The following is a 72,089-nucleotide window of genomic DNA, read 5'->3' as shown; positions in this document are numbered from 1 at the left end:
AGACCTCAAAAGAGAGCCAAGTGTAGCCAATACCTTCTAGTTCCACTGCCACTTCACTCTAGTGAATGGTCACATCAGTTTGAATCCCAATGATCAGATATTGATATGATCAGTCTTTCTTATCTGTTTGTCCAATCTAATATTTAAAGCAGACAGATGTACAAAAAAGTGTTCCCTTCCTTTAACTCACATATGTCAATGTCTGAGAACCTCAAAACTTGTATATGATATGTATGTGAGTGCTATCAGAAACTCTTTTTGTGAATTGAGTAATTCTTTAAGGCTACTTTCACACTTGCGTTAGGAGCGGATCCGTCTGGTGTCTGCACAGACGGATCCGCTCCTATAATGCAAACGCTTGCATCCGTTCAGAACGGATCCGTTTGCATAACTGTTTATTTCAGATCTGATTTTTCACTTCGGAAAACTCAGATCCGACAGTATATTCTAAACACAGAAGCGTTCCCATGGTGATGGGGACGCTTTATGTTAGAATATACTGAGAGCTGTGTACACGACTGCCCCCTGCTGCCTGGCAGATGCTGCCAGGCAGCAGGGGGCAGACCCCCCCCCCCCCCTCCTGTATTTAACTTATTGGTGGCCAGTGCGGCCCCCCCTCCCTCCCCAGTATTAAATATGACCAGTGCGGCCTCCCCCTCCCTCCCTCCCCAGTATTAAATATGACCAGTGCGGCCCCCTCCCTCTATATTTATTGGTGGCCGGGCCAGTGCGGATTCCAAGTATTGTGAGCAGTGCGGCCTCCCCTCTCCCCCCCTAATTAAAATCACCCCCCCCCCCCCATCATTGGTGGCAGCGGAGAGTACCGATCGGAGTCCCAGTTTAAATCGCTGGGGCTCCGATCGGTTACCATGGCAACCAAGACGCTATTGCAGTCTTGGCTGCCATGGTTACTTGGCAATAAATACAAGCATTATACTTACCTGAAGAGCTGCGATGTCTGACCGGCCGGGAGCTCCTCCTACTGGTAAGTGAAAGGTCTGTGCGGCGCATTGCCTATAGCACAGACCTGTCACTTACCAGTAGGAGGAGCGCCCGGCCGGTCAGACATCGCAGCTCTTCAGGTAAGTATAATGCTTGTATTTATTGCCAAGTAACCATGGCAGCCAAGACTGCAATAGCGTCTTGGTTGCCATGGTAACCGATAGGAGCCCCAGCGATTTAAACTGGGACTCCGATCGGTACTCTCCGCTGCCACCAATGATGGGGGGGGGGGGTTATTTTAATTAGGGGGGGAGAGGGGAGGCCGCACTGCTCACAATACTTGGAATCCGCACTGGCCCGGCCACCAATAAATATAGAGGGAGGGGGCCGCACTGGTAATATTTAATACTGGGGAGGGAGGGAGGGGGAGGCCGCACTGGTCATATTTAATACTGGGGAGGGAGGGAGGGGGAGGCCGCCGCACTGGTAATATTTAATACTGGGGAGGGAGGGGGAGGCCGCACTGGTCATATTTAATACTGGGGAGGGAGGGAGGGGGAGGCCGCCGCACTGGTAATATTTAATACTGGGGAGGGAGGGGGGCCCGCACTGGCCACCAATAAGTTAATTACAGGAGGAGGGGGGGGGGTCTGTACACAGTTCTCAGTATATTCTAACATGAAGCGTCCCCATCACCATGGGAACGCCTCTGTGTTAGAATATACTGTCGGATCTGAGGTTTACGATGTAACTCAAATCCGATGGTATATTCTAACATAGAGGCGTTCCCATGGTGATGGGGACGCTTCAAGTTAAAATATACCATCGGATCGGAGAAAACTCCGATCTGATGGGGACTCCTGACTTTGCATTGAAAGTCAATGGGGGACGGATCCGTTTGAAATTGCACCATATTGTGTCAACATCAAACGGATCCATCCCCATTGACTTGCATTGTAAGTCTGGACGGATCCGTTTGGCTCCGCACGGCCAGGCGGACACGAAAACGCTGCAAGCAGCGTTCAGGTGTCCGCCTGCTGAGCAGAGCGGAGGCCAAACGGTGCCAAACTGATGCATTCTGAGCGGATCCGCATCCACTCAGAATGCATTGGGGCTGTACGGATCCGTTCGGGGCCGCTTGTGAGAGCCTTCAAACGGAACTCACAAGCGGAGCCCCGAACGCTAGTGTGAAAGTAGCCTAAAAGTGTTTGAAAATTCTGAAGTTGAAGAAACTATGATACCACTTTCCATACAGTTAAACATACATAATCAATGATAAACGTACATATTCAAAGAATATCAGGCGGCCATATTTCAGCCTCAGGTCCTCCACGCCATCATTCACCATGTCGATAAGTGCACTCTCCTGATTGTTGCTGCCACTGATCCCTTTGTGAGAGGTAAGAACGGATTAGATAGAAGATTTCAGGAATATAACACTGAATATAACATTACAATATACACTACAAAGACTAGACACACTGCAAATCATGGCATTGAAGTCTCACCAAATATGCGGCCCAGGTATCTCAGGATGCTGTTGCTCTGATACAAAACAAAGTCTCCATGTTGAAATTTAGGTAGTTGACCAAAAACCTGAATGGTATAGTAAACATTAGTAAATAGTCCAAAAAGGTAATTGAAGTCCAGAAAGGCTATAAAAGAATAGAAGTACAAAAGAAGTAACAATCCAAAGCCTCCACCCCCCCCCATCCCTGAGTCTTGCTGTATCTTTTTTTTATTTATTTAAACTAGTCAAAAATTCTGTGCTGATTTCATACATCTTCATAGGGACTATAGATTTGTTTTCAGATATAGAAAATCTCCTTTCACGGATGAATGGACTAAAATGATACAATTCTTGCTGCTCAGAGCTGCCACTAGGGGGAGCTTATAAGTGTACTAAAGATACATTTTCTACAATTACTCCATTAAAGGGACATCGCCATCCAAAAAATGTTAGCACATAAAAAAGAGATAACACACCTATCCACAGGTTCTGTGTGGTATTACAGTTCAGCACCATTCACTTCAATACCAGACACAGCCCATGGACAGGTGTGGAGCTGTTTTTGGAATCCCAGACAACCAGTTTAATTGCCTTTATATGAATATTCTTTTTTCCTTTTTCTTTTTCAAATGGGTGGATGATTTCCTGGATATAACATTTGAAGTCACTCCATGTATTTAGCTACCGGTCCAGGCTCTTTAACTTCCTCTTTTGGTTGGACTTTTTAGAGCAGGAAATAGCCTTGCTTTACTTTCTTCTACCATTTCGCAACCAGAGAGGGAAAAGGGATGAGTGACTCAATTAGAGCATCACACATTGCACTTATAAGTGTAATGCTCTTCTGTGGGCTTCTTTATCTAGGTCTACCAGGAGAACAAACCTGTCATACTGTTATCCTAATTCTACTAATCTACTATGATACTAACAGATCATCTTCCCCTCATATCAGCAACATACAATGAAATCAGCCAAAAAATTATATTCTAACAAAAAAAAATCCATGAAAACTAAAAAAAAAGTGAAGGAAGTGTACATTTAAAGAGCATCTGTTAGTAGGATGCTCTGTAGAGCATTGTGGCTCTTTCAAAAAAAATTCCTTGGAGCCTCATTTGCATGAACTTTTGTGTTGTCTCATATGTCTCATATGAGTTGTCTCATATGAGAAATTGGTGGCATATAACTAGGATATACCACCAATGTCAGACAGGTTTGGGTCCCACCTCTGGGACCTGCATCTATCTCGGGAATGGGACCCACAAAGTGATTGGAGAGCAGCCGTAGCCACCCTCCATTCATTTCTATTGGACGGCTGAAAAAATCTGAGAGCTGACTCGGCTATGTCCATCAGTGCAAGATAAAGGAGCTGTGCCATGTTTGCGCAGTGCGAGACTCCCGAAAATAGGCATCATCTATATTTCAAACTTCCATAGTAATAAATGGAAAGCACCCCATACATGCGCAGTATACTCTCCTTCACTTTCAGGGGCCAGTTCTGTAGGTGCAAGTCCCAGAAGTGATATGCCATGAGACAATGCCTTCTGCATGCCTTATAATCTTTTCAAAAAACTTTCTTGACACATCTGCAAGAATGACATTACAACATAGGAAAGAAACAGCTTGACAGGCCATAGGAAGAATCTCACCGCTGTCTTCTTGATTTCACTTTTCCCAGAGAACCAATCTGCCATCTGCACTTCTTCATCAGTCCATGAAGCCCCCTGATCGGCTAGTAACAGTCTAATGGTCTCAGCCCTCCCTGGAAAAAAAAGCACATCAAGGAAATGATCAATTCCATCCATCAGTGGAGAAGAACAGCCATCGCTGGAGAGGTTTTATACTAGGACATTTTCACCATTCTTTACAGTTCACTGTTGTTAGAAGGTTTTCCCCAAATAAAATCTGATTACAATCTTTACTATTGTTGGCATCTCAATTGTAATTGCTAAATAATACTTTAAAGGGTAACTGTCATGTTTTCATCAAACATTTTTTTTTTGCATATGTTACTGCTGCAGCAGCATTATGCATAAAGAAATCTTTAGTTTCTTTACAAACCACAGTTTTCCTTGAGTTTTTCCCTTAGTTACGGCTGTTTAAACATTTACAATATAAGGACCTTCTCAAGATGGCTCCTCTGCCAGTTCTGAGGCCAAAACTGCTTTCCCTCACTTCACATACAGTGAGGAACAGAAGTATTTGAACACCCTGCGATTTTGCAAGTTCTCCCACTTAGAAATCATGAAGGGGTCTCAAATTCACATTGTAGGTGCATTTTCACTCTGAGAGACAGAATGAAAAAAAAATGTAGGGAATCACTAGCATGATTTTTAAAGAATTTATTTGTCTTGCACTGCTGAACAAGAATTTGAACACCTGAGAAACAGCAAGAATTCTGGCTCTCAAAGACCTGTTACTGTGTCTTTAAAAAGTCCACCTCTACTCCACTCATTAATATAACTTAGTAGCACCTGTCTGAGCTCTTTAAAGACACCTGTCGACCCCACAGTCAGTCAGACGCCAATTACTACCATGGGCAAGACCAAAGAGCTGTCAAAGGACACCAGAGACAAAATTGTGGACCTCCACAAGTCTGGAAAGGGCTACGGGGCAATTGCCAAGCAGCTTGGTGAAAATAGGAAGAGGCTAAAGACGACTGTCAGTCTCCCTCGGACTGGGGCTCCATGCAAGATCTCACCTCGTGGGGTATCACTGATGATAAGAAAGATGAGGAATCAGCCCAGAACTACAAAGGAGGAGCTGGTCAATGACATGAAGAAAGCTGGGACCACAGTTTCAAAGGTCACTGTCGGTAGAACACTACGCCGTCATGGTTTCAAATCATGCATTGCACGGAAGGTTCCCCTGCTCAAGTCCTCACATGTCCAGGCCCATCTCAAGTTTGCCAATGACCATCTGGATGATCCAGAGGAGGCATGGGAGAAAGTCATGTGGTCACATGAGACCAAAGTAGAACTTTATAGTCTAAACTTCACTCGTTGTGTTTGGAGGAAAAAGGAGGATGAGTTGCTTCCCAAGAACACCATCCCTACTGTGAAGCATGGGGTGCTAACATCATACTTTGGGGGTGCTTTTCTGCGAAGGGGACAGGACAACTGCACTGTATTAAGGAGAGGATGAAAGGGGCCATTTATTGTGAGGTTTTGAGCAACAACCTCCTTCCCTCATTCAGAGCATTGAAGATGTGTCGTGGCTTGGTCTTCAAACATGACAAAAACCCGAAGCATACAGCCAGGATAACCAAGGAGTAGCTCAGTAAGAAGCATATCAAGGTTCTGGAGTGGCCTAGCCAGTCTCCAGACCTAAATCCAATAGAACATATTTGGAGGGAGCTGAAACTCTGTGTTGCTCAGCGACAGCCCCGAAACCTGACAGATCTAGAGGAGATCTGTGTCGAGGAGTGGGCCAAAATCCCTGTTGCAGTGTGTGCAAACCTGGCCAAAAACTACAGGAAACATTTGACCTCTGTAATTGCAAACAAAGGCTTCTGTACCAAATATTAACACTGATTTTCTCAGGTGTTCAAATACTTATGTTCAGCAGTGCAAGACAAATTCTTTAAAAATCATACAATGTGATTTCCTGATTTTTTTTTATTTTATTCTGTCTTTCAGAGTGGGAATGCATATACAATGTGAATTTCAGACCCCTCCATGATTTCTAAGTGGGAGAACTTGCAAAATCGCAGGGTGTTCAAATGCTTCTGTTCCTCACTGTACACACTTGCTGTAGCCAGCAGCTCTCTGCCAGTCAATCAGATTGGATTACTGAGAGACATGCCTCCTCACTCTGAAGCTTAATGCAGGCATGAAGTGTGAAGGACCGCCCCTCTGTCTTCCGTTTACATTAAGTTGGGAGACAGATGAGCCCTAGCAACAGTCTTTTAAGGGAGCAGTGGAAAGGGACAGAGGACATTAATAAAAGCTGTTATTATAAGGTACTGTAATTACAGATCTTTTGACAATCATTGACAGACTAACTAAGGTATACTGTACATGCCTAGCTCTTATAAACTAGCAAATAAAATAAAAATGATAGTTACCCTTTAACTTTAAAAAAATGCCACTGTTACCTTCATCTTTGCACACAATTTTACAGCTTACACATAATCTCTAGAAATCGAGAGACTTGGTAAATACATCTGAATTACAGCTAGCAATTAGAATCTAGAGCTGCATTCACAATTCTGCAGTCTTCAAACCTAAAATCTCCAAGTATTTCATATTTGATCAGTATCTACATAGAGCTCGCACTGGTAATTTGTATTCTGGGAACTGTTTTTACACCCCAGCATTGTACAGTATTACAACATAGTAAAATATAACTATTCCACTGCTCATAGCAACTAAAGAAACTGTGCAAAAGGCTCCACGAACATCCAGCAAGTGGAGATAGTAACTCCACCTCTCAAACATCCCTCAACTAATGACCTATTTACCTACATGGTGGAACTCTTATTGATGGCCACATATATTCAACTAGTGAGGGGGGGGGGGGGGGATTCCATCACCCCTGATGATCAGCTGAATGCCACCAAACTGCAGTACCAGGCACAAAACACAATCACATGTATGGTGCTTGCCTGGGTAAAGGCTATCACCATATCCCTTCCATTCAGGTGGTAAGAGGTAGTGACTGGGGCGTAACCCCTATAAATCCGTTGGTTGTTATATGCTGCTTCAGGTTGAAAAATATACTGATAGTCAAGCAAAAAGAGTAGATGTACTCAACATTTATTATTATAATTATTAACTTTGTCTATTTTTATTCATGGTTAAATGATCAGTTTTAATCCATTACAAGCTGACCTTGCAAAGCCAAGTATTAGAACTTTTAATGATGTTTTTACTTCTACTTATGTATATTGTACATTGTATGTATTCTAGACCAGTGTTTCCCAACCAGTGTGCCTCCAGCTGTTGCAAAACTACAACTCCCAGCATGCCCGCCCAGCCAAAGGCTGTCCAGGCATGCTGGGAGTTGTAGTTTTGCAACAGCTGGAGGCACACTGATTGGGAAACACTGTTCTAGACTTTATATTATATATTTTTTAGATATTATCTGTTTTAGCTAGTAATTGCAAAGCTTTACTGTGATCTCTGACAATGAAGGTGTTTTAGCATTATTTTCATTATTATTATTGTCATTATAGCATATTTTAGTTATTATCTTGTCTGTTTTATGTATACAGTATGTGCCATGACGTAATAAGAGTAATCCACTCTTGAAGTGCATTGTTCCCATTAATAAAATCCTTCTTGTATGAAAGCTAATCTCTCATCCGCCCGATGACAGCGCCCAAGTAGGACAGTCTTTCTTGTCTAGCTTTTTGCTTGCATTTTGCTCCAGCAATAAGGCTGGCTCCAGTCCAGGCCAGTAGTCAGGGATATAAATACTAAGCTGCTCTACAAAGGTGTTGTGTCTGACATGAACATGTTGGAGCTACATTCTAACAACTACTGCGTGACGGTCCGTAGTGTAACTAGAACTGACTTGACTGGACACCACAGCTAATTTTTGAATGTGGTCCCGTCCACTCGATCCCCTTATTGCAGACCTCAGAACGGACCCAAAAAAATACTCACCTCTCTTCACCTCTTGCGGCTGCCTCTGCTCTTCGTGCAGCACTGTGGCTAGGCATGCACTACACAGTGACCTGACATTGCACAGCGTCAGGTCATAGTGTGTTCCTATGCACGCTATGTCAAATCCTGAAGCTGTGCGCTGCCAGGACTTTGTGCAGTGCATGCGCCTGGAGAAGACCAGGGAGTGGTGAGTAATACCAGTGCTAGAATTCGGAGCACCATACTCACCACTCCCTGGGCTCTGAAAATACATTGATGTGTCCTCCTACTGGGCCCCGTAGCAGTGCTTCTCCAGCTTCCATGGTAGCTACACTCCTGGTTTTTCACATCTAGTGCTTTCTGCACAGTCTGATACTAACAGCACTGCTTGGGCAATGTCAGACTGGGCAGAGGCACACCCCCAAATAGTAACCCCCATCTGGCACTGCCAAACTGCTAGTAATTAATTCAGAATTTCTGGCAGGAATAATAAAGGAATGGCATATCATAGAGTCGTAAGAATAGATGCACCAGAAATGTTATTACAAGGTGGATGCAAGTAATTGCTGAGAGGTTACAGGTCCTCTTTAACTAAGTTTTCTGCTGTCTGACTTATGTTATCTTGGTTTAAATTAAATAGGTTGTATGGTATTAGAAAAATTCAGTTTTTCCCCGTAACAGAAGCATAGTTGTCCTTGGACTCTGTCTGGTATAGGCCTCAGCGGCAATACTAACCCTACAGAAAGTTACAGAAGACTGATTAATATTATGCCATCTTATCAGCCAATCTTATACAATAAGAAGCTTTTGAAGTTTGTGAATTCTCTATTTGATCGTGAAATTGTACTCACCTCTAATTGGGAAGTAGCTCAGCGTGTATCCAGACACTAAGAATGAAAAAAATGACATTGATATTAAAAGATTCAATAGTTCTGCGGTCTCTTCACAACCATTCAAGTAAATGAGGATGAGCTACAATTCCAGACACAGCCCGTTTTTCTCATTTTGGATTAGCCCCCCCCCCCCCTTCCCCCTATTTACCGTTGCCTCCTGTTTTGCAGTAAATTTCTTAAATGCCCTCCCCTAATTTTGTGGCATGGCCTGTAATTAATTGAGAGTGGATTGCCTTATGGCAATTGAAAAAGATGCCAGTTGCAAAATGGAGGCGGAACTAGACTTTTAAAAAGTGCTAGCAATGTGAACCAGGTCCTGCGTAGATAATGCACCCAGCATTACAATGTAGAGAGGCATCCTTCAGACACAATGGTTAAGCTAGGTCTTTCCAGAAACAGCCCACTCATAAGATGTGCCTGGTATTGTAGCAATATCAGATGCAGCATTTAGAAAAGAGTGACGCTTATTCAGCGCAAAATTGACCACCAATATACACTTAACATCTGAGTTTTTCAACTGGAGCAGTGATTACGAATGCTACAAAATAGAAGGACATTGAAAACATAAAGAGCAGTAAGATGTACCAAAGTACCAGCTATTTGCCTACAGAATGCCAAGGTGGTACAAGGTGCCGTCCTTACTTGTTATGGTTGAAGTGTCTTCTCCTAGAGCTTTCCTGTATCGCTTGTATCTGTTAGTTCTGTATCCTTTCAGCTGTCAGTCTATACAGAAAGCAGCTTTATATAGAAAGCAGCTTCTGCTGAGTCACAATGACAGCCACACAGCATATAGGTAAGGGGTTGGTCATTGTAACTACAGGTAGCGAGACACGTAAGGGATGGGCCTTCAGTTGTACTATACAGTCATCCCATGCAACGTCTTTTTCACATATCAATACTTTGGGTGGAATTTATCATGAGGAGAATATTTGAAGTCAGTTTTGCTTGAGTCTATATTGTAGTACTTTATGCCACATTTATCTAATGTCACAGGTTGTTTGATACATTTGGCTTTTCCATAAACCTAACACTTCTGTCTAGAGAAGCTAATAAAATCAAAAGTCGCAATGATAAATCTGGAGTGAAACTCATTAACATCTACTTTTCCACCTATATTACAAAACTAGATTAAGTGGTGTAAAAATGCAAAAAAAAAGTCACACAATTTTGCGCAAGTGAGTGTAAAAAGTTGCAAATTAATGGGGGGAAAAAACTATCTTTGGGGCACCGAATTCTGAGAAAATAGCTTTTACTTTTCTGTCAGCATACTCTTAGTGGCATAAGTTATACCTTTCATTAGTTCTATTTTGGGGTATACAATTTACGTAAATGAATATTTTAATATTGAATTATTTTTTTTTACAGGGGAGAAGGAGGGAGAACTCGCATCATTCGTCAACACATGTATGGTCAGTGTATGCCAAATATCTTTTTGGCATACGTTGGGTAAAAGGGTTCAATGCATTCAGCTGAACATAGCAGACAAAATGCTATGAGAACATAACCTTACTGAGGGTCCCTCTCGCTACCACTCATACATTTAAGCTAACCACCCGGATCAGACATCTGTGTGGTCAAGAAAAATGGCCTGTGCATCAGCCACACCTTCCAGACCACCTGAGGCTCATCTGACCTGAACTCAGCATCATACTGGTTTAGGACGTTGTTAGTTTCTGACTGGTGGTCGATTTTTATTGCATATAGCATTCTGACATACTTGTATTCAATAAAAATACTCAAGACTATACCACCTTTGATGCAGTTTTCATTCATCTGTGGAAATGTTCCAAACTGTCCACCTACTTCTGCAGACTGGGGTTCTATGCTTACAGCAGTTAGTCAGCAAGAAGTTACGATACATAGCTATTCTGGGCTATAACAACACCCAAGTATGTCAATTTCTGGGTTCTGTAGGTGACAGAACTCTGAGGCCCAACAACATTTATTTCTTGTAAAGGCTTTAAAGGGGTTGCACAGCTTTTACTAAGTGATGGCGTGTCTTCAGGATAGGTAATATCTACTTGATTGGTTAGGGGTGGAGGGGTCCAATACCCTGCACCCCCAGTGATCAGCTGTTTGGGTGTAGCTCTGGCATCAGAGGTCGGTATCGGAATGACAAAGCTCTATCAACTGTATAGTGGAGGAAATTTGTTGCTACTTAGTTGATCCCATTGACGTCAATGGGACCGGCACTGCAGGGACGAGTTGTGTCCATTACACAATTGACAAAACTGTGTAGTTGCGGTGCTGACTTCTGGTGCTGGAACTACACCCAAACAGCTGATTAATCAGGGTGCGAACTAATCAACAGGCCAGAAAAAAAATAAATCACAAAAGAGTTTGTATGTCATACAAGAGTTTATAATGGACATAGCCCTAGGCAAAATTGTATTAGTATGTGCCATAGATAAGGCCATATCGTCTGCATGCAAAGCGATTCTGTCAACACGATAGCCAATCCTAACCCCCATGTAGACTGCATCTTGGTGAATGCTATGCATAAGCCCAGTCGTACAGAGGCCAAAGGAAGAAGACAGTAGCCCATTCACCATCCAAACCACAGTAAAAAAAAATCTTCAATCTTGCTGCTCTCACCATCCAATCTGTCAAAAAAACTGTAACCTGCAAATGTTATCAGTGGTAGATTTGCCTGGAATAAAACCTGATTGGTCTGCTTGAATGATACCATGAATAGCCAGGACAAGATGGTTGGCCAGCATCCTCATTAACACCTTATGGTCTACATTTATCAAGGATACTGGATGATAAAACCCACACTCATCAGGGTTTTTCCCAGTTTTCTATAATAATAGTTGTATCCTACATTGAATCAGGTAGGGATTCCTACTGAAACACATTATCATAAAGTGATGGTAACTGTGGAGCAATAATATTGTTATAATGAAAATAAACTTTTAGTGGAAGCCCATCTGGGCCAGAAGCTTTCCTGTTAGCCAAAGAAGACATACCTTCAGTAATCTCTTCCTGGGAGAATGGAGCATTTAGCATCTGAACATGTTCCTGGGACAGAGAGAAAAACTGAATATCATCTAAGAACAATTTTAAGGTAGGAATTTCTGTTTAGTCGCACAGACTGCCAGAGACACGACTAATTCACAACAAGGCCTGTGCCTCGTCAAAAACTAGGCACATCTTCCCACAGTGCAGGGGTTATCCTAGACTGGCGTAAAATGCTGGTCTATGATAAATCTCCCCCCGTGTCTGTGATATTGTAATTAACATAAAATCTTTGTAAAACTTTGAATTGAGTGAGAATTCCCAATACTTTTTGGTTTATGCTCTATTAGGTTGCAGGCAAAAACGTCACACAAGCCATCCATTATACCACCAGCAGGAGATCATGTTTACACGGCACGATCTGCTGCTGGTAAACGATAATTGCGCACAAACGATCGGGTTACCTGATGAAAGAATGTTTCACTCGTTCATTGGGTAATAGGCGGTACAATTACACCGTCCGATTATCACTATGATTATTCCTATAAACGCTTGATAGCGATAATCTGTGCGATTCTCGGTCCGTGTAAAGGGCCTTTAATACAGAGGACCGCTGGGGGGTGAGTGGAGGATGGGAGTGGTAGTTGTAACTGAGGGTGGTAGCAATACTCACAGTTCACAGTAGTTATCTCCACTCTGGCACTCTCTAGGGCCGTGCAATGACCGAAGGGTGTAACCTTTCTTCCCTTGGGGCACACCTTGGTCTTGGGGCTCCTGTCTGGTGGTAGTCGAGGTTACCTTGACGGTGAACAACTGGCAGGGTGAAAGGCAGAAGTGCAGAGGCAAATGGATGGTGGGGTCAATAATCAAGCCCATTGGAGAAATAAATAAAGTCCTACTTTACTGGACTGATAATAGAAGTAGTAGTACATATCGCAGTAAAAGGCATAGTTCCAAAGCATATCACTGTACTCCATATGTACATATGTACTCTCCCTCCCAACAGCTGTGTACAGTTGTAGTAGCCTATAGTATTCCTTGTCTCAGGCTAGACTGCTAACCAGGGGGCGGGTAAAGTCCATCACCCTGTTAACCTAAGCAATCTGCCAATGTTAAAGAGGACCATTCACAGGAATTTTCTAGTTTAATTAAATACCTTTCCTTGCGGGGTACCTCCCGCTGATGCTGACACCCTGGATGTTTTTTTTAAATACTGCTCGTATGCCCCGCTGTGTCCCCCTGCATTTTTACCGCTCAGTATGTTAATCCTGAGCAGCGGTACAGGGAGCTTCTCCTTGGGTGTGCCGCGGTCCAATCACAGCGGAGAGCGTCACAGCCAGGGAGAAGGTGAGCTGTTTTTTATCATTCAAACATTTAAAGCCTCATTCACACGTCTGTGTCCATGCTCAAATCCGTGAGAAGGTGGTCATTAATGCATCCATGAAGCTGTTCGTGAAGGATCCGTGTTGGGTCCGTGTGTCCGTTTTTTGCTGTCCGTGTTGCATCCGTGTTTCACTGACACTGAACAGCTGAAAAATAATTTTCAAAGCATCTCTTCTTAATGATCCGTGAAATACGGATGCAACACGGATGGCATCCGTGTTGCATCTGTGGTTTTCACTGACCCACAGACTATAATGGATGTGATGGATCCGTGAACACGGACAAAATAGAGCATGCATCTATGCTAAAAACACTGACCCACAGACCGTGCTAAAACACTGATGTCTGAATACACACATTAAAGAGAATGGGGACGTGTGCTGTCCATGGAGAACACGTACAGCACACGTTCGTGAAACACTGGTGTGTGAATGAGGCTTAACTCAGTAACATTGCATTAACCCTTTTAGCAATGCATATGCCTAATGGGGGTTGTCTAGTTTAAAAAATCCATTTATAAAACGTTTTTTTTTGGGTGGATGGAAGAGCTGAATACAAATACAAATAATAGAAGATCGCTGGTGTTCTTTCCAGAGAGCTGCTTTCAATGTCCCTTCTGAAAATAAAATGATAAAGTGTTCAAAAGTGGATAACCCCTGTGCTGTGCTTGAAGCTGCACAGTTGGACATACAGGCTGATTTTGGTTTTGCCTATAAGGTTTCAGACTGTGATTTCTGGCAGTTACTTAACCTGTATTTCTAGAAGAGGGTTTCCTGGACTTTGCTATTGTTATTTTCTGAAATGTCAATCATTCTTTATGACTTTAGCAACCTCATCGTGAGTTTCAGCAACGGTGAGCTAAAGGTATAACCAGCGATGACTAAACATTAATATCTAGTGTAACTGTCAAGGCAACTAAGGTGTAAAGACCCATCAACAGTACAAGAAAATAAAACTTAGGAAGGCATATAGGTCAATATCAGATCGGTGGAGGCCTGAATCCCAGCACCACTGTTGATCACCTTTTTGAAGGAGCTTCAGTGTTCCTGCAAGTGCTACGTTCTCTTCAGCGTTTACCTGCACACTGTCTCTATTGTGGCAGCAGTGCAGTATAATTATGCCTGGGAGAGAAAACTGGATTACACTTATCGCCAATTTCCTTTTCAGGAATTCTCCACAATGGCATACCATGAGAGAGACCCTCCTCCAACCAGGTAGGAACCAGAAGAATAAATTTGACCCAGTGTCTTACTGGACCAACAGCCTAGAGAGTCTTATTAACCAACATCATTCATCTATAAACTACCCTAACTTACCCTTGATTCCTACATATACAGTACAGAGACCAAAAGTTTGGACACACCTTCTCATTCAAAGAGTTTTCTTTATTTTCATGACTATGAAAATTGTAGATTCACACTGAAGGCATCAAAACTATGAATTAACACATGTGGAATTATATACATAACAAAAAAGTGTGAAACAACTGAAAATATGTCATATTCTAGGTTCTTCAAAGTAGCCACATTTTGCTTTGATTACTGCTTTGCACACTCTTGGCATTCTCTTGATGAGCTTGATGAGCTGCACTTCATTAGTTTTGTGGCTAATACTTTCAGGGATTACAAAACAGCTAAAAGCTTTCTTATTTAAAGAGAGATTGGCCTGACTTGTTGACCATTGTTTCTGGAAAGATAGTCCCATGCAATGCACTCCTCAGCCCCAAAGACTTGCATCGGTAGTTACTATTGTCATTTGTCAAGTCTTTGCAGCTCCAGGGAACTCCTTTTTGAAGATGATTTATATCCAGCCACCATGCAAGCGAATCTTTTAACAACTGGCTAATCAAGATTTTTCCTCTAAAAAATCCTGCTGTCCATTCCAGTTTTCCAGCAACCAGTGTTGAGTTACTCGAGAATGGCTCTGAGCCCATCTACCTGCTGAAATACAGGCCGTCAGAGAGCCCAGCAGAGACATGGCTTCTCTGTACAGCATGAGAGAGCTATAAGCTTCAACACATTGAGTCTTATTTTCTCTATCACTGGAGGTGACAATAGGGTTTTTTGATGGGTTCGTCTAGACATACGGTAATCTCAGAAAAACTATTTTCTGGACAAGTAAGGGACTCGACTTTTCACAATTTATGATCCAATTTATGAACTGGAAGGAAAGATCTCTGTAAATTCGAATCTAGCATCGTTCCTAGAAACATTTTCCTGGTTTCTGGTACTAGATCTGATTTTTCCCAATTCAGAATCCAGCCTAGGTCCTGTAAGAGGGATATTGTTGTCTGCGTTTGCTCCATTAGTACTTCGGCGGAGTCTGTGGTTAGGAAAAGATCGTCTAAGTAAGGTACAATATTTATTCCCTTCAGTCTGAGAAAGGCCACTATCTCTATTATCAGCTTCGTAAACACCTGAGGGGCCGATGATATTCCAAAGGGCAGACATTGAAATTGATAGTGATTTACTTTCCCTGCTTCTCTTATCGCAAATCTTAGGCGTTTTTGGTGGTCCGGATGTATTGGTACATGGTAATAAGCATCCTTTAAGTCCAAGGTGCACATTACTGCTCCCTGAGAGATGTAGTTGATTTTACAGACTCCATCTTGAAGCAGCGATACTTTATGAAGACGTTTTGGGGTTTTAAGTTGATTATAGTTCTGAATGAACCATCAATTTTTTTGACCAGGAATAGTCTTGAATAGTAGCCTCTGCCTTCCTGATCTACAGGGACGCGAATCACCGCGCCTAGATTTCTCAATTTCGCGACGTCTTTTAATAGATTTGCTTGTGATGTACCTTCTCCGTACCCTGTCAGCACAAATTTTTGTTGAGGAGGTGATAAAAATTAAATTTTGTATCCTTCTTGAATAATTTGGAGCACCCACGGATTTTGAGTTATTTGGCTCCGTGCTGGGAGAAAAGATCTTAATCTCCCCCCGAATGGCCTGGCGTCATTGTTTGTCCTGGGAAGTGTTGGGGTTAAGCAAAAATCCTCTACCTTTACCCCCTTTTGGATAGGACCATCTTCCTGATTTCCCTTTATCCTTATTCATTTGGTTTTTAGGCTGGAATTTTTTACGAACAAAAAGTGTTTTCCTAGTTTTCGTTTCTGGAAACCCTATTTTTTTTTTTATCTGAGGTTTTCTCAAGAATTTTATCCAGGCTAGGCCCAAACACATAAGATCCTGAAAACCGAATTGCACACAATTTATTTTTTGAGGTAAGATCGCCAGACCAATTTTTCAACCACAGAGCTCTCCTTGCCATGTTCAGAAGGGCCCAGTTTTTAGCTGCGAACCTGACTGATTCAGCCGAGGAGTCTGCTGTAAAGGCAGTTGCCATCTTTAGGAGCAGGATAGTCTCCAGAATGTCTTCCCTGGGAGTTCCCATTGACAAATGATTCTCCAGCTGAGATAACCACATCGACATGGATCTAGCAACGTATGTAGCTGCGACGTTGGTTTAAATTAAGGCCGCAGAAGCCTCCCAAGATTTTCTCAGGAGACCATCAGCTTTGCGGTTCATGTGGTCTTTCAGTTGGGAAGAGTCCTCAAATGGGATCGCAGTTTTTTTAGCTACCCTGGCGACTGGGGTGTCTATTTTTGGGATTTCATCCTATAGTTTAGTATCCTCTTTGTCAAAGGATAAGCGACTTTTGAATTCCCTGGGAATAAAAAGGCTCTTTTCTATATCTTCCCACTCTTCCAGGATCATCTGTTTTAAACTAGAGTTCAAGGGAAAAACCTTTCTCTTTTATGTAATTAGGCCAGCAAACATCTCCTCCTGAATGGATCTTTTTGTCGGTTCGTCTGAGATATCCATGGTTTGCCTAACTGCGGACAGAAGAGAACCCATGTCTTCAGTTGAGAAACAGTATTTATGCTTCTCTTCATGGGACGAAGAAGGCAAGGATTCTTCTTCCTCTTCCGAAAATTCCACTGTAACCTCTGGGTTTGAATCTAAGGCTTCTCTAGGTCTTTTTATTCCCATAGTTTGTTCAGCCACCTTAGGCGTTATCAAGGAGGAAACAGACACTTTAATTTCTTCTTTAATAATGGCTCTAAGGTCCGTTAGTAGGGACGGCTGTTCCTCTTTCATCATCTTATTGATACAGTCCACACAAAGTTTCTTTGCATATGAATCTTGAAGCCTTTTGCTGCAGATAGCACATCATTTAAGCTTTTTACTTTCCACCTTGAGGGTAGGATCTTTTTCTCCCTAAGAGACATGATGATAGAATAAGAAGGCAATGTCCCTGGGCAGGAGGGTCTGGGGACTGCTCTCTCATACCGGAGAAATCCATGAGCGAGGAACTCACACTAGCCCAACCAGAATTTAAAATGCCACTGGCACTTACCCCTCCTGACGTGGATGCTCCTCCCATTGCTCCTTCCGGTACCCACTCAAAGAGGCACCGGATGGGACGCAAGGCCAGAACTCCCGGCCTCCAGCGTCCCTTGCCGTGGGGATCGATCGCAGGGCGCCGCCATACTGGATCCGGTGTCAGAGGTTACGCACATGCACACCCCTTCCCGGCGTCTTTACGTCACTTCCGGCTCATTACAGAAGGACGGAAGTGACAGAAGACGCTCCGGCTCCCGCGCGGCCTCCAAGATCCCCGGGAGAAGACACCATGCAGCCCAGAGCCCCGGTGGGGTTGCGGCTACTGTTCCCAAGCCCCTAGGACTTCGCTCCAGAAGTGAGCCGCATGACCCACAGGTACTGGGAGGCTAAGGGACCTCCAGTTTAGGGGTATTAGCCCGGCTAGACAAGAAAAATAAAAAGTAGAAAGGAGAGATCCTCTCTCTGCCCCGTCCATTATTGGGACAGAAATAGTTTCCTGTCCCAATAGTGGGTGGGGGGACATCCTCCATGTAGTGCTGTCATGGAGAACGTCCTGGAAAAAGTATTGTGATACTCGATACCACGTGAAAAAAACAATAAACCACCAAAAGAGCTGTGTGCATTCCACATTTTATGGAACGTCTGGACCCTAATAGAACAGTCCGATCCTAATTTTTGGCGGGACAAGGTGACCAAAAAAAATGGCAAATTGCGTGTTTCTTCTTTTTTTTTTCTGTCACACATAGGAGATATTTAAAAATATTTTAATAGTTCCCGCTTTTTAGGGTATGGCTATATAAACAATAAACAAACATTACATATGTAAAATTGGGAAAGGAGGCAATTTAAACTTAAGATTTTGGTGTTTGTTTTTTTTACTTTTATTTAATAACTATTTACCCCTTCAGGGGCTAGAACCTGGGATCTTTTCATCCCTTGTCCTATTCACCCTAATGCAACAGTTGATGACAAAAATACCATAGCATTACAAGGTCGGACAAATAGTTACTTTCATGAGTATCCCAAGTAACATCATCACACTCTCCCTGCTTCTCTGTGCACACAGCAGCAGGGAGCAGACTATGGCAGCCAGGGCTTCAGTAGCGTCCTGGCTGCCATGGTAACCGATAGGAGCACCAGGATTACACTGCCACCAATGAGGGGGGGACCCTGTGGCCACTGCCACCAATGATTATAATAAATATAATACTGGGGGGGTGGGGCCACACTGCGACACCAATTAATATAGTTTATGCCTGAATACAAACACAAGCGGCTGGTGCTGGCCATATCCCATACCCAGCCTCTATGACTGAGCGCTGTGATCCACCGCAATTAACCCCTCAGGTGCCACATAAAGGCTGGATGCCAGGTATGGCATATGGCCAGCACCCACAGCCTGCGTTTGTATTCATGCATAAACTATATTCATTGGTGGCGCAGTGGCTACAGCCCCTCCCCTCCCCTCCATCAGTCCATTGGCGGCAGTACAGGGGGGGGGGGGGTGGGGGGTGGAGGGACTGCCTCCTTCTCCCCTGTGCTGTTGAGAAAAACATGGCACACGCTGACAGCAGCACGTGCCATGTCAGTTTAACTCATGTGTGAAAGCGGCAGAGCAGAGGAGGGTCTAGGCGCAAATGGCGACAAGACTACAAAGTCTTGTGGCCATTTTGCAATCTAAGTCACATTGGCAACCATTTTGGTCGCCATCTGGAGCCCTGAGGTACACATGCTGCAATGAAGAGGGATACAAGGAAGGCGATACATTGTAAAACAGTTGGTGCAGCTCTCCACATGTGTGCCCACCGGTGATGCAGGTGGAAGTTACCTACAGCAAATGCTTTTTATGGCTGCTTTCACACTAGCGTTCGTCGGTCCGCTCGTGAGCTCCGTTTGAAGGGGCTCAGGAGCGGACCCGAACGCAGCCGTCCAGCCCTGATGCAGTCTGAATGGAGCGGATCCGCTCAGACTGCATCAGTCTGGCGGCGTTCAGCCTCCGCTCCGCTCGCCTCCGCACGGACAGGCGGACAGCTGAACGCTGCTTGCAGCGTTCGGGTGTCCGCCTGGCCGTGCGGAGGCGTGCGGATCCGTCCAGACTTACAATGTAAGTCAATGGGGACGGATCCGTTTGAAGATGCCACAATATGGCTCAATCTTCAGGCGGATCCGTCCCCCATTGACTTTACATTGAAAGTCTGGACGGATCCGTACGAGGCTATTTTCACACTTAGCTGTTATATGCTAAAATAATGCAGACGGATCCGTTCTGAACGGAGCCTCCGTCTGCATTATTATGATCGGATCCGTTCAGAACGGATCCGATCGAACGCTAGTGTGAAAGTAGCCTATAAAGTGCAAAGTGACGGGTGGGGGGGGGGGGAATTCAACAACTTTTTAATGACATTTTCTGAGATTACATTTAATGACCTATATGTTTATGTGCATAAGATCTTCTGAATGAGTCAGTTATATTAGTGTGAAAACCAGCTTCAACACAAAAAAAATTACATTAATTTATCAGTACATGTCAAACTCAAGTCCCGTGGGCTGGCACGCACGAGATATGACGCAGGAGGACCAGTTCTAGATGTCGCTGGAAAACAAAACCAATGCTTGTTACTCATGTCACACTTTATAACGCCTGCACACCCACCCCTCTTCTCCACCCTGGACAGGCGCAGTCTCTACATTAGTATGCCGGTTGTCCCCACTCCACACACCATTATCCTTTCACTATACTCCTTGTGGAAAGTTGTTTTCATTATGTCTTGGTGACACTTAGACTGACCTACATAGCACCAATAGGATTGCATAGCATTATATTGATTTATGATGTACTGTCTAAGGCTACTTTCACACTAGCGTTTCACGGATCCGCTTGAACGGCATTTCAAACGGATCCGTCAATAAACTGACTAAACGGAGCCAAACGGAAGCAATTCAGGCGGATCCGTTTGTACGGATCAGTCTGTATTACGGATCCGTTTGTCACGTTGGTTTCCGTTTTGTCATCCGTTTAGCGGATCCGTTTTGAAAGGAAAAGCATCTCTAGGTTCCATCTTCATGTATTGAGATCTATAGGGTTGTAATGCTCCTATATTTCTCCATGGCTATCTTGTTGAAGTTCCAAAGCTGGTCCGACTTTGATAATGGACCACACCTTTCGGACTCTTGTACACGACTACATGCACTTATAAAGATGTATAGTGTTCGTTAGCGGGCCATATGTCCCTGATCGTCATTGATAATACGTACAGGAGTACAGAGCATCATGATGCTGACCATGTTGTGCCGCAAACTGGGCTATTGTCCTGCACTCATATGATCTATTAGTGCAAGACTATATCCCCGCGGGCAGCTCAACTTGCACAGGATGATTGTATACTATGATGCTGTGTACTCTCGTGCGCACGATCAATGCCACTATGGGACATATGGCCCGCTCACGGACCATATGTCTCTTGTGGCATACAGTCGTGTGCAAGAGGCCTTAAAGGGGTTTTCTCATCTCATACAATGGGGGCATACCACTTTAATGATATACCTACATTGTCTTATAGGCGCGGGTCCCACGGCTGGTACCCTCACATATATTGAGAACGAAGCTAAGAAAGTAGCTTCATCCATTTCTATAGTTGAGGCGGGGATTAGCGTTTGGCGGTGGACATACCATGGGAAATGTGTCCTACAGCAACTGTGCTCCCTGCTCCGTTCTCAATATAGGTGCGGGTCCTACCAATGTTACCCACACCTATCAGACAATGGGGGCATATTCAAGTGAAATCCCCCCATTGTCTATGTGAATACCCCTTTAAAAACTCTATGTCCCTTGCGTTAATCACACTAGTTATTTTAGCGTCATCGGGAAATCATTAAACGTTAAAATCACAATTAATGAATTCCTGATGATGCTGATGGACCGTGACTCCCACAAGGGCTCATATGAAAGGGCACAAGATTGAACAACAAACAAGCATTTGCTTGTTCATGTGCCAATCATAGGTTCTACGATCAATGACCCGTTCTCTACCATGATTTTAAACTGATGTAACTGCTCGGGCGTCATTGAGTCCATCAAACCGATCATGTTTAGCCCATAATGGTAGTTTGGGCTGCGTTGATGCGCCGACTCCGCCCCTTCCCAGCGGCGAATCAAGTCAGCACCAAACTCCATTTGATGTCGGGCAAAACCTTCTAGAGCGTCGGAAACGACCTCTACAAGGTTTGCATAATCGGCTCGACTTGGCCTACCAGATCTCTGCCCGCTCACCAGGGCTCTTAAATTTTGACGGAAACCTAAGAGCCTCTGTTGAGCGGAGGGACCCGGTAGGGGACCCAGATTATCCTGAGCCGATGCATCAGGGACAGGAGGGCTGGCGCTGGCGATCTGTACTGGTTCCGCCTCAGGAGGTTGGTCAGGCTCCCGAGTGCTGCTGGCACTTCTGTAGAAAAAAAAAAGGAAAGTTAGGAATTGTTCTTTAAATAAAACATCCATGTTCTATGCTATGTCTACCGTATAGCATAGGGGGCTGTCCAAAACAGGGGAGCCAAACGCTCCACTGTCTCAGACAGCCCCTTACACTCAGACGGAGAGAACAGTGGTCCATCTGACTGTGGGGGGCTGTCCAAAACAGGGGAGCCAAACGCTACCCTGTCTCAGACAGCCCCTTACACTCAGACGGAGAGAACAGTGGTCCATCTGACTGTGGGGGGCTGTCCAAAACAGGGGAGCCAAACGCTACCCTGTCTCAGACAGCCCCTTACACTCAGACGGAGAGAACAGTGGTCCATCTGACTGTGGGGGGCTGTCCAAAACAGGGGAGCCAAACGCTACCCTGTCTCAGACAGCCCCTTACACTCAGACGGAGAGAACAGTTGTCCATCTGACTGTGGGGGGCTGTCCAAAACAGGGGAGCCAAACGCTACCCTGTCTCAGACAGCCCCTTACACTCAGACGGAGAGAACAGTGGTCCATCTGACTGTGGGGGGCTGTCCAAAACAGGGGAGCCAAACGCTACCCTGTCTCAGACAGCCCCTTACACTCAGACGGAGAGAACAGTGGTCCATCTGACTGTGGGGGGGCTGTCCAAAACAGGGGAGCCAAACGCTACCCTGTCTCAGACAGCCCCTTACACTCAGACGGAGAGAACAGTTGTCCATCTGACTGTGGGGGGCTGTCTAAAACAGGGGAGCCAAACGCTACCCTGTCTCAGACAGCCCCTTACACTCAGACGGAGAGAACAGTTGTCCATCTGACTGTGGGGGGCTGTCTAAAACAGGGGAGCCAAACGCTACCCTGTCTCGGACAGCCCCTTTACAATTTATTTTTTAAACAGTTGTTATAAATATTTACCTTTTTGATGCCATAGCCTTTCGTAGGAACCCCAGGGCCGCCGTATGGATGTATGTGGCCCCTGAGGTTCCTCCGGAGCCACCCGGGGCCTGACCCTCCTTGTTATAATCCCTCCTGAAGCGGTCCCGGATAGATCGCCAACGCGTTATAACCAGTTTGACTATGGAAAAAAACAATAAAAACTAAAATCAGCATGATGAAAGGAAAACAAGAATATTTTAATTTATTAAAATGCATATTGTTTTACTTACCATATTTCTCCTGAGCCGCCGCATCTAGATCCCCCCAGGTCTCTAAAACTTCTGCAGAGATGTCCCTCCAGAGCCGCTGGGTATGGCGATAATCGGCGTGGTGGCGGTCGGCGTGGTCCCATAACGCTGGACGCGCCTCCACCAGTCGGATGAGGAGCAGGTTATCGATGCTCGGAACCCCGAACTCCTCATCCTCCCTGGTGGAGCCTAGGGAACCCTGAAAAAAAAGGAAATACAAAATTGAATGTAAATCCTAATACAAAATGGTAATTAAAACTACTAAATTCAATACTTACACGTCTACGACCGCCACGATCATTCCCGCGGACTCTGGAGGCGACTGGGGGATCCTCGCTGGCGGCTCTAGGTGCAGATTGCTAATACAAATAAAAAATTTTTTAGAAGACCGTACTTAAACCAATTTTTAAGAAATCTATATATATATATACTTACTTCTTGACAGCCCCGGTCCGGGCTTGGTCCACCTCCCCTGGACGCTGGTGAGCTGGCCCCGGCAGCCACTTCCGGAGAGCCCTCCGCTGAAGATGATGAAGAAATCTATAATAAGAGCACATACTGATTAATGCAACGAATCAAACAGTAAAAAGTCCAAGTGTTGATTTTATACTTACGGGCCACTGGATACGGCGCGCCTTCTGGGTGGGTTACGCCAGTCGATGGCTGATGTCTTCTTAGATGACATCTGTACGCAACAGAATACCAGACAAAATGCAGATAACGTTAAAGGAACTTGTAGAGCACTATTTCCTCATATATCAACATTTTTTTAGTTTTTTTTAATACTTACTTTTTAAAATATGGATATGGGCTTCCCCACCGCAGATGTCTTTCTTTTTTTTTTTCTTTTTTGGAACGACCCTAATAATAAAATAATTAAAAAAATTAATCCGACAGAAGCCATAATCCCCCCAAGTTACATAAACACCCCGAGAGACAGCAGCCCCGCACAATGACATCAGGCCCCCAGTTCCAAACAACTCTCCCACAGTGCCCTCATCCCCCCCAATGTCAGCAGCCCCCACAGTTCCAGTCACAAACACCCCCGCAGTGCCAGCAGCAGACACAGTTCCAGCCACAAACACCCCCGCACTGCCAGAAGCACCGCACAGTTCCAGCCACAAAAAAACATGCAGTTCCATCCAGAAGCACCGCACAGTTCCAGCCACAAACACCCCTGCAATGCCAGCAAACCGCACAGTTCCAGCCACAAACACCCCCGCAGTGCCAGCAGCAAACAAAGTTCTAGCCACAAACACCCCCGCAGTGCCAGCAAACCGCACAGTTCCAGCCACAAACACCCCCGCAGTGCCAGCAAACCGCACTGTTCCAGCCACAAACACCCCCGCAGTGCCAGCAGCAACCACAGTTCCAGCCACACGCGCCCCCCCCCCCCGGTGCCAGAAGCCCCCCATAAAGGCAGCCCACACCACCAGTGCCAGCGGCTCCCATTGTTCCAGACACACACACCCCTTCCCAAGTGCCAGCAGCCCCCCCACCCTAGAAATAGAGAGAGAGATAGATGGATAGATAGTAATACACTTACCAGTCTCACCAAGTCGATTATCCAAAATGGCCGACGATGAGGGGAGGGACAGATGAGGGTGAGGGACAGGAAGTTACTGGGCATGCGCAGAAACATGAACGTTTTCGAACGGATCCGTGTCAAAGCGGAGCCATGACAGACGGATCCGTCCCCATTGACTTCCATTGTAACTATGAACGGATCCGTACGCCTCCGCACGGCCAGGCGGACACCAAAGCGCTGCAAGCTGCGTTCGGGTGTCCGCCTGCTGAGCGGAACGGAGGCCAAACGCTGCCAGACTGATGCATTCTGAGCGGATCCTTATCCATTCAGAATGCATTGGGGCAGTACGGATCCGTTCGGGGCCGCTTGTGAGAGCCTTTGAACGGAACTCACAAGCGGAGCCCCGAACGCAAGTGTGAAAGTAGCCTAAGGCTACTTTCACACTTGCGTTCAGAGTGGATCCGTCTGGGGTCTGCCCAGACGGATCCGCTCATATAATGCAGACGATGGGATCCGTTCAGAACGGATCCGTCTGCATTATATTGTAGAAAAAATTCTAAGTGTGAAAGTAGCTTCAGACGGATCCGTCCAGACTTTACATTGAAAGTCAATGGGGGACGGATCCGTTTGAAAATTGAGCCATATAGTGTCAAATTCAAACGGATCCATCTGGACGGATCTGTTTGCCTCCGCACGGCCAGGCAGACACCCGAACGCTGCAAGCAGCGTTCAGGTGTCCGCCTGCCGAGCGAAGCGGAGGCCAAACGCTGCCAGACTGAGGCATTCTGAGCGGGTCCGCATCCACCTAGAATGCATTAGTGCTGTACGGATGCATTCGGGGCCGCTTGTGAGAGTCTTTAAACGGAACTCACAAGCGGAGCCCCGAACACTAATGTGAAAGTGCCTAACACTGACATAATGCTGTAGGTCAGGACGAGAGCCCTCACAGACGCACAATACAAGTTCTTTTTTTTAAATTAGATAATTTTTATTTGTTTTTTTTTAAATCCCCAAAATACAAAGGAAAATAGTTTGCACAGCATACATGCAACAGTTGATGACAAAAATACCATAGCATTACAAGGTCGGACAACCAGTTACTTTCATGAGTATCCCAAGTAACATCAACCATGGTACAAGAAGTACATAAAATCACGTAATCTAGTTACAAAGTATACCTGGTACAGAACCGCATTTCCCATCCAACAATTTATAAACATAAGACCATCCCACCCCACCCAACTAAAGCTGCTCCTCCCAAGTCCCACAGGGAAACCCTACAATCTTATCAGATGAGGGCAACAAGCAGGCAAGCGGCTCAATTGCAATAGCAAACAAAAGGGGAGATAATGGGCATCCCTGACGGGTTCCTCTTCCCAATCTGAATGACTTCGATGTTCCCCCATTCGCCCGTATCCTGGCCGAGGGGCCATTGTATAACAACTGAACCCAGGAGATAAAGGTCGTCCCAAACCCCATGACTCACAACACCTCCCACAGATAACACCATTCAAAGGCTTTAGCCACGTACAATGAAAGGATGGCTCGCCCTCCGACAGACTCAACTCTTCTCTGAGTATTAAGAAAAAGACGTCTAAGATTCACCGAAGTAGATTTGTGAAGCATGAAACCCGTCTGATCACTATGAATAATAGTGGAAATGACAGACTGTAGACGATTTGCTAACACTTTCGCCAGAATCTTAATACCAGAGGTTAACAATGAAATTGGTCTGTACGAGTCAGGGGATCTGGGATCCTTACCAGGTTTGGGCAGGACCACTACAATAGCCTCTTTCATAGAAGCGGGGAGGTGTCCTGTTTGAAGGGAATCATTAAAAACTGACATTAAGTGGGGCATTAGAACACTACTATACTTTTTTAAAAATTCTAATCGGTAGTCCATCTATCCCTGGAGCTTTCTCATTGGGAAATGATTGTAAGGCCAATTCTATCTCCTTGAGTGTTAAAGGTCCTTCCAACCAAGCTGCACTTGTCGCTGATAGTCTCGGAATCTCAATCTCTGTAAGATAATTAGCTATATTAGTAGAATCAACCTTCAATTTAGACCTATACAAGGATTCATAATAGGTGTGGAAAACTGACAGAATCTCCTCATCCACCGTGGCAAGAGAACCATCTGCCCTCTGGATAGACAAGATTTTGGATGGTCCTTCCTGGGCTCTAATAACCCTTGCCAGTAGTTTACCAGAACTTTCCCCCGCCTCAAAATGTTTACAAAAAACCTGCGATTGTCCGCCATTTGCAATAAATGCTGCTTCAACCTCGCCTGAGCTGCTATAAGGGAGTCCTCACTTGCCCTATCAGGTGTATTTATAAACCTTTCCTCCGCCTACACTACCAAAGCTTGCAGCTGTTTCTGGGCTTCACGAGATTTAGTTTTAGGTCTGCTAATTTTCTGAATATAAAGGCCTCTGACGTATGCTTTGCAAGTATCCCACACCACACCCACACTTGCCGACCCAACATTTTGCGCAAAGAACTCTTTCAATTCCTCCCCCACGCCATTCTCCCCATCTACCAATTGTAGCTAAAACGGGTTAAGTTTCCATGTCCCGATCCCAGGGAGACGCCTAGTGCCCGGATGCAATTCTATAAAAAATCGGGGAATGGTCGGAGAGACTTCTAGGTAAGTATTTAATTTCCACCACCAGCGACAACACCTCAGGTGAACCTATAGCTAGATCAATTTGTGACAGCGAATGGTGAGAGCTAGAAAAACATGAAAACTGACGCACACTCGGATTCCTCTCCCGCCAAATGTCATGCAAGTCCAGTTCCCGCAACACACTGGCAAAGTTAGAGTCCCTATTAGCTCCCGACATCCCTCCCCTATCCAATGTTACTGAAGGGCAAGTATTAAAATCACCTGCGGTCAGAATAGGACATTGGGGTAGATCCTCAACATATCTCATAATTTATTTTATTACCTCACTACTGTAGGGGGGGGGGAATGTACACTGCAACTAATATAAAAGGATCAATGATAACAAGTACAGTGGAGACAAACATACCGTCCATTATAGTCTATGCGAGACGCATGACATAAATGGCAGAGATTTATGCACTAGAACACTTACACCCCTAGAATGAGAAGAGAAAATGGAGTGAAATGTGCAACCAATCCACGGCCTGTGTACGACCGAAGTAGTGTTGGTAGATAAATGAGTGAGTCTCTGACAGACAAAATTTAGCAGGGTGGAAGTGTTGAAGTGCCATAAACATCGCAGTATGCTTATTTGAATCACCTAAGCCCCTAACATTCCATCCTATTATCTTAAGACTATTTGCCATAGTACCATACATTGCATTCACCATCCGCGCACACCACAGCCATCATAAATGTTAGCTCTTTATTCCTCATATACCACAGAAATATTTGGACCCTGCTCTATCGCTTAGCCCACCCATTCCCGACCCAAAAAACTAACCCCAAAACAACTAGCGGCAAGGACATGATCCCTACCCTGAAAAAAAAAACACCAGCAGGGCGAAAAAACTTCCCTACGGTCAGCCATACACATGGCGGAATAGTTGCCACAGGAAAACCCATGGAAGAATGTGCACATAGAACGGGTTACCCATGCTGACCTGCCCACATGTAGGTGCATCTGCAGCGTGCTGAACATAATCAAAGTGCATAAACATAGTAAAACATTTTCAGGTGACACCAGCAACTCGTCACCAGAGTGACTTAAGGATCCGCGGACCCTACATATAAAGATAATATAAACAGGTCATAGAAACAGTAGACCGTAATAAGGACCGACAAATACGCAAAGCACTAATATGCAGAACATATCAAACATGTCCCTGAACACATCTGTCATATCTCACGTTCTCCAACACTACAATAGGCAGGACGCTCATCCCACAGAAGCTATATTCTTCAGCAAAGGCGCATTAATGTCAATCCACTGCACCACCTCCAGAGGGCGTGTCACAGAAACAGACTTCTCCATGCGCCACTACGCGGAGCCTGGCCGGATACAACATGGAGTACGGGATTTGTAGATTCCGAAGGCGCCTTTTCACATCCAGGAACTTGACTCTTCAGTCTGGAGACATCACAATTTTGCTCCCATTAATCAACAGCTCCGGATGATCTCTTGCTTTCTTAAGCATATTGTCCCTGAAGTGTAGCAGCTTCATTAGAACTGGAAGTGGTGGGGCCCCTGGTGGCAGAGTGCAAAACAGCACTCTGTGCTACCTTTCAATAGCAAACATCCTGAACAACAAGTCCTTGCCAAATTTAATTGCAATCCAATCTTCAAAAAAGGATACTGGATGAGGACCTTCAGCTTTCTCAGGGAACCCCACCAACCAGAGATTGTTCCTCCTTGAACGATTCTCTAGATCGTCTGCTTTTGATATCAACAGGGTTACATTATGAATAACCCTGCCCAGATCTCTTAACAGGGGGCAGTTGATCCTCCACTGTGCTCACTCTGACTTCAACCTCAGTCATCCTATCAGTGACTTTAAGGTCTTGGCAGAGAAAGGAGACTTTTTTGCTTTGCTGGACTGCCTTAACCCTGGGTTCACACTTGAGCATTCGCGATGGAGCGCTCTGTATGCGCGATTGTTCCGGCGTTTGCAATCGCGCATACAGAGACAAGCGAACGCCCATTGTCACGCGTTTCCAAAAGTCTATGTACGGGAACACGCGACAAGATGCCCCAAAGAAGCTCATTTACTTCTTGGGGCGTCAGGTGTTTTACAGCACGATCATACGCGCTGTAAAACGCCTAGGTGAGAACCATTCCCATAGAGAATCATTGGTTTCTCCTTGTTGAGCGTTTTACAGTGCATAGGAACGCGCTGTAAAACGCTCAGGTGTGAACCCAGGGTAAAGATATCCTTAAAAGTAGGCTCACCAGTAATTTCATCAGGCTGTCCAATCTGTGTATGCTGAGGACATAGCGATGCAGGGCCATTAGATGGAGCTATTAGAACAGAGGCAGAAGCTCAAGCCATCTCTTCTGCCTGTGACTGCTCATATTCAAGTCCCAGTGTCGGCCATGCTGAGGCTTTCTGCCTCACAGCTGTCTCCCCTGATGTGGTGGTGGACGGTACAGGCATCTCAGATGCTGAGCGGGCGTTTTAACCCAAGCGAGCCGCCAGGTCTGCGGCCCGCACCTCCGATGCGGCACCATCTTGTTTTACCGGCGTGGACATGCCGGCCTCCCTCCGCTCCCTCTCCTTTCTGCCAGTACGTGTCATGGCACTCTGTATAGGGTCCGTACACTCTGGTGCCCCGCAGTGAAAGAAACCAGCAGCGCTTGCTGCAGAGACAGGATTACTCAGGATGGCCGGTCAGGAGCTCCCCTCAAGCAGCTGCTCACATGCCCGACCAGGCCATGCCCCCACACTGCAAGTTCAACGCACTGAACTCACTCATGTGAAACCAGCCTAAGGGCTTATGCACATGTGTCTTTTGCGGTCCAAAAAAATAAAATCTGTGTTGGATCTGTATTTTTTGCAGATCCATTGTAATGCCTGTCCTTGTCCACAAAACGGACAATAAGACATGTGCATTCCATGCCACAAAAACAACAAACATTGAGTCATTTCAGTTTATTTTTTTGGTGGATCCATGAATGGTTCCACATAGAGGCCTGTAAAAAAATAAAAATAAAAAGTGTGTGTGGTCACAGCAGGACTCATTTGCCATAACACCAGTTAGATTTTTGCAATTTTGGGTTTGCAGATGTGGCCCCATTCATTTCTACATGAGTACTGCTACACTGCAATACTTGGGTGTGACAGTTATCACGCAACCAAGATCACCCTGTAGCTGAATACTAACACATTCTTACAACCCATTGTATGCAACCATATTGCAGATATGGCCCTCTAAAAAGGAGCTTGACACCCGATCTAGATCCATTCAGGGAAAATAAACATACATACCACCACCTTTCAAAATATTTTATTTTCCAACAATCCAGTAATAACTATTCACAGCTCATATCTAGTAACAACCTACAGTTACATGGATGGTAAAACTATTAGGTGCCAATAAAATTCTCTTTAGGCAACATGAGGGAGAGACTGGCAGTAGGCACATCTACATACATTACTAGATTCTGACTTCACGGTTTTATTGTAGTCTGGATTCATAACCTTTTCCACTTTCCTCAATGCTCACTGCTTGCCATTTCCATTGATTGGTCTCTTCTTGTGGGCATCACTGGAGAGATATGCTTCAAGCTTGGGACGGCTACTAATGCGTTTGACGTAGGCACAGAGGAGTGGGAAGCCTGAAAGGCAGTCTGGTGCCAGAACAAGATGGTTGTGCAGAAGATCCACCAGGTTGTAATCGGCAAAGGAAATCTACAAAGCAATAGGGAAATAATGCAGTTATACATCACAACTTTAGGAGTCAACGACTTACAGGGTTATTCTGACCCAATCATTTCAGGAGGGTACAGGCCCCCCACCTCCCTGCATTTCTTAATTGTTCAAGTCACCCTAAACTCCCTGTCAGCTTGCAGAAAGGTCTATTAAGAGGGGAACCAGCATGGAGAACATAATACAAGTACTGAGCAGATTTACTGTCAACTGGAATATTAATGAATGGCCCTGATAAGTGGAGGAGGCATTTCTCCACCTCACTTGTACTATGGATTTATACAAAGTTGTTTATAATCCAAGGTACATGTCAATGTGTTTCCATGGTAACAGACTACAAACAATCATCCTGCTTTCAGTTTTCCATGTGTCCCTTACTTGCTGTTAAAGTAGTGGAGCAACAAAGGTGGTTGTGAAGGCGTGCACAGCCTTTAGATCTTTATGAACACGAGTATTACCATGTGGACTTTCCATTTCTTGCAGGCTCTCTAACAGCAGCCTGTGTCAGTGACACAGAACTATATATTTGCATACATTAAAGATTTAGAAAAAAAAACAAACACACAGAACACATACATACAGAACAGACCAAGTTTGGACACTCCTTCTCATTCAAGGAGTTTTCTTTATTTTCATGACTATGAAAAATGTAGATTCACACTGTAGGCATCAAAACTATGAATTAACACATGTGGAATTATATACATAACAAAAAAAAGTGTGAAACTGAAAATATGTCATATTCTAGGTTCTTCAAAGTAGCCACCTTTTGCTTTGATTACTGCTTTGCACACTCTTGATGAGCTTCAAGAGGTAGTCACCTGAAATGGTTTTCCCTTCACAGGTGTGCCCTGTCAGGTTTAATAAGTGGGATTTCTTGCTTTATAAATGGGGTTGGGACCATCAGTTGCGTTGTGGAGAAGTCAGGTGGATACACAGCCGATAGTCCTACTGAATAGACTGTTAGAATTTGTATTATGGCAAGAAAAAAATAAAAAAAGCAGCTAAGTAAAGAAAAAACGAGTGGCCATCATTACTTTAAGAAATGAAGGTCAGTCAGAAAAAAAAATAAAAAAAATTTGAAAGTGTCCCCAAGTGCAGTCGCAAAAACCATCAAGCACTACAAAGAAACTGGCTCACATGTGGACCGCCCCAGGAAAGGAAGACCAAGAGTCACCTCTGCTGCGGAGGATAAGTTCATCCGAGTCAGCCTCAGAAAATCGCAGGTTAACAGCAGCTCAGATTAGAGACCAGGTCAATGCCACACAGTTCTAGCAGCATACACATCTCTAGAACAACTGTTAAGAGGATACTGAATCAGGCCTTCATGGTAGGATATCTGCTAGGCAACCACTGCTAAGGACAGGCAACAAGCAGAAGAGACTTGTTTGAGCTAAAGAACACAAGGAATGGACATCAGACCAAAGCACAGATTTCCACTGGTCTAACGAGTCCAAATTTGAGATCTTTGGTTCCAACCACTGTGTCTTTGTGCGACGCAGAAAAGGTGAACGGATGGACTCTACATGCCTGGTTCCCACCGTGAAGCATGGAGGTGTGATTGTGTGGGGGCGCTTTGCTGGTGACACTGTTGGGGATTTATTCAAGATTGCTGTGGTAGCCATGCTGGTTCAGTATGCCTTCATCTTGCAGCAGCATTCTATTCCATCCGGTTTGCTTTTAGTTGGACCATCATTTATTTTTCAACAGGACAATGACCCCAAACACACCTCCAGGCTGTGTAAGGGCTATTTGACCATGAAGGAGAGTGATGGGGTGCTGCGCCAGATGACCTGGCCTCCACAGTCCACGGACCTGAACCACAGAGTGAAGGCAAAAGGGCCAACAAGTGCTAAGCATCTCTGGGAACTCCTTCAAGACTGTTGGAAGACCATTTCAGGTGACTACCTCTTGAAGCTCATCAAGAGAATGCCAAGAGTGTGCAAAGCAGTAATCAAAGCAAAAGGTGGCTACTTTGAAGAACCTAGAATATGACATTCAGTTGTTTCACACTTTGTTATGTATATAATTCCACATGTGTTAATTCATAGTTACATTTTCAGATCAATGGCCTGTCAATTAAATAGTCCTAGTAAAACTAAAGCAAACCAATACTCACATGAGCTCCTACTACAAACCCCTTCCCCTCATTATTAGAGGAAAGCAGACGTTCAAAGTGACCAAGGTCAGTGGGCAGAGCCTTAACGTAATCATCTTTTCCATTCTCCTAAACAAAAAAAGGAAAATCGCATGAATCTTCTGAAGAGGAAGACATTTCTCTGTCAGACTTCTGGGTGTCACTCACATAGTTCTGATAGATCATCTTCAAATACTTCAGCCGAAGATCTTCCACTCCGTCATTAACCATGTCTATGAGGCTTGCCTCATGAGGATTTTTCCCATACAGATCTACAACCCAATCAGTTCAGAATGAGTAAATATATGCAGAGGGATCCACAAGCTCAATACATGAAAGAACAAAAGAATCTCCGACACCTGAGTTGCTCCTGATCCCCCAGTCGTGTGGATTAAAACATCTGGCAACGGGGGGGGGGGGGCTATTGGCGGGGAGCAGCCAATAGCAGGCTGTGACAGGGACTAGCCTCCCTAGAGTCACCTGGAGATGCAGCGGGATCAGGAACAGCACAGGTGCTGGGGAGGTGGGTAAGTATAATCTATATGAGGGGGGCATATGTTAGACTTTGTATAACCCCTTTAAGTTGTAATACCATGATTCCTTGCAAGAAGGCGCAAAATGGCATTGGACTGATACAGCGTGAAGTCTCCATCTTTAAATCCTGGAAGTTGGCCATACACCTACAAGGAGAAAAGACGACAAGGAACTAAGATAGTTTGACAGCACTGAATGTTAACTACAGCAAAATTCCTGGCATTGTTGGGATCTGATTGATGCAGATTACAAAAAAATATGGATTAACGTAGGGAAAAATAGAGGATACACTGGTACTGAATGGATCAAGTACTGGAAGTGGAGCATCTAGGGCAGGGGACAGGAACCTTCAGCACACCAGCTGTTGTGAAACTACAACTCCCAGCATGCTCCATTCATTTTTATGAGAGTTCTGAGAAGAGTAGATGAAGCATGCATGCTGGGAGTTGTAGTTTCTCCCTACTCCTTTATTTATAGTATAAGGCCAAGAAACACAGGAGAGGAGAGAATTGATGACCAAACCTAATAAGCAGGGTGTTCTATTGGTGGCAAATAAGGGCCTTAGACTGGGGCTCCGATCAGAAGCTGCCACTGCACCACCAATGAGGGGGAGGGGAGAGGACCCTGTGCCCACTGCCACCAATGATTAATACTGGGGGGTTGAGAGAGGCTGGCGCACTGTGCCAATGATTTTAATGGGATTGGGGGGGTACACTGCACCACCAATGATAATTACCCCTTTATACAGGAGGCGGGTACTGGCAGATCAGCGGCAGTTAACCCCTTAGGTGCCACACCTGAGGGGTTAACTGCCGCTGATCACAGCTCCCTGTCAGGGGCAGGGTGCCGGCAATGTGATTCTGCTGCCGGCACCCGCCTCCTGTATTGTGTTAAAGACTGATTACTTTATATGGGACTCCAGACTTTTCACTATTAGGCTACACAGACCGGCGCCCAGCAATGTCCCAGCACTCACCATTAGTCCTGGGACGCTGCTCCGTTCGCCCGCAGTGCCCCATTACTGTCTCCTCTCCTGCTCCACATGCTGCTGATTACTATCGGAGCGATGGGAGGAGACATCAGCTTCACTAGTGGGCATTCCTTCTCCCTGGCTGTAGGGGGGAGGGAGGACAGCTTCCTTCTCCCCTGTGCTGCTGAGAGAACATGAGCGCGCCAATAGCAGCGCGCTCATGTTCAGAGATACTATACTAGACTGTGCAGAAGCGCAGCCCAGTATTGAAAAAACTGAAATCCTGGTATCGTATCGATATTCAGTATTCAGCGCAGGCGCAGTGAGGGAAGGGCATTCTCCGGCAGTCGGCTTCCTCACTGACCTATTTAGCACAGGTGCAGTGAGGAAGCCAGCAGCTGCCGAGCATACTTCCCTCACTGCACTGAATGGGATGGCGCAGGCACAAGATTCTTAGTAGACAGCGCCAGTGGGAGGAGAGCAGCGCTGCCCTGGCAAGCAAGAGAAGGGTGTGATCCAGTTTCCTGTCCTGAGGAGTAGGAGGCGGTCTCTCCATGGGTGCTGTCATAGGCGAGGGGGAAAATTCCATGTTAGAAAATCTAGATGCCGCTCCCTCTCTTCTGAGCCCTGGCGTATCCCCAAACAGTTTATGACCACAGTTGGGGTGTTGCTGTATTCAGGAGAAAGGGTAGCAAATTGTGGAGGTGGGGGGATATTCTCCTGTTATCAGTTATGAAAAGGTTTGGGCCTAAAGCACTATTTTCTTGTTATTTTTTTTCAAAATTTTCACACCCAAGTAATAAAAATTCCCCATAGCGGTTTTGACTGTTGGGGAACCTCAGGGTCTCTTTAAATGCAACATTGTGCCCCAAAGACCATTTTAGCAAAACCTGCCCTCCAAAAACCGTATGGCGCTCCTTGCCTTCTGTGCCCAAACAGTGATATACGACCACATATGGGGCATTTCTGCAAACTGCAGAATCAGGGTAAGGGCTTGTTCACACGACCGTGGAATGAATAATGGAATGCCTCTAAAGGCATTCCAACATAGAATTGCACTATGGTCCATGGGAACAGAATCCATAAAGCAATTCACCTTTTATCATCAAAGTGTGAACGGATTAAAAAAAAAAAAAAAAAAAATGAAATTTGCTCATCTATATTATGAACCCTTGCTGTGTTCCAGAAAAAAAAAAAAAATTTAAATGGAAAAAAAAAATATCTAGTTTGCTTTAATTCCAATGGATTACCTAAAGAGTTAACATTTCTAAAACCAGTTTTGAATAGTTTGAGGGGTGTAGTTTCTAAAATGGGGTCATTTATGGGTTGTTTCTATTATGTAAGCCCCACAAAGTGACTTCAGAACTGAACCTTAAAAAGTTACTTAGGAAATTTTCCTAAAGTCAAAAAGTTGCTTCTAAAATTCTAAACCTTCTAATGTCCTAAAAGAATAAACTTACATTACCAAGTGGGGAATGTTAGTGATGCCTCATAAACTATTCATTATCTGTCTTAAAGGCAAAGCGTCAAATTTAGGGGTTCATAAACTTTGATTTTTGATAAATAAAAAAAAAAAGGTAAAACATTGATTCAAATTTACCATTAACAAAGTACAAGGTGTCAGGAGAAAGTCTCAGAATGGCCTGGATACGTGATAAATATTTTTATATTTTAATAGTACAGGTGGTTTCACATGCAGCTATAACCATGTGTATTTTTTCAGTTCCCCCCCCCCCCCCCCCCCCATCTTGGGAAGGGGGGGGGGGGGGGGGGATTTTGAATTTTTTAAATATAATAATAAGCAGTCATTAGATTGCTTCTTTCAAAGACTCCAATGCATTATACGGTGTTCCTATGGACGCCTGCCACATGCACCTCTGCCCATCCTTCGAGAACTCTAACCAGGGCTACATGACAACATTTGTCACACAACTTATTATGTAATAGTCAATGGTGGCAGTTGCACAAAACTCCATCCAAGTTGGATTTTTGTCCAGCTGTTGCATTGCGACACCATTGACTGTCATTACACATCAAGTGTTGCCATGTAGCTTCTTGCACCTACGCCATATGACCGATGAACATGGCACCACAAGGACTCGGGAAAGATGCAAGAAGGCTGTGGCGCTACTGCAAATTGTCTGGGGTCCTGGGTGTATGACGCCCCAATGATTAGATACTGATGACATTTGAGCTCACAGTTACATGTAGATACTGGAACAGACCCCAGAAAACAGTACTCCCAAGCTCAGCATCCTCACCCCTAGTGTCTTATGCTGCACTTCTATATGGACCAGTAGCTGAAACAGGTGAGTTTTTTGTACTGGTTAGTTTTCAGGGCTAACAGACCCCTTATTGAGATTTCAATCAATATCTATTCTCTTACATATTGTGTGGGACCTGGGTGTCTGGTTTTTAAAGCAGCAGGGTGTGTGGGAAGGGGGTTGCAGTGTCCCCTCTTAAACTCCATCTGCACCCTGAAAACCATTTAAACTCCCACCACCACAATTAAAGGCCTAATAGGGGATCTGAACCTGCGCTCCTCTAATCACTCATTCTGTTACTGTAAATCTGACAGGCAGTCTATTAGGGTGAGAGGAAACACTGAAAGCAGCAGTACACCAGAGCTGGCATCCACAAGTGATGAGCGGGCACAGACCCCGATCCCACGCCATCACCTGATCTACATTTTACCATTATACTTTGCCCATAAGGGGTTTCATCTTACCGCAGCCTTTCTTCAGATCCCCCTTCTGCCAGTCAGCAGACGTTACAACTTCCTCCTTCCATTGAGCTCCCTGGTCAGCCATGAGCATCCGCATAGCTTCACAACGACCTGACAAGGAAATCAAATGGAGAAATAACTCACCCCAAACCCCTGCAGACCACAATGCAGTTTCCTCCCTCCTCCCCAAATGTTACAAAAATGTAACCTCTTCCTTACAGCAGTCGGCTATTCTGACTAGGGCTAAGCTGCAGTACCAGACACAGCCACACGTGTTTGGATGTCTGTGTGATGAATTCTGCCTCTTGGGGCCCTTTTACCCGAGCGGATGCCGTGCGGGTAATCCGCTGCATGAAAGACAGCCAAGCCCCGCTCCGGACAGGAGAGACACGGAGCAGTAACATGATTGATATGCTCAGTCCCCCTCTGATCTCTTTACTACAGAATCACGGTGACAACTTCATCTTACTGCGATTCTGTAGTAAAGAGATCAGAGGGGCACGGAGCATTATCAGTCATGTTACTGCTCTGTCTGCTGTCTAGTACGGGGCTTGGCGGTCTTTCACACAGCCGATTACCCTTGTAGGTGCAGCTGACTGTAGTAAACCATCAATGTAGAAATGCTTTAAATGGTTTGGTTTTAAAGGGCTTCTGTCACCCCACTAAACTGATTTTTTTGTGTACTTATAATCCCTATCCTGCGATATTGCTTTACCTTATGTTATTCATTTTCGTTCAGTACATTTTGCAAAAAACGTACTTTTATTATATGCCAATTACCTTTCTACCAGCAAGTAGGGCGTCTACTTGCTGGTAGCAGATTCAGAAAACCGCCCTCTTGTTGATTGCGGCTGGCCCTGTCAATCTCCTCCGGCCGGCCCTGTCAGCATTTCAAAAATAGTGTGCCTGTGTTGATTCGGCGCAGGCGATCTGAGATGAGGCTCGCCTCCTCAGCACTCCTTCAGTGCAACTGCGCCGATGACGTCACCGAAAGAGAAGATGTCATTGGCGCAGGCGCACTGAGGGAGTGCTGAGGAGGCGAGCCTCCTTATCTCAGATCACCTGCGCCGAATTAACACAGGCGCACAATTTTTGAAATGCTGACAGGGCCGGCCGGAGGAGATTGCAGCTGGCCCTGTCAATCAACAAGAGGGGGCGGTTTTCTGCGGCTGCTACCAGCAAGTAGACGCCCTACTTGCTGGTAGAAAGGTAATTAGCATATCCTAAAAGTACGTTTTTTGCAAAGTCTACTGAATGAAAATTATTAACATAAGGGAAAGCATTATCACAGGATAGGGATTATAAGTACACAAAAAAAAAAAAAGTTTAGTGGGGCGACAGAAGCCCTTTAATAAAAAGAAAAATCTACTTACCTCGGACATCAAAATAAATGATGGTGTATTCAGGCACTAAAGAGAAAAGACAGACGGTATTAATTGGTGGTAATGCTACATGACTTCTGTATATGCCGGTTGTTACAAGTTATCCCTAAGGGGATCATACACACAGCCGTTGCAGTTATTGTGGTCCGCAAAACACAGATACCGGCTGTGTGTTCTGCATTTTGCAAAACGCAATGTCCAGCCCATAATAGAATTGGTCCGTTTTATGGATAAGGATAGGACATGTTCTATTTTTTTTAGGATGCCACACGGTGTGCTGTCTGCATCTTCTGTGGCCCCATTGAAGTGAATGAGTCTGCAAAAAATGCCGATCAGATGTGGACAAAAACGGTTGTGTAGGAGTTCTGCCCATTTGGGGGGCTCCAACGTGTACAGAGCAGAGCTGTGGAGTCAGAGGCCAAAGTTCTGATATTTCTTAAGTTGCTGTAATATGTAATGCACTATGCAGTTATTAACTGGAAAACACAATCACACTAAGGCCTCATGCACACGACCGTGCCTTTTTTTGTGGTCCGCAAAAGACAGAATCCGCCATTGTAGAAATGCCTATTCTTGTCCGCAAAATGGACAATAGAACATGCTATACATTTTTGGGCGTGGCCTCGGAACGGAGCAATGGATGCTAACAGCACATGGAGTGCTGACTGCATCTTTTGCGGCCCAATTGAAGTGAATGGGTCCGCTCCCGAGCCGCAAAAACTGCGGCTCGGATGCCGACCCAAAAAACGTTTGTGTGCATGAGGCCTTAATTGTAAGAAACCTATGAATTTGTCCTCAGACAATGGTAGAAAAGCGCTATACGCATGTCCTGGAAATGCTGAGAATCGTGCAAGTCTAAATGGGAATAAAAGAAACATGCAAAAAGCGGAGCCGCTATAGTCAGTGGTTGTCTGGGAATAAATACCTTACCACAGGTCCCACCATTCACCCTCCACTATGGAAAGATTCCTACTTACCTACTCCCCGCCGCTCCGGTCCTGCGTGTCCATCTTCCGGTCCACGGCTTGTATACTTCCTCTCCGGCACGGGCATGATCATCTGCTCCACTGCAGCCAATGACTGGTTTTTGTAGTGATGTGTTACAGTGCAATTATGCCGCCAGAAGGATACCGACAGGCAAGCTATTAGGCTGTGCCTCTGGCAGGACCTATTAGGACTTACACAGCGCAGAACTGGAGGCCTTCCTTGTAGGCCCAGCTACTTGCAGACATCGGCAGCCCTCACTCTCGTACGTGGCAGTGCCGGTGGCTGACTGAGGGAGTCCTTCCTCTGAAACCACTTACACGCTGTGGTCGCTATTGACTGTGGCATCTAAAGGGTTAAACCATCAGCGCTTCCACCATTCGGGTGGGACTCCGCTCTCCACTGTCCAGGAGACCCATGCAGCACTTACAGCCTTATTACAGCTGTAATAAGGATGCATCGGCGGTAAGGCAGTTTCCTAGTGTTTTTTGCAGCCTTGGCAGTTCTGAAATTGCAGCTTTCACTGGGTTTAACGTTTTCCCATAATAAAACATATGACTTTCATAAGCAAGTCTGGCAGCTATTAAAGTTAGCCACTTCACTGCCAAAGAGCTGATACTACAGGGAGCAGGTGTGTAGGGGAAGCAGGCCAAGATGGAGAACAGCCATTGTGAGGAACACATCCACGGAGAAAAGCGTGTGGTGATTTGCCAGAAGCTCTGTTACCCCCTCTGCACAGACCATGAGCAAAAGTGTGATCGCCATCTAGTGGCTGCTGACATGTAGCTTCCTTGTCGGAGGCACTGTACAGGAGCAAGGACAGGCAAGTACTGGGGGACTTAGAAGGCAAACTGGAAACCTTAAAGGGGTTGCCTAAAATGCTTAAAAATGTCAGACAACCCCTACAAGGTCTTAAAAAATAAATAAAAATATGATATACTAACCCCCTTACTCCAGCACCATTCTCTGTGACACTTCTCTGGTACTCCCACTGCATGTTACCAAGTACCAGGATGTGCATGGATCCAGTCACTGTCCACAGCTGGAGACCACCAAGCACCTTTTCCGCAAAACTGACAGACAATCGGACGTTCTATTTTTTTTTTTTGCAGGCCATGGAATGGACAGTGCGCCGTCCCCATTGAAATAAATAGTTCGGCATCTGATTGTCAATAAAATGTGGAGCGAAACATGTCTGCTGCCCAGAGACCTTGTGTCGTCCAACTTTCCAGTGCCAACTACTGCCATAGGAGGGCACAGAGCCGCCGTTTTTTGTCCGCATCCGAAATGCTGTTTTTGCAGCATGGCTGTGGAAAAATTCACTTCAATGGGACAGCAAAAGATACTGACAGTACTCTTGTGTGCTGTCCACATCCGCTGCTCCAATCCGTGGTCCACAAAAAATAATTCCATATAACCTGTCCTATTCTTATCCGTTTTGCAGACAATAGGCAGTTATAATAACGGCTGTCCATGCCATTACACAGATTGTGGAACATACACACAGACACTATCCGTGGTTTTGCAGACCACAAAAACACACAACGGTCATGTGCATGTAACCTAAGGAAGCACCACATAAAACTGCAAATAAAGCCGTCCTATAGCCCAGCCATTGGCCTAGCAGAGCTGAGTGAGCGCAGAGGCTCATACTACACAGCCATATGGTGGATAGATTCTCCTTCTATGGTTCCCATTGTGAATGGCAGGGCACAGGAGCACTGACAGGTCTGTAGGCACAGCACCCTCTGGACTGCCCCACCATGACACATGCCTGGAGCACAGCGCCCCCTCTAGGTTACATCTGTAATGGAGGGCTGGGATCACAGCACAAGCGGCTGCTATAGGCGTCACACCCACTTAAAGGGGAACTCCTGCAGTGGTAAAACAAACTCCAGGAGCTGATGCCGGTGACCACTGTGTACACAGCCCATCCTGTACAGCAATGCAAAGTCACCCATGGAAACGGGACGCAGAAAACGACAGCCCTTCTTAGTTTCTAGTCCATAAAGTGAGTCTGCAGCAGACATCTTCCAGTACAGATTACACTTCCCTCGGATAAGCCGTAAACACCCAGACTCCGCGATAAGAGCCCGCGCCCTATCGTGCAATGCAAGCGCTGAGGCGTCTTACTGTTGTCTTGCGGTGAGATACACAGGTACAGGAGTCACAGCCGGGGGAAACTGCAGCCAGGTGAGCGGAGGATTTATAGGCGGCGGAGGGGGAGGAGCTGAGGGAGACTGCGCCTGCGCGGCGGCTCCTGTCAGTCACGGCGGCTCCTGTCACTGAGGAGGGCAACCAGGCTGTGCTGCCCACCTAGTAAGAGCAAGCCGGGGCGGGGTAGTGGTCCGTGACCGCCAGCAGCCGCCATCAGTCATGCAACAACGTCTTGCTTACAGTTTTTTAAATACAAAATCACTGCGTTTTTTTCTGCTGTGTAAACTATTCTAAAGATTGTGACAAAAACTCTTTAAATACGGCTCATGTGAACACACTACATATCTATGGGCCATTAAAGGGGTATTCTGGTTGCTACAAGTTATCCCACAGGCCTGGGGCATATATTATCAGATCGGTGGGGGTCCTACTGCTATGGGACCCCGTATCTCCTGCAGCCCCCCTGAAATTAACAAAGTGGCCGGTCACACATGCTGGTGGCCGCTCCATTCACTTCTATAGTAGTTCCGGAGATAGCGGTACAGCGCTCCACTGTCTCCGGAATTCCCATAGAGATGAATGGATAATGTCTAACAACTGGAATACCCCATTTAACCCTTTTGAGGACCAAGCCATCTTTGACAGAGACAGGATTTTGTTTTTTCCAACAGTCTTAGGCCTCATGCACACGACCGTTGTGTGCATCCGTGGCCGTTGTGCCGTTGACCTGTCCTATTTTTTTGACGGACAACGGTTCACGGACCCATTCAAGTCAATGGGTCCGTGAAAAAACGTGATCCGTGGCCGTAGGTTACTTTCATACAGACGGATCCGAAGATCCGTCTGCATAAAAGCTTTTTCAGAGCTGAATCGTGAAAACTCATATCCGACAGTATATTCTAACACAGAGGCGTTCCCATAGTGATGGGGACGCTTCTAGTTAGAATATACTGAGAACTGTGTACATGACTGCCCCCTGCTGCCTGGCAGCACCCGATCTCTTACAGGGGGCTGTGATCCGTACAATTAACCCCTCATGTGCCGCACCTGAAGGGGTTAATTGTGCGTATCATAGCCCCCTGTAAGAGATCCGGGGCTGCCAGGCAGCAGGGGGCACCCCTTCTCCCTCCCCAGTTTCAATTTCATTGGTGGCCAGTGCGGCGCCCCCCCTCTCTCCCTCTATTGTATTTAACTCATTGGCCGCACACTGTGCCACCAATGAGTTAAATACAATAGAGGGAGGGGGGCCGGGGGGGGGGGGGCGCACACTGTGCCACCAATGAGTTAAATACAATAGAGGGAGGGAGGGGGGGGGGCGCACACTGTGCCACTAATGATAATACAATATTTAGTGTCCCACTAGGTAGGAGTGGGCACTACACAAGGGTCAATTGGGTAGCGTGTACTTCTACTCACAAGGGACAGTGATATTGATCTATGCATTTAACGTATTTTCAATGTGTTTTTGCATTTGTGTATTTTCCCTGTTATATGCTTTGCAGGCCTAGTGGAGTGTAATTTAGCCTCCCAGACACTAGAGGGAGATAGGGAGCCCCTAGTATAAAAACGGAAAAACGGTCACGGATCACGGACCAACAGAACCCCGTTTTGCGGACCGTGAAAAAATACTGTCGTGTGCATGAGGCCTTTTTTTGATTTTTTTTCGGCAGCATAGACGTATTAGGGATTTTTGTACATGAGCGAGTTTTCCTTCCAGATGTAATGTGGGCATACCTCCCAACGTTAGAAAATTGTAAAGAGGGACAACGTGTGCATCGCGTGTAGCGCTCCGCTGCAACTTGTTTCATACCAGGCCACGCCTCTAACTCTGCCCAAAGCATAACTATACACAACCATTCCCCATAGTGCCTCCACATAGTAATTATTCCCCCTCTGTGCCACCACACAGTAGTAGTGCCCACACTGTGCATCTCACAGCAGTTATGCCCAAATGTGCCCCCTCAGGAATCCAGGCTGGGATACCACGGGCCTTAATCGAATAAATGATCAAATCAAGTGATAGAATAATAAAAAGAAAAATATAACCAACATACACTTATGGCCTAGTTCACACAAACGTATGCCTTTTATAGTTTTTTGCGGTCCATTTTTCACGGATCCGTTGTTCCGTTTTTGAGTTCCGTTGTGTTTCCATTTCCTTTCCGTTTTTCCGTATGCCATATACAGTATACAGTAATTGCATAGAAAAAATTGAGCTGGACATAACATTTTCAATAGATGGTTCCACAAAAACGGAACGGATACGGAAGACATACGGATGGATTTCCGTATGTGTTCCGTTTTTTTGCAGACCCATTGACTTGAGTGGACCCACGAAATGTGATTTGTGGGCAATTATAGGACATGTTCTATCTTTCAACGGAACGGAAATACGGAAGCGGAATGCTTACGGAACACATTCCGTTTTTAATGCAGGACCATTGAAATGAATGGTTCCGTATACGGCCCGTATACTGAACACAAAAAAACGGCCTGTACACTAGATGTGCGATCTGTCCATCCATATGATCGCATATAGTAAAACGACAATCCTTTAAATAATCGTACATAGGAAAACAGCAGAATCCGAGATCGCAACTACCCACTACTAACCGCATATAGTGTTTGCGATATTTACAAAAGACTATTGGATTAAGTACAACTTCTATTCCTGATCTATTTGACATCCATACTACTCAAGCTTTATTTGACACCCCCTTGAAACACCACGTGACAAAACCACAAGCTCCGGCACACAAGTCACGTGAAGGAGCATCACGTGAGACGCCAGTTTCACCGCGAAATTGAAACTACACGGCTGCTGCACAAACAATCGAGATACATAGAATATACAGCATCACGAAGGTGGGTGAGGGTGGGTGAGTCTTTATACACCACGAGGAACGCCTCTGGTGGAGATGCTAAAGCAACTTTAAAGTGAGCAATAAGTGACATTGTATATTTGACACCAAGATTAATCGAACTACTATACCATCGCTAAGATCGGATTTGAATCTTATACTCATCCAGAGCCTGTTGGATGTCCTCATAGCTCAGGATGGTCTCGCTGGGCAGGTACCTGAAGATTTCAAGGGTTTTTCCCCTGAGACATGGTGTGAGGAATCTGACCCACTGGTCCTCCGGCAGCTGGTACTGATGGCAGGCCGTCTCAAATGCCAACAATAAAGTGTCCAAGTCCCCATCTTTGTCCAGCAGGGGAAAGTCCTCAGCCCGCAGTTTGGGAATCCAGATCTCTGGAGACTCACATCGGGATGGAGAGGGCTGCTGGAATTGGTGCTTCAACTGGAGCATTTGTAGCTGTTGCTCATGCTCTGCATGCTCGCGGATGGGAGGATGAGCAGGGGGAGTGAGCCATCCGCGGACCTCACCTTCGGCAACTGGCTTTGGCTTTGCTCCCCCTCGTCTGGAAGAAAGTCGCCTTTCACCTCCTTTCGGCCCCCTATCTGGACTGCGTCCTCCCCGCCATGATTCATAGCCTCGGCCATCTCCTTAGCCTTGCTTCTTGTGTAACTGGCCATCATTGCCACGGATGGTCACTGACACGGACTGCAACCTGATGCACACACACCTTATTGTATTTGCACTCAGACAGTCTAGTGTTGAGCTGATCTTAAGACTCCAGCGGCAAAAGCTACAGCTGGTCATCTTTAGTGTCAGGGAGTATGGGTCTCACACACACTGGTATCTTGATCCCACTTTGCTGTCACCAATATGTGACGGATACCACACCTCATGCCCGCTTGATGTCACCTATGTCGATCATGAGACGCAGTATGGTCACTTGTTACCAAAGCTTGACGTTACGCCCTCCAGAGGAACAGGTAAGGTCAGCTTGGTACAGTTTACACAGACACCTCCTATCCACACGGGCACAGAGAGGCAACAAGCTGAGGGGGCCTTTTCATTGCCGCAGTGAAAACAGCACCTTCTCAGCCTGGGTAGCTCTCTCTAGAATTCGGGGACAAGGATATCTAAGCAGTCCAACCCTCAGACAGCCTGAGGCAACCGTAACACCTTATAATAACAGCTTTTATTAATGTCCTCTGTCCCTTTCCACTGCTCCCTTAAAAGACAGTTGCTATGACTTGTCTGTCTCTGGCTAAGAAAACAGGAATACAGAGGGGCGGTCCTTCACACTGCATGCCTGCTTTAGGCTTCATAGTGAGGAGGCGTGTCTCTCGGTAATCCAATCTGATTGGCTCGCAGAGATCTGGTGGCTACAGCAAGTGTGTAATGGAAGTGAGGGAAAGCAGTTTTGGCCTCAGAGAACTGGAAGAGGAGCCATCTTGAGAAGCTCCTCATATTGCAAATGTATAAACAGCCGTAACTAAGGGAAAAACTCAAGGAAAACAGTGGTATGTGAAGAAACTAAAGATTGCTTTATGCATAATGCTGCTGCAGCGGTAACATATTCTAAAATTGTTTTTTTTATGAAAACATGACAGTTACCCTATAAATGGAGGAAAGTCTCCACCTATTTAGAGGCTTCCCTCTTTTATACTATTCCACTGCTCATGTCTGTGAATGGGGTCCCCGATCATATGTATCAATAGGATTTCTTTCCCTCCCTACACAGTCCTCCCTTAAATTTCGAAATCGCTACTCGATTCCCATGCTACCTATATTCTCCTTCTGTCCCTCTACAGTCTAGTGAAGATATCATGCACTTTAACAAGCTTCTCAACTCTTTCTCCAGTCTCCTAACCTATAAAACGGCGTTGTCAGGCCGTTGCCTCAGCGGTTGACTTTTGCTAATACATCCAGATTGATTTAATATCCCAGTCTCTATTTAGAACTCTCGGCTGCAAGGTCTGAATATTATAAATCCATTCAGCCTCTTTTTGGTTAATATTTTTTTACTTTACTGGGTCTCCACTTTTCCACTTCTTTTTCATCAACTCTCCCCTTGTAAATTTGAAACCCCTAGGGTTTTTTCATGACACTTTTTAAGTGTGGCGAAACGCTGTGATTCCCTTTTCTTATATTGTGGATGTGTTCCTTTATGCTAATCTTTTGTTTTCTGAGGGTCCTTCCTACATAGTGGAATCCAAAGGGGAATTCCAGGACATGTCTGACCCCCATACTTTCACACGACAGTTCTCCCTTAATCCTAAAACTTTTATCACCCACAAGAAATGCTATCTTCCTTTTTCTTCCACTTTTTGTCACTGCGGCCTATTCTTGCATGCACCGCAAAAGCCCCACCATGTAAACACATTTTTATTAAAGGCAGTTTCTTTTGTTACTAAATTACTATGCACTAATTTATTTTATGACTGATGGTTCTCTTCCGAAGATAAATGGAGGGAATTTTGATTTCCTATGACCATATCATTTTTTAATACCTTCCAATTATGTTTTATTATATTTTTATTTTTTCCTGATTACTATTATATTGTGTCAAAAACACATATCTAAGTTTGGGTAGGACACATGTCCTGGGTACTTGCTGCTCCAATCACGAATTCCAACACAAGAAGAAATCCTTGTTTGCTTGCCCAAGACACCCAATGCTACTAAGCAGGCAGCAGAGACCTAGTTACAGTTTCTGCATGTGTCGCCCACTGAGGAACTCTGTTTTGCATTATTTATGTGGGAACTCACTCATTGGGTGCTCTATGGCAATACTTTACTCTATGTCACTAACCATGTATTGCAGCTTTTTTCACTACAGGCCACCTTCTGTTAAACTGTATAGAACACAATGGGGTTATTTATCAAAGGCTGGAGTTTTATGCTTTTCATTCCCCCTGTGCTGCTGGAGGATGCGCCTAATTTATGGCGACTGGAGTAGATTTCTGACATCATTTATGCCTGGAAGCAGGCCTAAATGTTATTGAATTTGCCAAAGACAATGGCGCGGCCCCGACCACTCCCGGTAATGAGGACGGTGTAAAATATTGTCACATGGGTGTTTAAAAAAATGGCAAAACAGAGTCTTGCAGAGTATGACCCCCATTTTTAGCCATTATTGCAATATGTTTAGATTTATTCTATTATGTGAACATCCAGAAAATCCAGACTGGACTCTGTACAACATGCCATTAATTATCTATCAAAATGTGGTGTATTGAATGGCAATTTACAAGAAGGCACAGGAACAGTGACATTCTGCATATCTGAAGATGCTGAATGTGAGTAACTGGAAAATAGAAAGTCTCTGCATTGGATTCCAAAACTACATGCAGACGTCTGATTCTGTGGCCATACCCTAATAAGGATGCCAAAGCGGAAAGGAACATTATGATCAGGGTCATTCTCCTTCATCTTCTTGACATAGATGGCATTTGGTTTATCCTTGGCCATTGAAGATCATCATGCAGTTGCTGCATGGATTCATAGCTTGGCAGGGCATAGAAGTTGAAATCTGATATTTAGTTTTTGTTGTGTAGAAAATAGATGTGAACATGAAGTCTTTTCTTTTTTGAGAAACAGCCACTGAGAAATCTTGAAATATGAGGCCCTTGTTATCATACATGAATACTTTCCTTTGTTTCCAGTGCTCTCTTTTTCTTTGATGGTCCAGTGGAGATTTTTAGCAATGACTGGTCATAACTTTAATTGTTATATTCTGCGGATTCTGTCTGGCACTCCGGATCTGATTGTTAAAATTTCAGCTAGATTGCAGAACCTCGTGCCGGATGAATTCAGTCATTGACCGCAGACTGCAGACCTTGTCAGTTATAGACAACTGTATTGCCATCCTCAGGACAGAGTTGAAGACTGCGGTGGGTACCCTTAGAGCTGAAGCCTATGAGGTAGTAAAATGGCACAGCGGGTTACAAAAGAACGATTATATTTTTGCGATTGCCTGAACCAGGGCGCACGTGACACAATGATGTTATAGAGCACTACCTGAGCCAGAAGGCCAGAAGAGGTATGTGGCATTAGTCAGGTGAGTATTTGATTTTTGATGAAATATTAGGTGGGGGTATTATAGGAACTTTGCCACTACAGATCTTGAACTAGATATGGGGAGTATTATGTATGAGTATCAGAGAAGAAGTAAAATTCAAGCACAATATATGTCTGTGAAGAAACCAGTAATATGTATTAGTTTTCTAAGCATAGAAAACCACTATCCTCAACATGGTAGGGTTATATCCTGCAGGTAAGTGGACTGCCTTCCATATAGAGGGTTTCAGGTTCAAAACCTAAAAGAGACATATAAGATATTAATCTATATCTGGAGAAAAAAATATATATTTATGCCAAAATCGCCAGATGCAAGTAATGCTATAATTGCTAGGCTGTAAGTACGGTACATGATATCATGCTATGACACAGCTCTAATTACTTTCTACCTGATACTCATACATGAAACTCCTCGTGCCTAGTTGAAGATCTGTTTCTCAGCAAGGTTTGAGCCGGAACTATGTCACTGATAGGAGAAGCATGATTGCATCTGCTGCTTCTGCCCTTACACCATGCTAAAAGCGGTATTCTGGTTCACTGGATTGGGTCTGCTTTGAAAGCATTGTGCAGGCTTTACAAATGTCTAATATGCTGTAAAAAACATTTTTACACTGTTCTCTAATAATATCTACTTACTTCTTAGTCTCCCTCTGCCTTGTTTGCACTCCTGCATCCCTTAGTTATTAGTTACCTGTCTGCTCTCTCCTACTGCTGGTCGATCATACTCAGTTTCTCTGCTCTGTGTCTCTTGCCCCTGGGACTATCTCTGCTGGGAGCTTCTATGCTCTGAACTTCCTGTCTGCTGATTCCACAAGGCATGTAAGGGAGCTGTACTCTGGGAACCGTCTGCATCTGTTATGCTGCCCATAGACTTCTATTATGACGGAATGTAGTCCGTGGTGCATCCATCACAGAATTCCGTTATATTCTGTGATAATGGAACCCAGAACCCGAATTTGCAAACAGCAAGTTCGCTCATCCATACACATGGAAATTGGCCTGCAGAAAGCGTTACCATAGACATACGTTAGATTAAGTGTTGCTGTGTAGCCATACCATTATAGATGTAAGTATGCGGTGGCACTTCATGGGGATTGAATGCTAATACAAATCATGGATCACTGATCTTACTACAGGGAAACCCTATGATCAGTTTATTTTTCACTTATAAAAAGGTCCAAAAGTGGATAACCTCTGTTTTCCTTACGCCCCAAAAGCAGCACAACTGGGGTACCACTGCCCCTGTGGACAAGCAGGACAGCTGGAAGTTAACTTTTATTAATTCAATTTAAAAAAAAGTGATAATTAACTAATTAGGGCCAAATACACACACTGTGCGATTTTTTTCCTGTCCTGCAGACAGAAGGGTCAGGTGGTGGTCTCTTGGAGATCAATTTGTTCTATATGGATTCAAATTCTATTTCTGTTCTTACAGTTTCAGCCGCGAGGACCGGCGTGCGGTTTCCGCTGGGCGACGATCCCTTGCACCGTAAGCTATCCGTTCCTGACGCAGACTGGGTCTTATCTTTACCTTGTGTAGAGCAGTTTAGGGAGCGTTTTTCTAAACCTACCATGCTCCACCGCCGCTATTTTGGTCTTGGAGTCTCTGCCTCTCTCCGGTCGGCGGGGGGATCAAGGAACTTCTGAATAATGAAGTATTAATCACTATTTTACTTCCCTGACATAGAATTGGTGGTTTTCTGTGCTTCTACTTTGAGCTTCCCCTGGAGAGTTTTTTCTTTTCTCCTTTTTTCTCTGTGGAGTAGCGCTCTCCCAGAGTGAGGCGGAAGATTCTCCTCCCCTCTCTGCTATTTAAGAAGCTCATTCTTCTTCAGCTGTCTCTCCGTTCACTCCTTGTTCTGAGAGTTGCTGATGCCATAGTGCTGACACAGTTGTGCTCACGCACACTACTGTGCTGATGCTTCTGAGAAAACCTCCTAGCTGACGCTACCTGCCAATTCTCCAGCCGCCTCGGCTGCTGCTGCTATCCGCTATATATTTTTTTCTGAATTGTTTTCAAATGTCTTCTCCGGGTTCGGGGGATGTGCCCTCTTCGGGACGGAAGTGCTCTTCCAAACACAGGCACCTGACATGTTGGGGCTGTAGCACTTTCCTGCCTGACGACTATATTTATAGCAAATGTTAGAGTTGTCGCCCCCCTCCAGATCCTGAGCCCCATTCTCTGGACATGATAACCTGGGTGAAGGACTTCATGGGCAAGTCCATAACTGATGCATTAGCCCAGAAAAAGCATATACATAGTTCTCCTAGGAGATCTTTGTTTTTTTGGAGAAGACCTGATGATTGTTGATGAAGCCCATTTCTCAGCTTCAGATAGTGAGGAAGATGAGGACACTACCACCCAGATATTCCCGGTGAAAAAAGTTCAGTGACTATTAAGATCCATCAGGTCAAGGGACCAGGATGTTGATCAAGGGGAAGCTTCTACAGCCACCTCTAGGGGGCCAAGGGCCTTCAAAGTGTAAGAGTCACTCAGAAGTTTGATGACAACTGAATGGAAGCATCCAGAAAAGGGATCAGTAATATCTAAAAGGTTTAAAACATTATATCCCCTAGTCCAAAGTCAACTGGACCAATTGAGTCCTCCTCTCAAGGTGGATTTAGCCATATCCAAGCTTTCAAGACACACTGTGGTTCCTTTTGAGGATGGTTCTACAGGGTGGGCCATTTATATGGATACACCTTAATAAAATGGGAATGGTTGGTGATATTAACTTCCTGTTTGTGGCACATTAGTATATGTGAGGGGGGAAACTTTTCAAGATGGGTGGTGACCATGGCGGCCATTTTGAAGTTGGTCATTTTGAATCCAATTTTTGTTTTTTGAATAGTGACACATCAAACTTATTGGGAATTCCACAAGAAAAACAATGGTGTGCTTGATTTTAATGTAACTTTATTATTTCATGAGTTATTTACAAGTTTCTGACCACTTATAAAATGTGTTCAATGTGCTGCCCATTGTGTTGGATTGTCAATGCAACCCTCTTCTCCCACTCTTCACACACTGATAGAAACACTGCAGGAGAAATGCTAGCACAGGCTTCCAGTATCCGTAGTTTCAGGTGCTGCACATCTAGTATCTTTACAGAATATGCATATCAGTGTGTGAAGAGTGGGAGAAGAGGGTTGCATTGACAATCCAACACAATGGGCAGCACATTGAACACATTTTATAAGTGGTCAGAAACTTGTAAATAACTCATGAAACAATAAAGTTACGTTAAAACCAAGCACACCATTGTTTTTCTTGTGAAATTCCCAATAAGGAATGGGTCACATGACCCTCTTCCTATTGAAAAAACAAAAGTTGGATTCAAAATGACCGCCATGGTCACCACCCATCTTGAAAAGTTTCCCCCTCACATATACTAATGTGCCACAAACAGGAAGTTAATATCACCAACCAGTCCCATTTTATTAAGGTGTATCCATATAAATGGCCCACCCTGTAGTCTCCAGGATCCACTAGATAGAAAAGTTGAATGCACCTTAAGAAGAAGCTATTCTGCCGCATCCACTTCAGTTGCAGTTGCGTCCTCGGAGGTTGCTAATTTTCTCAGGAAGAAGCTCCTGGAAATTCAAACAGATGTAGACTCTGGTAAATTCAAACAGATGTAGACTCTGGCATTGCTAGAACTGATATGAGTTCTTAGTTCAGGTCTGCTCTTTTGGGTGCAGATTTCTTAAGTGAGGCAGCATCTCAACAGCTTAAGCTGGCTTCAAAGCCAATGCCTCTTTCTGTGGCCAGTAGGAGGCCCCTCTGGCTAAGACCCTGGAAGGCAGACAATGCCTCTAAGTACAATCTCTGTGGTCTACAATTTGGGTCTGAGCTAGATAGGCTTAAGGAAGGACTCTCTGGAGAAATATGTCTCACTCAGCAATCCTCTAGGGAGAGAGGTAGGCAGTTTAGGGGATCCAGATCCCAATCCTACCATAGCTCCCGCAGAGGACAATACTCTCGCGGCAGAAGAAATCATCGCACCTAGGACCCTAGGGAGAAGAATTCGAGCCTTTGACGCCATCTCTACTCTCCTGGCAGGTCTTATTGTAGACCTTCTTGTGACGCGATGTCATGTCCCCGTCCGGATTTTATTCATAAAAATGTTTTATGAGTAGAATCCGGTTGACTGTCAGTAAAAAAAAAAAAAAACGCTTCTAGCCAGGGAACAGGACGTCCATATATGGCCGTTCCTGTAGCCCTTTGTAGACCACAGACCGCACCCCCTGCTGAGATCACCTCACACCTCGGACAGCTTAAAAGGACAAACACCAGACATGTGTCTCCTGGCCACTTTGAAACCACGAAAGTTAAACACATGCTAGTTGCCCCTTCCTTGCAGCCTGGTCAATTTACACATCAGAAGCAGAGAGAGCTGGGAGGGGGGAGCGCATAAGGAGAGACATGTGAACCGTGCTTTAAGAACCCCAAAAAGCATATTGGGCTATATGGAATTGTGATTCAAAGATGTAGGTATGCTCAAAATGCACCTCTCGCCCAGAGGAAGCGGGAGAGTCCAAACTTGGCAGCTCTGGGGTCTTCCCAGACTGGAAAATGGGTTACTAGTCACCTAGAAGGGAGAGAGGTGTGGTGTCACCCATGGAATCATCCATAAATTCATGGGGGATTTTTCTTATTTATTACGCCGGCAAAGTTATGGCCAGTTTTTTTTAAATTAGTGAAAACTGTCCTGGCCAGCAGCAGGGAGGGGCGAACAAGCCCTCCCAAACCCTCCTTCAGGAACACCCACCGTGCAGCCCTTGGCCAACAATTGGCTGGGCAAACCCCCCTTACCCTCCCACAAAATGGGGCATAAAAGTCCATGCGCAATGGGAGAGGAGAGCTTTTTGCCCTGTGGTCACATCGCCGATAGGCTGTCCGTTGGCAAGTAAGTTTTGTGCCATGAATTTTGCATAGGCAAAATCCAAGATAGTAATTTCTCTTTTTAGCCCTGTTTACTTTCCACATGCTTCCCAACTAGCTATTGTAATCCTTTTCTGTAAATGTTTGTATGCATTATTTGTTTCACTTCTGTGTTACTTAAAGTAAAAGATATTTTTATATATTTTAAATTGTCTCTCTCTTATCGCTCTAAGCCACACTGCAATAAAGTACTTACGCCTTGAAGAGACCTAACTGTTTTATAGTCGACTGGTATTAGAGACATAACTGTTTTATGACTCGATTGGAGTTAGCTTGTAACGTGGTATCAGGGCTGATCTGTGAGTGGTCCGAAACCCTATCCCTACAATTACAGAGTCGTTCACTCACGAACGTGGTGGTAGCAGAAAATAAGGGGGGTCCAGGATTGACTGTTTGTGTAATTCTGTATCTCCCACCTGTCACAATCCACTCTCTGTTGGACTTTCCTCCCCGCTGGGGTGTTCTGGCGGTCATAAGTCTGATTTAAACGGGGGTTGTCGTGACACTTCTTATTCTCCCAGCTTGCTCACTCCTGTAGCCGTTTCCCCAAAAATTATGAACACAGTATTTCGGAACAGTGGGTCCTTCAAGTTATAAGAGAGGGGTACAGAATAAGCTTTTTAGCTCCTCCTCCTTCATGGTTCGTGAGGACCTCACCTCTCTCTCCTGTAAAACAGGCGTGCTTATTTGCTTAGAACAATCCATCCTTCTTTACCTACAAAAGGAAGTGCTAGAGGAAGTGCCCTCTGCAGAGAAAGGATCCGGAGTGTATTCCCCTGTATTTCTTGTACCCAAGCCGGACAGGAGCTAGGGAATGATAAATGATCTCCGTTATCTGAACCGTCTTATAACCCAAAAGCAGTTGAGAATGGAGACCATTCACTCAGTCATACAGGTTCTGCAACCAGGGGATCTCATGGTCACCATAGACCTCAAGGATGCATATCTTCATGTACCCGTTCATCCGGATCACAGAAGATACCTACGGATTGCTGTCTCTCTCAGGGGCACTGTCAGACATTTTCAGTTGTCTGTCCTGCCCTTTGGAATCTCTTCTTTCCCCCACACCTTCACAAAGGTTGTGGTCACTATAGGGACAGCCTTGAGGCTAGGGGGTTTAGAAAAGATTCCTTATCTAGACGACTGGCTACTAAAAGCCATATCTCTAGATATGTTGCAGAACAATGTTCATAGGGCTCTTACTTTTCTCCAGCATTTAGGCTGGATAATAAATTGGAAGAAATCCGAGATCGTACCAGCAACATCAAGAAGATTCTTGGGGTTCATAATAGTCATCCGACAGGAGTCTCTCTCCCTCACTCCGGAGAGACGCCAGAAAGTAATCAGAGCTGCAGTGTTTCTAAAGGTCCCCCAGGTGGTTTCCATTAGAACCTTGATGAAGATGTTGGGCCACATGTCAGTAACTGCAGAGGCAGTCCCTTGGACCCTAGCACACTTGCGCACTCTTCAGTCAGAAGTGTTGGGCCTGTTCATTCACTGCAAAAGTGGGTTCTTGTCACCCAGCAATAGAACAGACTAGTTTGAGAGATTTCGGCCCCTGTCACCCAGGCACAGCAGGGGTTCATTCACGGCAAAAGTGGGTTCATGTCACCCAGCAATAGAACAGAGGATTTTGAGAGATTTAGGCCCCTGTCACCCAGGCACAGCAGGGGTTCATTCATGGCAAAAGGGGGTTTATGTCACCCAGCAATAGAACAGAGGATTTTGAGAGATTTAGGCCCCTGTCACCCAGGCACAGCAAGGGTTCATTTATGGCAAAAGTGGGTTCTTGACACCCAGCAATAGAACAGATGATTTTGAGAGATTTAGGCCCCTGTCACCCAGGCACAGCAGGGGTTCATTCATGGCAACAGTGGGTTCTTGTCACCCAGCAATAGAACAGAGAATTTTGACCGAATTAGGCCCATGTCACCCAGGCAAAGCAGGGGTTCATTCACAGCAAAAGGGGCTTCATGTCACCCAGCAATAGAAGAGACGATTTTGAGAGATTTCGGCCCCTGTCACCCAGGCACAGCAGGGGTTTGTATACGCCAAAAATGGCAAAATGGCACCCGACAATTAAAAATAAGATTTTTTTTCAATTTAGAGCACTAAAATTGGCACTTTTTTGCATTAAAATGGCTCTTAAATAGTCCTTGAAAAGGCTAGAGGGATGTAAAAGGCAGTAAAATGTGCTTAAGATTATGACAACTGCTCTGCAAACAAATGTGGATAGGGAAATAAATTAAAATAAAATAACAAAAAATTACAAATTATTAACCTGCAACTCAGAGAATGAGGTGGATACGGAGTCGGAGGTTGAGGAAGCGGTGAATGTGGTGTTGTAGGTGGAGGCAGCAATGGAGGTAGCCAACAATGTTTTTTATTTTATTTATTTTTTGGGGTAGGTAGCCCACAAAATTTGGGGACAAATAAAAAAAAAAGAAAACAAAGAATCATTGCACTTGACTTGAGTACAAGAATGTATGTTTGATGGTGGAGAAAATATCTATTCTGCACAAGGTACAGACAAGTCTGGCTGTGGACAGGCGGCTGTCTGTGATGACGTCCCCTCCGTGCTAAACACACGTTCAGATAATACATTGGCTGCAGGGCAGGCCAGCACCTCCCAGGCGTAAAGGGCAAGCTCAGGACATGTGCCCAATTTGAAGAAGCAGAAGTGGAAGGGGGCAGACCCGTAATTTAGTATGTGTAGGCGTGTGCACACATACTGCTCCACCATGTTGGTGAAATGCTGCCTCCTGCTAAGACGTTCCATATCAGCTGGTGGTGCTGGTTGTTGTGGCGTGTTGACAAAGCTTTTCCACATTTCGGCCATGCTAACCCTGCCTTCTGAGGTGCTGGCGGTGCCCCAGCTGCATTGGCGACCTCTTCCTCTGCCTTCGCCTTGTGCTTCCACTGTGCCCCCACTGTCAGGTGGGAATGCCACCAGCAGCGCATCTACCAGCGTGCGCTGGTACTCATGCATCTTACGATCATGCTCCAGTGACGGAATTAAGGACGGTACGTTGTCCTTGTAACGGGAATCCAGCAGCGTGGCCACCTAGTAATCAGCACAAGTTAGAATGTGGGCAACTCGGCGGTCGTTGCTGCATGTAATCGCTCATGTGTGCCAGGCTGCCCAGAGGCAACGAAAAGCTGTCCTCTGTGGGAGGTGTATCATCTGTGTCCTCTGTATCCCCCCATCCACGCACCAGTGATGGCCATAAGCAGATCTGGGTGCCACCCTGCTGTGAACATGGTTCCTCCTCCTGCATCTCCTCCTTCTCATCCTCCAGAACTGTGCCCTGGCTGGACAATTTTGTACCTTGGGTTTGTGGGTGCAGGAACCCACCCTCGGAGCCACTTAGGAATGACTGGCCAGAAACCCTACGAAATGATCCCTCTTCCTCCTCCTGTGCCACATTCTCTTCCATCATCGCCAGGAGCGTTTTTTCAAGGAGGCATAGAAGTGGGATAGCAACGCTGAGAACGGCGTTATCGGTACTGGCCATGTTGGTAGAATACTCGAAACAGCGCAACAAGGAACACAGGGCTCGCATGGAGGCTCAGTCATTGGTGGTGAAGTGGTGCTGTTCCGCCGAGCGACTCACCCGTGCGTGCTGCAGCTGAAACTCCACTATCGCTTGATGCTGCTCGCACAGTCTGACCAGCATGTGCAAGGTGGAGTTCCACTTTGTGGGCACGTCGCATATGAGGCGGTGAGCGGGAAGGCCGAATTTACGCTGCAGCGCTGACAGGCGAGCAGAAGCAGGGTGAGAACGCCGAAAGCGCACACAGACGGCCCGCACTTTATGCAGCAGCTCTGACATGTCGGGGTAATTTCTAAGGAATCTCTGCACCACCAAATTCAGCACATGCGCCAGGCAAGGGATGTGCGTCAAACCGGCTAGTCCCAGAGCTGCTACGAGATTTCGCCCATTATCGCACACCACCAGGCCGGGGTTGAGGCTGACTGGCACAAACCACTCATCGGTCTGTTGTTCAAGGCCTGTCCACAGCTTCTGCACGGTGTGGGGTTTGTCCCCCCAAACAGATAAGTTTTAAAACTGCCTACTGTCGTTTACCCCTGACTTTGCTGAAGTTGGTGGTGAAGGTGTTACGCTGACCGGATGAGGAGCTGGTAGAGGATGAGGAAGCGGAGTAGGAGGAGGAAGCAACAGTAGGCAAACTGAAGCACCCTGCAATCCTCGGTGGTGGAAGGACATGCGCCACACTGCTATCTGCCTCAGGCGCAGCCACCACTGAATTTACCCAGTGTGCTGTTATGGAGATATAACTTCCCTGACCGTGCTTACTGGTCCACGTATCCGTAGTCAGGTGCACCTTGCCACAGATGGCGTTGCGCAGTGCACACCTGATTTTGTCCCCTACTTGGTTGTGAAGGGAAGGGATTGCTCGCCTTGAAAAGTAGTGGCGGCTGGGCACGACGTACTGTGGGACAGCCACCACCATAAGGCCTTTAAAACTATCCATCTCCACCAGACGGAATGACAGCATTTCAAGGGCAAGTAATTTAGAAATGCTGGCATTCAGGGCTAGGGATCGCGGTTGGTAGGGGGGTACTTCCTCTTCCTCTCCAGCGTTTGGGATATGGAGAGCTGAACGCTTCCGTGTGACATTGTGGAGATGCTTGGTGACCCAGGTGTTGGTGTTGCTGGCAGATCCTCTGTTTGTGGGGTGCCAGGTGGCACTGTCACTCCAGAGGTGGATGAAGAGGCCGCAACTGCAGCAGAAGAGGAAGCAGGAGGAGCCAGAGACCTTTCTTGGTTTTTGAGGTGTCCCCCCCACTGCAGCTCGTGCTTTGCACTTAAATGCCTGGTCATGCAGATTGTGCTCAGGTTGAGAACATTTATGCCTCGCTTCAGTCTCTGATTGCACAGCGTGCAAACCACTCGTGTCTTGTCATCAGCACATTGTCTGAAGAACTGCCACGCCAGGGAACTCCTTGGAGCTGGCTTTGGTGTGCTCGGTCCCTTGATGCGGTGGGCAGTAGGAGGCGTACTGTCTAGAGGACAGCCGCTCCGCTTTTGCACCCTGCTCCCTCTTCTGAAAAATCGCCAGGAGCGTTTTTTCAAGGAGGCATAGAAGTGAGATAGTAACGCTGAGAACAGCGTTATCGGTACTGGCCATGTTGGTGGAATACTCGAAACAGCGCAACAAGGAACAGGTCTCGCATGGACGCTCAGTCATTAGTGTTGAAGTGGTGCTGTTCCGCCGAGCGACTCACCCGTGCGTGCTGCAGCTGAAACGCCACTATCGCTTGCTGCTGCTCGCACAGTCTGGCCAGCATGTGCAAGGTGGAGTTCCACTTTGTGGGCATGTCGCATATGAGGCGGTGAGCGGGAAGGCCGAATTTACGCTGCAGCACTGACAGGCGAGCAGCACCTGGGTGAGAACGCCGAAAGCGCGCACAGACGGCCTGCACTTTATGCAGCAGCTCTGACATGTCGGGGTAATTTTTAAGGAATCTCTGCACTACCAAATTCAGAACATGCGCCAGGCAAGGGATGTGCGTCAAACCGGCTAGTCCCAGAGCTGCTACGAGATTTTGCCCATTATCGCACACTACCAGGCCGGGGTTGAGGCTGACTGATATTGTACTGGTGGCTCTGTGCGACCACCGCCTCTTCCTCCAAACTACATTGGTCACTCGCATGACCTTGATTCCATGTGGGGTCGAGGACCTCATCGTCCTCCACATCATCTTCCACCCAGTCTTCACCCCTGACTTCCTTGTCAGTCCTCACACTTTTGAAAGCCACCGCATTTGGCACCTGTGTTTCGTCATCATCCGAGACGTGCTGCGATGGTCCTCCATGTACTCATCTTGAAAAATAAGTGGTTGGGCACCGATGCACTCAATCTCTTCCACTTCTGGGTCAGGGTTAGGTGGATGGCCCTGAGAAACCCTGCTAACAGAGTCATCAAAAAGCAGAAGAGACTGCTGCATGACTTGGGGCTCAGACTGCTTGGCTGATTTGCAAGGGGGTGAGGTGAAAGACTGATGGACATCGGCTGCAGGTGCCAACTGTGGTCTTTCAGGAGGAGACTGGATGGGAGAAAATGTGAAGGAACTGGATCCACTGTAAGCTAGACAATCTACTATCGCTTATACTTGTTCAGGCCTCACTATTCGTAGAGCAGCATTAGACCCGACCGCTGCAGATTTTGTTGCCTTCTCGCACCTGAGGAAGGGGTTTCACTTGTGCGTGTAGCTGGCACAGATCGACCACGTCCTCTCCCTGCAACCAGGAGCTCCACCAGCAGCACCACAACCTGGGCCACGCCCCTTATTTGACACTCTCCTCATATTTTTTATTTGTATCTCACACGCCCTGAATCAGTGTAGGCCTGAATTAAAGATTTATTTGCACAAAATGGCTGTATTTCAAATGCCTAATTCAAACCACTGTATGTATAGGGGGGGATCTCACACGCCCTGAATCAGTGTAGGCCTGAAGTAAATATATCTTTACACAAAAAGGCTGTATTTCAAATGCCTAATTCAAACCCCTGTATGTATAGTGGGGATCACACACGCCCTGAATGAGTGTAGGCCTGAAGTAAAGATTTCTTTGCACAAAATGGCTGTATTTCAAATGGCTGAATCAAATCCCTGTATGTATAGAGGGATCACACACGCCCTGAATCAGTGTCGGCCTGAAGTAAATATATCTTTGCACAAAATGGCTGTATTTCAAATGCCTAATTCAAACCCCTGTATGTAGAGGAGGTATCTCACAGGGCCTGAACCTCTGTAGGCCTGATGGCAGTATTTAAAATCTCTGAATGTAACCCAAATGTATCAGGGGTGTATCTGACAATGACATCTGCATCAAAGCCTGCCAACTAAATTTTTTGTGCCCAAACGACTGCTTAACAATTGAATTTGACAGCAGTATATAAGCCTGTAATTTCTCACGTGCTGATGCTGCAAGGCCTGAAAATAGCATTTTTTGGTCAAAAAAGTATGTTTTTCAAACCCCAGAAAATGATGGGTGTATTTCTAGCTTAAATTGGACACTGGCTAATACAGATGTTGTAGATTGCCAAAAATTTTTTTTTTTATATAACAGAATATGAATGCTGTATATATTAAACTTGAATTTAACACTTGCTGATCTGGAAAATACTGTTTTTGGAGAAACAAAAAGTGTGTTTTTCAAACCTCAGAAAATGATGGGTGTATTTCTAGCTTAAATTGGACACTGACTAATACAGATGTTGTAGATTGCCCAAAAAGTATTTTTTTTGCTAACAGAATATGAATGCTGTATATATTAAACTTGAATTTAACACTTGCAGATCTGGAAAATACAGGGTTTTTTTGGAGAAAAAAAAGTGTTTTTCAAACCCCAGAAAATGATGGGTGTATTTCTACCTTAAATTGCACACTGACTAATCCAGATGTTGTAGTTTGCCCTGCACCCACACAACTATTTCTAGGTAGATCACTGAGTTAGATTCTCTCATATTCTCTCCCTGAAATCACAAGTCCAGCAGCATCCTCTCCCTACACTTGTAACAGCAGAGTAACGTACAGCGATATGTGACTCAAGCTTATATAGAGCCTGGGTCAAATGCTGCTCTGGCCAATCACAGCCATGCCATTAGTAGGTATGGCTGTGATGGCCTCTTGGGGCAAGTAGTATGACGCTTGTTGGTTGGCTGCTGTGCAGCCTTTAAAAAAGCGCCAAGAAAGCGCCAAACACCGAACCCGAACTTTTACGGAAATGTTCGGGTCCGGTGTCCAAAAATCCTAAAGTTCGGTACAAACCCTAAGTATAAGCCTACTCACAACGCCAAGGTTCCCTCTTTGAGTGGAAACTACTCTGACATTATCTAATTAACCAAATAGGAAAAGAAAAGTTATGGCATTTGAAGACACATGTACTAAATAATTGGAAGATGTGTCTGTTAGGGGGGGGGGGGGGTAAATGGTCTTGAATTGGTCAATAATTATTGTCATTTACTTAGAGAAGATTAAAGGGAACCTGTCACCAGTTTTATGGTGTCCTAACTAAGGGCAACATAAATGACTGATTCTCTTAGCACAATGCTGGGTCACTTTCTTTAATTGACCCAGTCAATCTGCCAACATCTTGTATTGAAAAGCTCCAGCTGATAATGATGAGTCCTGAATATTCATGAGCTCTTCCCGCCTACCTGCTGCTGATTGACAGTTATTTTCCATATGAATCAGCAGCAGGTGGGCAGGGGAGTGGCTATAACTCTGAATTTAAAAAACGCTGGACTCACTGACATCATGCTGGACTCAAATCAGCTCATAAGCATGCGGCATCTTTGTGTGTATATTATGAGGAAACCATCTGTCACACCAGGAAGTGAATACATCTAAGGCACTTTTAGTAGTTAATGATTGTATATAATTAGTTAGATTATAATCAAATATCCACATGACAGGTTCCCTTTAAAAACTAAAGAAAATGACATTTCTCTGTAAGCAGAAGGAGCTGTCCCCTGACTATAAACTTCAAACACATTTGGCCACAGGACAGCAGAACCATCGTTCTAGCAATAGTTTTCAATGCTGATTTGTGTAGTAACATGCCTAGAGATGCGTGTCTGCCCTGTCGCCCTCATCCAAGACTCTAGAATCATAATTAGGCTTTCCTTCACAAAGATTCAGTTCACTGCATAGCCCCGTACCTAAATTCCCAGGCTTGATGGGGCCAAACCTTGGCACCTAACTCAGGGGCCCACTCCCTGCCAGCATTCCATCCTCTTACTCAGTGTCTCAAAACTGATAGGGGTTACACGCTGCAGTTCGTTCTTCCTGACTAGCAAAAAAAAACTGGTATCAGAACGTTGTATTTGGGCCTGGAATTCCCGTTCTTCTAGAGTAGCAAGGAAACCTGGCATCAGAACATTGTATTAGGGCTTGGGACTCCCCTCTATGAGCCAGGGATCTCAACTCTCCCAGACGTTCAGGGAGTCTCCAGCTACTAGATAGCGGCTCCCTGATGCCGCATATGAAACAATATATATCCCGGAATGGTTTACTCGCAGCAAACCTTTCCGGCAACCTGTAGCAGTGCCCCCTTCTCGGCGCGTGCGCACAGTGCAAGAAGCCGATACCAGCAGTCCGCAACGGCGCATCAGGCTGAGCCTGTGCGCATGCGCAGGATCTCAAAGCGGGAGGAGGGGGAGAGAGGGAGAGGCGGCACTGAGGAGTAGAAGGCAGCGCTGGGCACGAACGGTGATGCGTACGGCCGGGCACCATGCATCCACAGACCTCCCCTGCTTGGGCACCTTAATTCAATGATTGACAGGTAAGTAAAACCTGTTTTTCAGCAGAATAACCCCACAAATAGCTTTTATAAGGCCACCTTAGAAATAAGAATGCTACCCTGGACATGAGCATATGTTTAGCTCACAGGGCTTATAGGTGGTAACAGAATCCCTTTAATCATATACATAAATATGATAATTAAATCATATACATAAATATGATAATTTGGGGCAAGGTAATGAGCCCAGTACTCCACACCATAGAGCAAAGTGTGCAGATACTGCATATGTGCACTTCCCTGAAATGAGTTTTTGCAGGTTGGGATGTCTGATGAGCTAAAACTGAGAGCTGCTTTGTATGAGCATCCCTGAGTCAGACTTAGGTCACACTTCTATTACACGGTCAGCCAGTCATCTGAAATGAAATACCTGGCTGGAAGCACAATGCATGGCCCATTTCTGCAGGCCATGCCCAATTCTAATATTTTTATTTTTAGATTTTTCGGTCATGCAACTTACCACCCAAATGAATTTTACCTCCTTTTCTTCTCACTAATAGAGCTTTCATTTGGTGGTATTTTATTGCTGCTGACATTTTAACTTTTTTTGTTATTAATCGAAATTTACCAAACTTTTTGCAAAAAAATGACATTTTTCACTTTCAGTTGTAAATTTTTTTTTTTTTAAACTACATTTCTATATACATTTTTCTCTAAATTTATTGTTCTACATGTCTTTGATAAAAAAAATGATGGTTTGGGTAAAAGTTATAGTGTTTACAAACTATGGTACAAAAATGTGAATTTCCGCTTTTTGAAGCAGCTCTGACTTTCTAAGCACCTGTCATGTTTCCTGAGGTTCTACAATGCCTAGACAGTAGAAAAACCCCACAAATGACCCCATTTCGGAAAGTAGACACCCTAAGGTATTCGCTGATGGGCATAGTGAGTTCATATAACTTTTTATTTTTTGTCACAACTTAGCGGAAAATTATGATTTTTTTTATTTTTATCTTTTCCTTACAAAGTCTCATATTCCACTAACTTGTGACAAAAAATAAAAACTTCCATGAAGTCACTATGCCCATCACAAAATACCTTGGGGTGTCTTCTTTCCAAGGGTCACTTGTGGTGTAGTTATACTGCCCTGGCATTTTAGGGGCCCTAATGCGTGAGAAGTAGTTTGAAATCAAAATGTGTAAAAAATGCCCTGTGAAATCCTAAAGGTACTCTTTAGAATTTGGGCCCCTTTGCCCACCTAGGCTGCAAAAAGGTGTCACACATGTGGTATCGCCGTACTCAGGAGAAGTTGGGCAATGTGTTTTGGGGTGGATTTTTACATATACCCATGCTGGGTGAGAGAAATATCTCTCTAAAAGTCAACTTTTCCCATTTTTTTTATACAAAGTTGTCATTATAGAGAGATATTTCTCTCACTGAGCATGGGTATATGTAAAAAGACACCCCAAAACACATTGCCCTACTTCTCCTGAGTATGATGATACCACATGTGTGACACTTTTTTGCAGCCTAGATGCACAAATTCCATTTAGGAGGGCATTTTTAGACATTTGGATCCCAGACTTCTTCTCACGCTTTAGGGCCCCTAAAATGCCAGGGCAGTATAAATACCCCACATGTGACCCCATTTTGGAAAGAAGACACCCCAAGGTATTTAATGAGGGGCTTGGCGAGTTCATAGAAGATGTTTTTGGGGCACAAATTAGCGGAAATTGATATGTTTTTGTTTTTTCACAAAGTCTCTCTTTCCACTAACTTGGGACAAAAAGTTCAATCTTTCAAGGACTCAATATGCCCCTCAGCGAATACCTTGGGGTGTCTTCTTTCCGAAATGGGGTCACATGTGGGGTATTTATACTGCCCTGGCATTTTAGGGGACCTAAAGCGTGAGAAGAGGTCTGGAATATAAATGTCTAAAAAATTTACGCATTTGGATTCCGTGAGGGGTATGGTGAGTTCATATGAGATTTTATTCTTTGACATAAGTTAGTGGAATATAAGACTTTGTAAGAAAAAACAAAACAAATAATAAAATAAAAATCAATTTCCGCTAACTTGTGCCCAAAAAAATTCTAAATGGAGCCTTACAGGGGGATGATCAATGACAGGAAGGTGATCAGGGAGTCTATATGGGGTGATCACCACCCTGTCATTGATCACCCGTATGTGTTTTGCGGATCTGATCCATGGATCCGTGGATCCGTAAAACACATACAGACGTCTGAATGGAGCCTTACAGGGGGTGATCAATGACAGGGGGGTGATCAGGGAGTCTATATGGGGTGATCACCCCCCTGTCATTGATCACCACCCTGTAAGGCTCCATTCAGACATCCGTATGTGTTTTGCGGATCCGATCCATGGATCCGTGGATCCGCAAAACACATATTGACGTCTGAATGGAGCCTTACAGGGGGGTGAACAATGACAAGGGGTGATCAGGGAGTCTATATGGGGTGATCACCTCCCTGTCATTGATCACCCCCCGTAAGGCTCCATTCAGACGTCCGTATGTGTTTTGCGGATCCGATCCATGGATCCGTAAAACACATACGGACGTCTGAATGGAGCCTTACAGGGGGGTGATCAATGACAGGGGGGTGATCAGGGAGTCTATATGGGGTGATCAGGGGTTAATAAGGGGTTAATACGTGACAGGGGGGTGTAGTGTAGTGTGGTGCTTTGTGCTACTTATTACAGAGCTGCCTGTGTCCTCTGGTGGTCGATACAAGCAAAAGGGACAACCAGAGGACCAGGTAGCAGGTATATTAGACGCTGTTATCAAAACAGCGTCTAATATACCTGTTAGGGGTTAAAAAAAATCGCATCTACAGCCTGCCAGCGAATGATTACCGCTGGCAGGCTGTAGATCCACTCGCTTACCTGCAGTTCCTTTGAACGTGCGCGCGTTCACAGGAAGTCTTGCGTCTCTCGATATGACGCGTAGATGCGTGACTCCCGGACCGCGATCCTGCGTTAGGCGGTCCGGAGATGGTTAAATACAGAATTAAATTAAACATATCGCAAAAAAAGTTAAATACAAAAGCAGAGAAATAAAAAAAAAAATTAATTTTGAAAAAGAGTCTCTTAATGCCTTGGTTAATTAAAGCATCCCAAAGTTACAGATTTTTTGAACTGGGCTCTGTCAGGAAGGTGAAAAATAATAGGAACGGGATAAAATCCATCTAGTGGTATTAATAATAATGCGTATTTACGGCATAGTGGAATAAAAAAAATGTTTTTCTTTAAACATATGTACCCTGCTATAAACAAAAAAGTTGAAGTCTTTCAGGGGAAAAAAGAGAAAAAATATGGACACTAATGGGAAATTTAATTTGCATCAACCCTACCAACACTTTGCTATGGGGGTAATAATTGGTCCTTTTATCAAGAAAATGCAGTCCACCTCACAGTCGCACAGATCAGTTGTGCTGCACTCAGGGCTCGGGCTGTTGTGTGCTCCTCCAGTCCCAGGCTGCAGAGAACAGAGAGCTGCTGATTGGTGGATTAGAATCTGATCAGCCAATCAGCACTTCCCCTCAGAAACATGAATGATAACTGCTGTTACAAACTGTCATTCCTGGTTGCCGGTTGCAGGAGGAGGAAGATGTCTCCCAGCGTTGCTGCATCACCCCCTCTGTCTGCAAGAGAGAAGCAGCCGTGTGTCTGTAGTGACGTCTGCGACCCCTCTTTAGATCATGGTAAGTTCAGGAGGGGGATCATTACTGTACCAGGGAACTGTATGGGATGATTTATGTGTATGAAGAGGTTCATCTAAACCACTGCATAAGACGAGTGGAGCTTGTTCATAGCAGCCAATAAGGTTCCAGTGCCTTTGGTTCATCTATTCACTGCCCCCTTTATCGTACTGGTCACTTCCCACCCTAATTTACTGATCACTGCCTTATCTTACAGTTCACTTCCATATATTACTGGTCACTTTCCTAACTTACTGGTTATTACCCTACCTTGCTGGTCTCTATCCGCCCTATTTTACTGCTAACTGTCCTATCTTCAATTCACTGAGATTGATGATATAGAACACCAAAGAAGATATGTTGGGAATTATGGGTTATCTCAATGTCCTGTTTTTGGGTATGGTCACAAATCAGTATAATCATTTTTTTGATACAATTGTGGTTATGGATGATATTTTGTTTTGGGTGACTCTCACAACTTACCCATTATTAATTACTGTATCGCACATTATCGTATGTATCAGTGGTCTTAATAGTCTGACATTTACACTGTCCTGTCTTACTGGTCATTACCCTATCTTACTGGTTATTATTCATCCTATCTTACTGGTCTCTGTCCTATCTTACTGCTTACTATCTCCCCTATCTTCCTGGATACTGCTCTATCTTACTGGTCACTGTCACTGGTCACACAAACAACAGCAACCATGATAACACCAAGGTAAGGAAAGGCGATGATTAAGGCTACTTTCAAACTGGCATTTTGGCTTTCCGTTTGTGAGATTTGTTCAGGGCTCTTACAAGCGGTCCAAAACTCATCAGTTTTGCCCAAATGCATTCTGAATGGAAAAGGATCTGTTCAGAATGCATCAGTTTGCCTTTGTTCCATCTCCACTCCGCTTTGGTGTCCGTCTGACAAAACTGAGCAAAACGGATCCGTCCTGACACACAATATAAGTCAATGGGGATGGATCAGTTTTCTCTGACACAATCTGGCACAGTAGAAAACTGATCCGTCCTGGCTATGTTAAAGATAATACAAACGGATCCGTTCAGAACGGATGCAGACGGTTGCATTATCTGAACGGATCCAACTGTGCAGATCCATGACGGATCTGCACCAAATGCAAGTGTGAAGTAGCATAATTATTATGTCCACTGCTTTTAGTAGTTCACAGCACAAGGAGAGTTATAATTCCTGTACACCAAAAAACTGATAAACAAAAGTTGCAAATTCTGTTTAAAATGTTTGTAAATGGCGTTTTACTGCCAGCCTCTCCATTTTCTGAAAGGGGTGGGCTTGGACATCAGCCCCAGGAGATTTACTTGATGTATGCCAGTTTTCTGCTGTAAATGATGACTGAAATCTATGGCAGCTGTGAGCTGGCCAAGAATTCATTCAGGGAGCATAGACTGTCAGAGGATGCACTTAAATTTTAACCAGGCATGAACTTCATGATAAATTAAATGCATCCCCCCTGCTCTTGATAAATCTCCCCTGAGATATTTGGTTAGTGGAAAACAACTTCAAACATGTTCTGACAATTGCAGGCTATTATGGGATGATAGGAGTTGTATTTCTACAGCAGCACTTGCTGAGCCAGAGGTTGGAGACAATTGTTCTAGAAGTTGAAATAATTTCTTGCATCAATCGTTATCAGGGTTTTGGTTTATTTCTAGTTTACATCAAGTTTTATATTTCTCCTCTATTGCCTCCACAATTGCCTGGAAATTATCTATATGTTGTATTCTTCCTTGCAGGTGTGCACATGTCCATTTTGTAGGAAGGATGACATCACAGCTACAGAGTTGACCGTCTGATAGACTAGCTCGACTGCCCACCTCTCCTGAAGATCCTCAGCTTTTTAAGTCGAGTAGAAGACATCATCTCTTAAAGAGGGTCCCACAGATGCATCCTAGCAGTTTGAGCACCACTTCTACAAGAGTCAATGCCCTGAGTGATTTCACTGGGGAATTACTCCGGGTGGTACTTGTGTTGGGATGCACCTCTGGCTGACTATCATCATGCTGTCAATAACCCCATATAGATTTGTGAATTTTTAGATTAAATGGCTACTATAAGACAACCAGGAATGGATGTCTAACATCCCATGATCTATGCAGCTTATCTGGATACTTCATGCAGTACGGGAAGTCTAAGTGGCCATTTATGGACAGGTAGGAAAGACAGTTAGCTAACAAATGAGAAATGCATATGAGTGAGAATATAATGATCAAAAGAGAAGAAAATGTGGCAGGAAAGAATTAACTCTGATTTCTTGTATCAATCATTATCAGGGTTTTGGTTCATGTATGGTTTCTTTCCACTTTTCTGCTTCTCCTCTATTGATATAACATTCAATATTTCCTGGAAATGATTATATTCCTAGTTGAGGGTGTGGACATGTCCATTTTGTAGGAAGGATGACATCACAGCTACAGAGTTGACCGTCTGATAGCCCAGCTCGACTGCCCATCTCTCCTGAAGACCCCTCAGCTTTTTGAGAGTTGGGTGGAGGACATCATCTCTGAAAGAGGGTCTCACAGATGCACCCTAGCAGTTTGAGCACCACTCCTACAAGAAGAGTCAATGCCCTAAAAGCGTGATTTCACCGGGGATTACTCCGGGGTGGTCCTTGTGTTGGGATGCACCTCTGGCTGGCTGTCGTCATCCTTTTAGGATAGATAATAAAGTGTGTGCTGTCAATAACCCCATAAAGAAGCGGGAATATTCAGATGAAATGGCTACTATCAGGTGGTCAGGAAGGGATATCTAACATTCCATGATGTATGCAGCTTATCTAGATACTTCATGCAGTACATGCAGTTTAAGGGTCCTTTTTAGACAGCTAGGACAGATAGTTAGCTAACAAATCAATGAGAAATGCATATATGAATGATAATGTAATGATCAAAAGAGGAGAAAATGTGAAAGGAAAGAAGTAACTCTGATTTCTTGTATCAATCATTATCAGGGTTTTGGCTCATGTCTGGTTTCTTTCCACTTTCCTGTTTCTCCTCTATTGATATAACATTCAATTATTGCCTGGAAAATGATTAAAATGTTGTATTTCTTGTTCAGGGTGTGGACATGTCCATTTTGTAGGAAGGATGACACCACAGCTACAGAGTTGACCGTCTGATAGCCCAGCTCGACTGCCCACCTCTCCTGAAGACCCCTCAGCTTTTTGAGAGTTGGGTGGAGGACATCATCTCTGAAAGAGGGTCTCACAGATGCACCCTAGCAGTTTGAGCACCACTCCTACAAGAAGAGTCAATGCCCTAAAAGCGTGATTTCACCGGGGATTACTCCGGGGTGGTCCTTGTGTTGGGATGCACCTCTGACTGGCTGTCGTCATCCTTTTAGGTAGATAATGATGTGTGTGTGTGCTGTCAACAACTTCATAAAGATGAGTGATTGTTCAGATGAAATGGCTACTATGAGGCGGCCTGGAATGGATGTCTTACATCCCATGATCTATGCAGCTTATCTGTATACTTCATGCAGTACATGCAGTCTAAGGGGCCTTTTCTAGATAGGTAGGATAGATAGTTAGCTAATAAATCAATGAGAAATACATGTGTGATAATGTAATGATCAAAATGGTGAAAACGTTAAAGAAATAAATTATTTCTAATACCCTGCCTGTCTGTAATCTAATTTCATTCATACTAATAATATATTCTGTTGCTTGAGAAAATATATATATACGCATACAAACTTTTTTAACAAGAAGACCTCATATCTTAAGGACCCTTTGAGCCTACCATCAACACCCCCACATTCCAAGACAGAAGACAAGGACACATATCTCTGGAATATGACTGCTCACATTCTAATTAATTGTGTACCATGTTCAATACTACATGCTCTTTGCATGCTGTATGTGACTATATTGTAATCTTACAATTTATTGTCATATTACTTTATTGTAATCCCCTGTGGGGACCATTAAAATAAGTGGAGAGGCAATTCTACTTCAACTAGATGATCGCGTTAATTGTCTTATGAAGACTGCCTTCATTAAAGTGGGCAGTGTTAACCAGTTTTTGACTGCATATTTATATGTACATCTGGGGGATGTTGCATTTAACTCCACAAGGACATTTCTGAGTGTCCTTGCAGAGTTAAAATACTTTCACATCTGTGCTTTCACTTTCAGCTATTGAGATCAGTCATAGGATCTAAAAAGGGGGGAAAACGCTACAGTTTTGTCCCCATTCATTTTCAATGGGGACAAAACTGAACTGAAGGGAACAGAGTGCACCAAAATTCATTCTGTTCCATTTCATTGTGTTCCAATGACGCACACAAAAACGCTGCAAGCAGAGCTTTTGAGTGCATCCTAGGATGCAGAGCAAGACGGATACGTCATGACTCACAATTGTGACAGATTTGTTTTCTCTGACACAAAAAAAAAAGAAAAAAGATCCATCCCCCATTGACTTACAATGGTTTTCGAGACGGATCCGTCATGGCTATTTTAGAGATAATACAATCGGATCCGTTCGTAATGGATGCAGAAGGTTGTTTTATCATGACTGAAGCATTTTTGCTGATCCATGATGGATCCAGCAAAAATGCAGATGTGAAAGTAGCCTTAGCAGTTGCAAGGACCTCATGCAGCTGCAGAAGCAGTATTACCCCTTAGCTGGGGCTAATATGTTGGCCTCTGTTACAGGCGAAATCAGCATTCATAAGAAATGCTAAAAAATAAAACTTAAAAAGTTATAAAAATGATGAAACACCACCAATCAGGTGCATTGCTGGGGTCTCAAAAGATCCAGGGCCCAAGCCCCAATGCATTTGGCTCCAGTCGACACCCCACCACTTGCATTAGCACTACATTTTTAGACTACTTTCACACTTATGGTAGCAGAGTCCAGCAGGCATTATAGTGATTGGGGCCTGAGCAGACTTCCGGTGGCATGGTGGGCTAGCGTTAGCACGGATCCGGCCTGCTGTACCCTGCTACAGCATGTGTGAAGGAACTAGCGTCTCACTGAGGCTTAGTAAGGAACCGGGGGGGGGGAGACACTTAACTTCAGAGGATGATGAATGAACAGGAGGACTACAGGACTTACACGAACCACACTCCAGCTCTTCCAAGACCAAATGAAGCTATCCCAAGCAAGGAGTGATGGGAAAAGTCAGACTAAATAGGGCGAGGTAAAAGGTCACAT

The 72,089-nt window shown here is 44.9% G+C and overlaps 2 protein-coding genes across 2 annotated transcripts in view; both read right to left on the bottom strand.

The window, feature by feature from the left end:
- LOC122942312 (glutathione S-transferase P 1-like) overlaps positions 1-12,026 on the bottom strand; it is a 13,197-nt gene extending 1,171 nt beyond the window's left edge. The window contains exons 1-5 of the mRNA XM_044299857.1: positions 11,897-12,026; positions 8,886-8,921; positions 4,096-4,208; positions 2,451-2,538; positions 2,228-2,331 (exon numbers count right to left, since the gene is read on the bottom strand). Coding sequence (XP_044155792.1) covers positions 2,228-2,331; positions 2,451-2,538; positions 4,096-4,208; positions 8,886-8,921; positions 11,897-11,936 — 381 coding nt within the window. The 5' untranslated portion in view covers positions 11,937-12,026. The remainder of the gene's footprint in view (positions 1-2,227; positions 2,332-2,450; positions 2,539-4,095; positions 4,209-8,885; positions 8,922-11,896) is intronic.
- An 18,677-nt stretch (positions 12,027-30,703) lies between these two features.
- LOC122940968 (glutathione S-transferase P 1) lies at positions 30,704-42,134 on the bottom strand. Its single transcript, XM_044297919.1, has 8 exons — positions 42,007-42,134; positions 38,881-38,916; positions 37,517-37,618; positions 34,623-34,627; positions 33,871-33,958; positions 33,447-33,550; positions 33,261-33,368; positions 30,704-31,123 (listed from the first exon to the last, which is right to left on the bottom strand). Coding segments are annotated over exons 1-8 (633 nt in total). The 5' UTR covers positions 42,008-42,134; the 3' UTR covers positions 30,704-30,934.
- Positions 42,135-72,089: the final 29,955 nt, after the last annotated feature.

Source organism: Bufo gargarizans, chromosome 6, assembly GCF_014858855.1.
Source record: "Bufo gargarizans isolate SCDJY-AF-19 chromosome 6, ASM1485885v1, whole genome shotgun sequence".
Lineage (NCBI taxonomy): Eukaryota > Metazoa > Chordata > Amphibia > Anura > Bufonidae > Bufo > Bufo gargarizans.
This window is presented reverse-complemented; position numbering and strand designations above follow the sequence as displayed.

Bases quoted from the DNA above. Each gene is read 5' to 3' on its own strand.
- LOC122940968 (XM_044297919.1), bottom strand. The intron at 33,551-33,870 runs GTATTACAACTT...ATTGGGTTGTAG, and splicing joins CCTTCTTGCAAGGAATCATG to ATCTGTATGGGAAAAATCCT. The intron at 31,124-33,260 runs GTGAGTATTGGT...ATTGCTTTGTAG, and splicing joins GGTTTGTAGTAGGAGCTCAT to ATTTCCTTTGCCGATTACAA.